Here is a 63841-nt window from a genome sequence, read left to right on the forward strand (position 1 = left end):
GAAAACAGCCAAGGGTCCTCAGGGCTTGAAAGCGAAACGCTCATATTCGTATTCGTATTCATATAACTAGGGTTATAGGATAACCTTCGTTATATTTCATTACTGGCCTCGCGTTTCGCTCTTCCTTTGGGAACTAAAGGCGGAGCGGGATGGGTAGCCACTGATAGATGTACCCCCTGAGCTCCCTTACGACCATCAAGGCGGAAAGGAGGGCCATATCCCCACGCTCATCCTAACGAGGAGCGGGAAGATAGGACTCCGACTTACGACCTGGTGGCGGGATGCAGGAGAAGTCCCGGTACTCAGGACTGCATGAGAGACAGAGCTCTCAGTCCATGGATATGTCGAAAAGGCATCCACTCCCAGAGGAGGGTTGTCCTTCCGACTGACTGAACCACAGGGGGCACTGGTGGGACTGACTGTTTGCAAACAGGTCCATGGTGGCCTCCCCGAATCGGTTCCAGATCCGTCTGACTACGTCTGGGTCCAGTCCCCACTCCTCTGGGTGGGGACCTCCTTATGACATCAAATCTGCACCCACATTCTCCTTGCCGGGAATGTAGAGGGCCCTCAGGCTGAGCAGATTGTGGGATTCCCATAGCCAGAGTCTGACTGCCGCCTGGTGGAGACAGGGGGAGCGCACTCCTCCCTGTCTGTTGATATTCATTCATTCATTCATTCATTCATTCATTCATTCATTCATTCATTCATTCATTCATTCATTGAATTTGATGCAAATTTGCAATGCATGTGAGGGTCATCCTTTTGTGTTAAATGGCTGCATAAGTGCGGCTAGGTGGTGTAGTGGGCAAGGCGCTCGCCATCAACGCTGGAGACGCTGGGTTCGAATCCAGCTCTCGGCGTTGCTATCAGCTTGGCTGGTCGTTCACATAGGGGTGGGAAAGCTGATGGGTGGGTCCTGGGCGTTGTGGACAGCGACCCCTACAGTTCGGTCGGGGCGCCTGCACAGCGAGGGTAGGATCTGGAGGGAGGTAGTGTGACCTTCCACACGTTACACTCTCCCGGTGAGAATCTGCGCTGCCAGGCTGGCTGCCGGCTGGCTGCACATGCGTCGGAGGAAAGCATGTGACAGTCTCCGGCCTCCCGGACCAACAGTAGGGGGGAGTGAGCAACAACCAGGAAGGGGGTTGGGAATTGGCATAACGACTAACAGTGGGATGGGAGAAAAATCGGAAAAAAGGAGGGGGGGAAAAGATAATAATAATAAAAAAAAATTGCTGCATAAAGCAAGCATTTGTTGACTCGCATGTTGATAAGAGTATTAAAACTTGGAACTTGAAAAAGATCAGTTTAAGGTACAGTAGGAAAAAAAATATGCGATTAATTTGCGATTAATCGCGAGTTAACTATGGACACTCATGCGATTAATCGAGTTAAATATTTTAATCGATTGACAGCACTATTATGAAATGGGTAGCATTCCCCTTTAACATACAAGGACTACTTAGGAATGTCTGCAGTAAAGGAAGTTGGAATCATTATTGTGTTTCAGTGTTTTTCTTTCCTGAAAGCAGTCCCTGAGCAGTCCAGTAGTAGCTCAAAGTCTTGTTTTGTTTAATTCTTCATTTTGTTGTACAATCTGTACCCTGCTCGAATCTGTTGCATTTTAATCAAGACGAATAATAATAATAATAATAATAATAATAATAATAATAATAATAATAATAATAATAATAATAATAATAATACAACTTTTAAATAGCTGAATAATCTTCATTCAAAACATTTTCAAATTTAAATATGACCGTTGTTACTTTTGTGTTTCTCTAAGCCAGGAGCTTGTATTGTTTTATTTTGGAAATGGCTAACCGGAAGTTGAAACGAGCGCTCTGCGTGCATGGCGAGGAGACCTTCCTCCACCGCTAGGTAATGCTAGGTTAGCCGCGAGGAAATTATGAGTTTCATCGCAAGATTTCTGTTATTTTGTTTGGTCTGACTTCGCATCGAATAGCTCGAGAGATAGCCCAACTCGTGTTTTCGAAAGGCAATTTATTTTGCATTTGGTTTTTACGTTATAGCTTCATTAGAGAAGCCGGATTTGGGCTGGCGATGGCTACCTAGCTTGGGGCTAGCTAACGTTAGCTGGCTACTACATGTAAACAAACAGTGATAGTGGAGGCATTAGTTGGCCAGATAAATAAATAAAGAGGCTACTGGTTTTTGCTTTTTTATAAATTCAGCCAATCTTGGCAGTTGCATGATCTAAATCGAAGAGGGGGGTCTTCGATTGGGTGATTTCAGGTACTTAGTTTTGAGCAGCAGCACGCTGAATACCCTCCAAGGGTAGCTATAGCCAACTTAAAGTTGTTGATGACATTGCTAGTTTCCCTCTGCTGACATTAGTGTCCCAAACGCTCAGTGCAAGTTTTAAGTCGTTTGGGGTCAGGGGGGCACACTTAACACCACCATCACCATGTCATCTTTCTCCGAGTCTGCCCTGGAGAAGAAGCTCTCAGAGCTCAGCAACTCGCAGCAGAGCGTCCAGACCCTCTCCTTGTGGATCATCCACCATCGCAAACATTCGGCTCTAATCGTCAAAGTTTGGCATAGAGAAATGAAGAAAGGTAAGATGTTCTTTGATCCCCCCCCCATGGTTTGATCAAGATGTACTACAGCCTTTACCGTTCCATTCATTCATTCATTCATTCATTCATTCATTCATTCATTCATTCATTCATTCATTCAGAAAACAAACAGAATTATCATATATGTTATGATGAATTGAAAATGGGGGACCCTGATGTAAACAAGACTAAAGTCTTTCTCTGGTCTGCATCCCCTTAACAATTGTATGTATTGAGCTGTACTGTACTGTACCCATTCTGCAATCTGTTAATAACGTTTTCAATCAATCAATCAATCAATCAATCAATTAAAGTTAATTAGTCTCTTACACAGCCCCATTGGTATTCTATTACACAGCCCCATTGGCTATGACAAACCATTTGCAGACATGATCTTTGTCACTAACAACAGGTGATTGTAATAATTAAAAAGCATGTGATTAAATTATAGCTGTGGCATTGCACCATATAATGAGAATACTAATGTCATATGCCCATAAGCACAACATCTTAAATGTGTCGTAGAGACAGTACAGTTGTCAATCAAGAATCAAGAGGTTTATTTGTCATATGTCACATACATATACCAGGGCATACAGTGAAATGCGGGTGGTCATGCCCGCATTGATTGTGCAAAATACAATAATAAAATAGAATAAATTAGGCATCGAAAAAATAAAATAGATAAGACACAAGATATGCATGGTAAAAAAAAAATACATGCTAGGTTCCTGAGAAACTGGTTCTTATATACACTACTATACGATATACAATTTACAATGTTAACTCTTACTGTATCTAAACTATACAGTGCCTCCGTCTTTTAAAGTGTTTATTTTGTTTAAAGTGATTTTTTTTAGCGGTTGCCGCATGAGTGGTGTGTGTGTGTGTGTGTGTTCATGTGTATTTGTGAGTGGAGAGTTCAGTGTAGAGACTAATGTTAAGCACTACTGGATTAGTGCTAGCAGTGATAAAGTGGTATTGGTGCATCCTTAGTCCCTATCCATAGTTTAAGAAGAAAAGCTGGTTTAATATATAGTTGGTGTGTTGTCTTTCAGCCAAAACGACCAGGAGACTGACGTTCCTCTACCTGGCCAATGACGTCATCCAAAACAGCAAGAAGAAAGGACCAGAGTTTGCCAAAGACTTTGAGACTGTCCTAGTTGATGCCTGTTCTCATGTTGCTAGGTAAGAGAAACTGATGTTTTTTCTTTTTCTTTGTATGTATGTGTGGTAGGGGTGGGCGATATGACGATATTAAAATAAATATCAAGATTCAAGATTATATCGGGTACAGTTCATAAACTATACACTTTTTAAATGTATCGTGGACATCGTGATGTTCCTCACAATCCCTCACATCAGTTTATAAGCCGCCGTGGTTGAGATGACTTACTTTGGCGCAGCGCTTGCCTTTACTCTCTCGTCTGTCCCTCTCAAAGAAAGAAAATGCACACAGACTCGCCCCAACTTACGTCATGTACACACACACACTCACGCGCGCACACACCCAGAGAGGCAGTGCTACAGGTTTGTTTGGAGGGAACGGGGATACGAGAGCATGAGAGAAGTGGAGAGAGCTTTGCGAGTTTAAACGTTAGCCCTACGTGTTTTATTCAGAAACGGCAATGGAATAAGGAGGCGCCGAGGCGGATGAATTGGTAGTAGCCTCGCGTTCTAACCGTTAGCATTGCAGCTAGCGTAAATGAGCTAATAAGGCACTGGATTCATACAGTAGCTTGATAGCTATTAGCTAGCGTCAAAATCCTCTGTCACATCAGCTACACTGATGGGGGGGGGGGGTACCGTCTTTATATCTATCTATGGGGGGTACTACCGAGTTGAGTAGGTACCGTGCAGACCGTGGAAAAGCGGCATAAGAGAATACTTCATAATGTTTCATGGAATTAAAAAGTAAATATATATATGATGATGATGCACACACACCTTTACAGTGTTTTGTTTACCAGTAGGATGTTATAACATTGCTGATAATAAAAATCACAAGTCTAAGCTATCAAGTCTCCCGTGATTTTATATTACTATATATTAAAAGTATAGGCGGACCATTCCTCGGTTACAAGATTATTATTTTCTCACAGTAGTGTGTGTGTATTTTTGGCTAAAGTGGATAGAAAACAGTACTGTGCAAAAGTCTTAGGCACCCAAGAGTATTTATATAAATAGTCTTAGATGTTAATAAAATTTTAATCGTCATGTTGGTGTGACTATGCTTCAAAGGGTTAAATCAAGCATTTTTAAGGGCTTTAGAGGAAATGTCAAAATATCGTGATGTACATCGTGTATCGTGACATAGCCAAAAAATATCGTGATATCATTTAGAGGCCATATCGCCCAGCCCTAGGGCATGTATAGTATTTCATTATATCGTCATCATGGACATTGGAAAACGTATAGCTTGTCTGGTGTATCACGATCTATAACTCTGTTCTCATCTTACCCTCCTCTCCCCCTCCTCTGTACTGTTGCCTTGCCTCCTCCAGTGATGCGGATGATGGCTGTAAGAAGCACATGGAGAGGTTGCTTACCATCTGGAAGGAAAGGGGCCTCTACAGAGGTGACTTCATCCAGCAGCTCAAACTGGCCATCGAAGGCTCCAACAGCCCTCTCCCTACACGTATGTCTACCTTCTTTAAAGACGGCATCAAGCGTCTCCTACTGGTTGGTCTGGGTGCCTGTTGGTCTTGGGGAGGTGGTGGGGATCTGGAAACAGTAGATGCAACGTGTCCTAATCAATTGACATTCAGCAGCCATCATCATGGAGATAATGTCATTAAAACTTTATAATTGTGCCTTTATATTGTAGACAATGATTTTATTTGTTCAAGTTTGCCTGAACTTAATATGTAAGAACTGTATTTGGTATTCTGAATGGCTAATATAAAACATTAAATTACGCAATATCTGTTTTGTAGAAAGAAATCCAGAAAGCCAATTACAATCAGAAACACAAGAGAGAAACACACCTACTGGATATTAATATATTTATTAGTTTGAGCTAAGTTAGCATAGCTTAGCTAACATTAAAACATTTGCTGGTTACAACTTATTTGTTTAGCTAACAGATCAATGCTGTTGAGAGCTAGCAATCCGCAATAACATTTGACTCAGCTGGTCCAATAACGGTAAAGTTACCTAGTTCACTAACCTTTTGTAGTTGTAGTTCAGTGGTCACCAACCTTTTTAAGCCCAAGATCACTTTAATCTTTTTTGGTGAAGGCAAGATCTACCTATTGAAGCGTTGAGAGAAAAAGACAGCCAAGATTGTACTTTAAACTAAATGACTTTTATTTGCCTGTATTCTAATTACATGCAATGCTTTGGTCCAACATTAAAACGTCAAAGTAGAACTGTAATATGTACTTTCTCAGTCAGTGCTAAGTGCAGTCATCTTATGCAGCATCACTTTTCACATCAAAACAAAAGTAGAACTGTAAGGGAAATATCTAAAAAATATATATATATCTTTTTTTCTTTTTCAGGGAAAGATCTACAGGGAAAGTCTCAAAGATCGACAGGTTGGTGACCACTGTTGTAGTTGATCCATATGTAAAAAAATATATATATAAAAAAAAAATCCCATCTACTCCATACCGACATGTGGAAAGTGATACCAGCCTCCCTGGGTCCTTTTGGTACAGCAATTAGCTGCTGCACAGCCGACAACCATAGTTGCTTGCGTATCTATTGTAAACAATACCCAGGCAAAAAGGTTAGAGACCCAGGTAAGATACCTGACCGTTATCCCACGATTTATAACGCAATGTTGCATCTACTGTTTAATCTATGGGAGAGATGGCGTGAACCTCTGCACGCTTTAGAATCAGATTTAGCTTCATTGTCATATCCCTATTCTGTTACAGCATAGAGGAGTGGAATATAACGCTGAACAATAATTTTCGCCATCAGCAGACGATTGGAGCATAGGGAGTCCAGGCTGGTAATCCTTTACTCGCCGTGTAAAAAAAATGCTCGCCTGACATATCGTCATGTAACTCGAGAACCGAGGCACAAATTTGGTCGAGTGAGGTGGCGTTCGAACGGCAACAAATGGATCTTTAATTAGGTCATTTATCTGTTCTGCGAAAAGTGCAGTGACTTTGTGCGTTCCGCCGGTGGGCACGCCGGGACGTTAAGAGGTTAACATAAAGTAGGACAAATAGTGTAAAGATTTAACCATGAGCATATCAATGATAATTGACTAATTTACAATACAGTAATCACAATGTAGTCATCACACTGTGGGTGTGGTGGTGCAAAGTGGCAGTAGAATCGGTGATAAAGTACCTTTGGGCTTCTACATAACAAACACTGCATGGGTGTAGTGAGTACAAATCAGTACTGTGTGCAATATCATTAGCAGATACTGTGTTACTCTGGTCACAGGCTGGTAGCCTAACGCTAGTGTTATTTGTTCATGAGTCTGACTGCCTGGTGGAAAAATTGTCCCGGAGGCTGCGGTACCATTTGCTGGACGGCAACAGCTGAAACAGTTTGTGGTTGGGGTGGCTGGGGTCCTTAGTTATCCTGCAGGCTTTGCTGACACACTGTCCGTTGTATATATCCTGGATGGAGTGGAGCTCACAACCACAGATGTTCTGGGCTGTTCACACGACCCTCTGTAGCGCTTTGCGATCAAGGGCAGAACATACCAGGCAATGATGCATCCAATCAGGATGCTCTTGGTTGTGTCTCTGTAGAAGGGGCCACCTTGCCACATTTCTTCAGGTGTTTGAGAAAAAAAAGAGGCATTGTTGTACCTTCTTCACCACCTGCCCAGTGTGCATGTCCTAGGTAAGGTCCTCAGTGACGTGAAAACCAAGGAACTTGAAGCTGCTGACTGAGGTAGAGCAGTCGTCTGGTAATCGGAAGGTTCCCGGTTTGATTCCGGCAGCCATGTCAAAGTGTCTTTGAGCAAGACATTTAACTCCTAACTGCTCCTGATGAGCAGGGTTGGCCTTGCATCATGGTTGCCTCCACCGTTGGTGTGTGAATGTGAGGCACAAGTAGTGAGGCGCTGTGAGGAACTGTGACGGTATACAGTTGGGCCCATAAATATTTGGACTTTGACACAATCTTAAACATTTTGGCTCTGTACACCACCACAATGGACTTGAAATGAAACAATCAAGATGTGCTTTAAGTGCAGAATTTTAGCTTTAATTTGAGGATATTTACATCGGTGTAGAGTGTAGACAATTTCTACATGTGCACCCCCATGTTTAAGGGACCAAAAGTAATTGGACAATAGACCTATCTCAAACCCTTCCCTCTTTTCTTGATCCTCCAATCACAACTGTCGCTTACCTCGGACAAAAGTTTGTCCGAGGTAAGCGACAGTTGTGATTGGAGGATCAAGAAAAGAGGGCAGGGTTTGAGATAGGTCCATTGGCTACTCGGCTGTCCCATGGCCAGGGGTGTGTTATTTCCTCTACAAGGAGCAGATAAAAGGAGTTCATTTCAACTGTGGTATTTGTATTTGGAATATGTTGCTGTCAACTGTCAATATGAGGTCCAAAGAGCTGTCACTATCGGTGAAGCAAGCCATCATTAGGCTGAAAAACCAAAACGGACCCATCAGAGAGATGGCAAAAACATTAAGGTGTGGTCAAATCAACTGTTTGGTACATTCTTAAAAAGAAAGAACCCATTGGTGGGCTCACAACACCCGGAAGACCATGGAAAACAACTGTGGTGGATGACATTATTTTCCTAGTGGAAAAAATAAACCTTCACAATCACAACAGTTGGCCAGATCAAGAACACTCTCCATGAGGTAGGCGTATCTGTGTCAAGATCAACGATCAAGAGAAGACTTCACCGGAGTGAATACAGAGGGTTCACCACAGATTACAATAAATCATTGGTGAGCCTCAAAAACAGGAAGAACTGATTAGAGTTAGTTACATCTAAAAAAGCCTGTACAGTTCTGGAACAACATCCTATGGACAGATGAGACAAAGATCAACTTGTACCATAATGATGGGAAGAGAAGAGTATGGAGAAGGAAATTAACTGACAAAAGCAGCAGGATGAATTCAGAAGTGTTTCTGGCTATATTATCTACTCATATTCAGCCAAATGCTTCGGAACTCATTGGACGGCGCTTCACAGTGCAGATGGACAATGACCCGAAGCATACTGTGAAAGCAACCAAAGAGTTTTTTAAGGCAAAGAAGTGGAATGTTATGCAATGGCCAAGTCAATCACCTGACCTGAATCCAATTGAGCATGCATTTCACTTGCTGAAGACAAAACTGAAGGGAAAATGCCCCAAGTTGCAGTAGAGGCCGGGCAAGTCATCACCGGGGATGAAACCCAGTGTCTAGTGATGTCTATGGGTTCCAGACTTCAGGCTGCAAGGATTTGCAACCAAGTATTAAAAATGACAAATTAAAGCTGAAAGTCTGCACTTAAAGCACATCTTGATAATTTTATTTCAAGTCCATTGTGGTGGTGTACAGAGCCAAATTAATAAATTGTGTCGGTGTGCAATTATATATGGACCACCTAACTGTATATGGCATGGCACTGTTTTTCTCTCATTGTTATATTGTTAAGAAAAAGCATGTGATGATCAGACATAAAGTACACCAACGCGTTCTGTGACTTGAGAGCTCAGCCGCATTTATTTCTTCCTCATTCCTTGCAAATGTTGTCTGGGGCATGCCGTGCGTAACAACTTTATTCAATAAAATATCGTCGATTCCCTCCCTGCTACATGAAAGGGCTTAATGTTTTGTTGTGTTTTTGAATCCCATTCATCTCTAATGGAGAAAAATATCCTTGTCTGAACAGAGGAGAAGGTGGCGGTGAAAAGGACCTATCAGAAGATCCAGGTGGAGGAGGAAGAGGATGAGGATGATGACTACAGAAGCCACACCTCCCCCCGGGGGACAGACGCCACGGCATCGCTGCTGGTAAGAGACCATCAATTGCCAAGTAAACACACACACATTAACACTCATAACACACAAACACACACACGCATTAACACTCAATGCACACACATTAACACTCATAACACACACTCGCATACACATTAACACTCATAACACACACACTCATAACACACGCATTAACACTCATGACACACATTAACACTCATGACACACAAACACACACACCCATTAACACACACACACTTGCACACACACATTAACACTCATAACACAAACACACGTGCATACACATTAACACTCAACGCACACACATTAACACTCATAACACACACTCACATACACATTAACACTCATAACACACACACTCACATTAACACTCATAACACACACACTACACTCATAACACACGCATTAACACTCATGACACACATTAACACTTATGACACACAAACGCACACACCCATTAACACACACACACACTTGCACACACACATTAACACTCATAACACACAAACACGTGCATACACGTTAACACACAAACACACACGCATTAACTCATTGACCGCCATGCATTAGCCTCATCCTGTAGTAGCTACCGCCAGCGCTGTAAACGGTGGGAGTCGCTCACCTTGTTTGCAGGGCTATAACTATTTAAATATTATAGCTATAATATGTAATACTATGGCCCATTTGACATTGAGTATCTATTAGTGTTGTCAAAAATATAGAAAAATCGATACATATCGATTCTGAATATTTAAAACGGTTTCGATGCTAATTTCCCGAAATATCGATATTTAATTATTCATTTTTTTTCTTTTTTTTAAGGAAGTCACATTGAAAAAAAAGGAAGTCGCATTGTTCATTTCAATACCTGTAATAGTACAGTAGTTCACACACACACACACACGTGCATTCAGTTAAGTTGGAATATGACTGTAATACAAACAGTTCAGTTAGTCAGGTACATGCAACACAGATTACAGTGTTTACATCTGTCTGCTTGAGAAAATACCATGTTCTGCAATAAAAATGATTGAAGTGAGATGAACACTTATTTTTAAATGTGTGATCTAAAGATAAACAAAGGGTTTTAAAAGTGTTATATTTATCTTCTCTTATAGTACCAGAGAGAAGCTGAGGAGAATCAACCAGCAACAAAAGCAAAATTCGTTAAAAAAAATATATATATTTTATTTTTAGGTATAGAAAATATCGATAATATCGATACTTTTCAAGGTATCGTATCGAAGTCGAAATTCCAGTATTGTGACAACACTAGTATCTATCGTTCAAGATGTGAAAGGAATATTTTTTCCATCCATACATTCTCGTTTTATACCGTGGTGAATATAAGTATAGTTTTAGAGTGGTCTAGGGTAATTCCTGGGAGGCTAGTAATAGGCTGCAACGCATATTATACTTAATCCATTGGCATTTCGGCCCTATACACGCTCCAATAAAAAATTCAAATGCATATGATATATATATATATATATTTTTTTTTTAATCCACTTTTTCTCCCATTTTCTATATTTTCTCCCATCCCAATTTCGTATCATCCAATTCAACCCTCCCCTGTCACGAACGCTGTTTCTTGCCTCCCACAAGCCGGCTGCAATGTGGACTAAGTCATACATAGCACAAGTCCCCTCCGATACTTGAGGTAACAGCAGTCGCATCTTTTCACCTGCGCAGCTCGATCTCTCAGTGGCGAGGAGTAACGCGTGGGAGGCTCACGCTGCCCCCGACACTTCCTGATTCCACTGCGCAGGCGCACCAACCGACCTGTAGGAGTCGCTGTCCACAACGCCCGATCCCCACCCATCAGTTTCCCACCCCCTAATACGGCCAATGTGTATTAGTACGGACGACCAGCTAAACTGAAAGCAAATGTGGAGCGCTGGGCTCGAACAGGCGAGCCCAGCGTCTCCAGATTTCGTGGCGAGCGCCTTGCCCACTACGCCACGTAGCCGCCCATATGATCGGTATATTATGTTCCATCATGCATGCATGAAAGGGGGGGGGGTCGTTTCTGATTAATTGATCGTCAATAACGGCATTCGTTAGTACAACAGCATACCCTGATCAGGGCGATGGCTATGAAAACAATGGACAACCAAGCTGAAATTGACGTTAAATTGCTCTTACCTCAGTTACCTGTGGCCGATGAGACTCCAAAAAGAATATTCCAATTATTTGATTGCCATCTGCAAGATCGTATGTCCATTTGGCCCACGCCATAAACCCCCAACAGCATAATGAATCTGGCGTCCCGAAGGCGATTCAATGCGATCAGGTGAATATCTTGGTCCACGTTACAAGAAAACTCCGCCCGGATGACTTTCAATGACGCACAGCTAGGGATGGGAATTGATTTCGATATATCGATGCGATTCCATTATCGATTCCATTATCGATCCGATTCTTTATCGATTCCCTTATCGATCCCTGATACATTTATAATTTAAATAAATTGGAAATGCAACAGAACTAAGCTGGTTAGAATAACAACATGCAACTTCACATTTCTGATTGTCATTTATTGTTGAGCCCCCCATGTCAGAAAAATACAAAAACTGTAATAATTTTTTTTAACTATACACTTAAATAAAATAACGTATTTGAGATTCTCTTAAACTAATTTAATCTATTGAACTGTAGTTGCATTCAACAGGTCGTTATTCCTCTGACTCCTCTTAGTCCTCTGTCATCTGGTCTTTCAGAAGACCAGCGCACGCACACACACACACACACGCACACACACACACACACACACTCCGGAGAGACGGCTCCCTCCCCGCTCGCCCCCACCCTTTCTAGCTCATATCAGCTGTTCTCTCTGTGTGTATGAGCAATTGAGTATGGTTAGCTAGTGTTAGCTCTGCGGCTAACGTTCATTTACCCCGAATTAAATTAATGACTAGGTTGCAAAGCATTGGAGTCGTTTTCACTGCACATAGAAACAGTCAAACAGCGGGAGCATTTCGGGAGCATATGCGACCAAAACCCAGGCGGGAACCGGTTTTCGATTCCCATCCTTACGCACAGCCACATACTTCCTTCAGAAAGTAAGTGCGACATCGGCCGCATACCACCAGGCGGCGGTATCGGACCGTTGCGATCTCAGACACATCGCCACACAGTACCACAGCCTTCCAGGATGAATTATGAATGGAAATAGCGAATAAAAGAAATAACGATCATAATAACGAGTATACTCATTGTTGGCAGCCATTGAGTTAACACTCATAACACACAAACACGCATTAACACTCATAACACACAAACACACACACGCATTAACACAACTCACATACCCATTAACACTAACACACACACACACACACACACACACACACACACACACACACACACACTCATAACACACACATACACATTAACACATTCCCTGCCACGCTTCTATCCATCAATGTATGATCACTGCCACCAGTCTAAGCCTATGGAGATGTTCACCTTCTTTGCAGGGCTATAACTTTTTAAATTGTATTGCTAAATTGACATTACTATGGCCCATTCAACATCGATTATCTATCGTTCAGGATGTAGGAACGTTATACTTTTTCATTCATAGATTCATACGAAAATACCGTCTAGAATATAAATGTTTTTATCGTTTTCTGCAGTAATTCCTAGAACGTGAGGTATAGGCATAAACGCATATATAGATTATCAATTGCCGTTTGTTGCCGATACACGTTATATAAAAAATGTCAACTGTACGATCCTAAACGTTATGACTGATCATGCGCGGATGAACGGGGGGGGGGGGGGGTCTTTTATAATTCCGTGATCGTCAGTAAATGCTTTATGTAGTATGGGTGATATATTGATCAGAGCAGTTTGCATGAATAATAATAAACACTCACGCTGAAAATGACGTCAGCGTCCTCTTACCGTTCGCCGATGAGACTGGAGGAAAAAGATCCCACTTATTTGACAGTGATCTACTCGATCCATTTCCGGTTTGTATAATGATAATAAACGCCCAAATCATATCGATTATTGAGTTATGGCAGCGATCCATATACACGATGTGTGTCTAGAGTCCCGCAACAATATGTGAGTGCCGGACGCATTTGCCCGGTGCACCGAGATCACCAGAGATCCATTTCCGGTTGTAACTCGCCGATCATCCACCAGGTGGCAGTATTGAAGCGTTGCAGAGTTGTGCAGGCTCCCACTGTATCAGACCAGGCTCTGTGAGGGCATTCTGAATACCATGGCGAAAAAATGAAATATGATCTCAATAACGTCGTACGCCGTGGAATGGCAGAATTAGCATGACCTTGAAACACGTTGTACGACGTTTATGGCGCAGGATGTGTTAACACTCGTAACACACACACACTACACTCATAACACACACACACACACACACACACCACACACACACACACACACACACACACACACACACACACACACACACACACACACACACACACACACACACACACATTCCCTGCCACTGGTTATATCCATCAATATAGCCAGCCTGCCACCACTCTAAGCCTATGGAGATGTTCACCTTCTTTGCAGGGCTATAACTTTTTAAATTGTATTGCTAAATTGACATTACTATGGCCCATTCAACATCGATTATCTATCGTTCAGGATGTAGGAATGTACTGCTAGGTATGTACTTTAATTACTGGCCAGACAGTACATCTAATATATGGCAGACACTCATAATAACACGGCACTGACAAAGAAATATCATTTGAGGGTATTTATTATTATGCAGTAATTGTTACAGATATGAGAATTAGGGTCGCGCTTGTATGGCGAAGAATAGGCATAAAGTCAGTCAGTAGCATAAGTCAATGGGAATAGAGTACTTCCTACGATGGGGTACTAGGCTAACGCCGCCTGGCGTAGAATGGCAATTATAGAGGGCAACGCTGGTACCGCTTGGAGACAATGGGTTCCTCCCAGAGTTGTAAGTTCTGGAGGAGAGAGGAATGTTCGGATACTCAGTCTGATCAATTGAAGAAGAAGGGGATTCACGTGCAGAAGCCAGTCCTTGTAATCCAAAGCTCAGCATCAAAAGCAATAACTGTAATCCAATTGCCCAATAGCAATGATAATAGCCAGCTAGCCTCGGTCCATGAGGCCAGCCCGAATGTAAATCCTCACGATGTTAAATCCAAACGACAGTGGAGATTAACGATGCTCTTCTCCGGGTAATACGTTCCACAATCAATATAATCCAACCAATACTGGTTCTGCAATCGCCGCCGTCGGTTCTCCTGTGCACATGTCCAGTAGGTTCTCCGACTAGGCCTCCTCGTGTGCTGGTACCAATGTATTTAGTCCACGCGCACTGGCTAAGGTCCACTAGCTAAACGAACGAACTGCTGGGTAATGCTACACACGAACGAACTGCTGTTGGCACGATACACAATAATTAACGACTCTTTACTTCACATTAAGCTAAGTCGAACTTGACGTTACTGCATTAAATCTGACACTTTTACTATTCACTACGCACGTGGTTCTCAACGCTCTGTTAGACGCACTGCTTCTCACTTCACTGTTACTGAACTTGATGAACCGCTACTGTTTGCACCTGCCGCAGTATATATACTTAAGTGGCTATCTAGTGCCGAACCTCAGTTCTCGTCTCGAATCAATACGCTGTCTCCGGGCATGTTACGACATGCCCGGACTCGCCTTTGAACCTGACTTTGGGGGCTTGCGGTCTGGCGCCGATGGCGTTATCCAATAAGGAAAGCGAATATTACTATGATTCGAACGCAGGCTTAAAGGGATATACCGTGTATATATAAATAATATACAATGTATATAAAACAATAAATGTAGATTCTCAGCTTTAATCTGGCCCTTCACAACAATAGGCATAAACGCATATATAGATTATCAATTGCTGTTTATTCCCGATACACGCTATATTAAAAAATTCAACTGTATATGATCCTATACGTTATGCGTCATCATGCGCGGATGAAAGGGGGGGGGGGTCGTTTATAATTCCGTGATCGTCAGTAAATGCTTTATGTACCGTAGTATGGGTGATATATTGATCAGATCGGTTTGCAGTGAAATGAATGAACAATTGGGCTGAAAATAGCGCCAGCGTCCTCTTACCGTGCGTCAATGAGACTGGCGGTGAAAGATCCCAGATATAGGACGTCGATCGCCTAGGTCCATTTCCGGTTTGTATGTCGCAATAAAAGCCGAAATCATATCGATTATTAAGTTTATAAAGCGATCCATTATGTGCATAGTGTCTGTCGGGAGCCTTGCGACAATATCTGACGGCCGGATGAATTTAATCGACGCACAGCAGCCATATCCTGTTTACCAGTGTAACTCGCCCGACCATCCACCAGGCGGCGGTATTGAGCCGTCGTTGTATTGAGCCGTAGGGTCCAGCATCAGCGCCGGAGGTGTATATATGAATTATGAATGCCATGGCGAAAAAATTCAATATTGATCTCAATATCGCTGTACAGCGTGGCCTGGCGGCGTCAACACTTCAGGCAACCAACTTGCGTTCAGCGTTTCTCTGATTGGCCACGACGCCCATGTGACCGCGGCAGAGCGAGAGAGTGGCAGAGCGGAAATAGGCTGCATTCTATTGCCATGCTCTGCGACAAACTCTAACCTTAACCAACTCCGAAAGAATGCCTAAACTTAACCCTAACCTTAACCAACTCCGAAAGAATGCCTAAACTTAAGTTTAGGCATTCTTTCGGAGTTGGTTAAGGTTAGAGTTTGTCTTAGAGTCTAAGACAAACTCTAACCTTAACCAACTCCGAAAGAATGCCTAAACTTAACCCTAACCATAACCAACTCCGAAAGAATGCCTAAACTTAACCGGCGAAAGAAAGACGTTTATATAGAGAGGCGAATTTAAAAAGTAAGTGATTCGAACTTGTCACCAACTGGACCGCAGGCTCCACAGCAAGGCGGCGAACGAGTTGAGCTAACCGTTGATGTTAAAACAGGGGGGATTGCGTGCAGCAACCTGCGCGCCGCCTGCCGCTCCGCTCTGGCGTTGCCGCGGGGGCGTGCTAGGCGCAAGATGGTTGCCTTACAGGGCTCTACAGTGCGACCATATTGCTCGCATATGCCCCTAAAAATATGTGTGTGCGAACCTGAAAAATCAATTACTCGCACGGCGTGCGACTGCAGATTACAGCCTCATTTGTTCTTTTTTTTCTCCGCTGCGAGAATCGTTACAAAACTACAAGTCCCACAGTTCACAGCCGCATAAACGTTCCAATCACAGTAGAGTTTCCTGTGGTCACGCGACTGGAAACTGAAAGTAATGATCAGCGTCTGTCTGAGTCAGACAATACAGCCATGTCGAAGCCCATTCATTTTTATTTTGTGCGAAAGATTCCGGAGAATGAGAAGTCGGGCGAGGCAGCTCATGTTACAGAGGTGATAGTTAACGTTAACGTTAACCAAGATACTGACGCTAGCCAGCATGCTAGCAAAGTTGGCCAAGCTAGCGAGGCTACACCCACTACTACCCCCACTGTAGCACCCAATGTACCCACTAATGTACCCACTGTAGCTAGCGAAGCTACACCCACTGGAGCCGGAGGGAAGACATACAAATTTAACGTGAATTGGCTAAACATTTTCCCATGGCTAGAGTTCGAAAACAATGTCATGTTTTGTAAATATTGCAAAGTAGGATCGATGCATTGCGATGCATTGTTACACCCCCTACACCAAAGTAACTGGCCCACTGTGTATGTGTGTACAGCTAACTTGGCTAGCGTTATCAACCGCAGAGGTGGGCAATAGGGTCCAGCTGCAGCGCCGGACGGCCTGAGTGCAAGCAGCAGAGGTGGGCAATAGGGTCCAGCTGCAGCGCCGGACGGCCAGAGTGCAAGCGGTGTGACTGGATTGGCAGAATCTACTGTCAATCAATGGTCTACCTGACACGCAAACTCATAAACAATGTTTCTGTACTGGAGGTGTACAGTATTTCAATAGGCAACCCTGAAAGGATTATTTTTCTAGAAGAGCAACACTAGCTCCCCCCTCTACTGATGGCCCTGGTGGTAATGCCAGTGTCTCCTTTTTGTTCAATGTCACTGCCTTTCTTATTAGGCCTAGTTGTTGGCTACAACTTTGCCACAGTAGACATTAATCACTTAATTAATAGTTAAAATGTCTGTGTCCCATTCCCGTTTGCACACGCAGATGATACACACACACGCACACAGTGGGCCAGTGACTTTGGTGGTATGTGCTATTGCACAGATGTGTGTCCCGTTCCCGTTTGCACATGCACACACAGTACAAATATACATTTATTTAAAAAAATAATAATAAACTCTGTTACTTGAAATATTTTCACTGTGCTCCTAAATATTTTTGGGTGCTCCTAAATTTCTTTGTGTGCTCCTAAATTTTTTCATTCAGGAGCACCTGTGCCCCTAGTGAAAACGGTTAGCGTAGAGCCCTGCCTTAAGTAATGAAGCGGCCTGGCGGTCAAAGCATGGCGGGCAACAACGTTTTAAAGCGTTTCCGGCGGTGGATGTGTTAAAACTCATAAAACACACACACACATTAACACTCATAAAACACACACATTAACACTCATAAAACACACACACAGTAACACTCATGACACGCAAACATTAACACTCAGAACACACACATTAACACATCCGGTGCCGTTAACGTATAACTACGTTTCTGTCGCCCGATCGTTGAGTGCCGGAAATGTAGATCTACGTTTTTATCACGGTATTGTGGCGCGCCGGTCTAAAGAACATTGCATGCGTGCACGAGGAAGGATAATAATTATGATCTAGCATTGATTTCAGGAAGATCCGATAATCAGGTGAAAAATGACAACGTGTTTATTGAATTACACAAAAACGCAGTTTTCGCGTCTTTTCCCTGGAATGACTCAGAAGCACCCAAACTATATTCATATTCAAAACGGTGTAAAACGGAAATGTACGGATGAAAAAAGAATCCGTTTTTTGCACGTTGACCAGAAGCAAGTCACTGAGACTCGACAGCGTTATTAGACCCATAGCTATACTATAAAATATAGGTTTAGCTCTACAAACTACAACTACTTTTACATGGGTTTAATGTACGGCAAGGAAGGGGTCACTTCCCGGAAGGGGCGTGGCACTCAATGTGTTAAAACACACACACACACACACGCACACACGCACACACACACATACATACATACGGTACACACTAACACTCATAACACATTAACACTTATAACACATACACATTAACCTCTTAACATGAGCCCAGAAAAGCTGCCATTTATTTAACTTTTACTTGAGGACTGCATACCGGTACTTCTTTTGCAAAGCTTATCTTTATGCTTATAGCACATGCATAAGCCTGGTATCTTTTGAAAGATAACATTCTGAAGTTTCTTACACAATAAAGAAAAATCACTTTTAGTGCTAATGAAATAGAGTAATATAGGGCTGAACTTGAGTTGAACTTGAACTTGTGTACTCACATTTTTCTGTAGTGGTTGCAATATAAAAAAAAATTGCCCGAAGTCTTAAGTAGTACAGGTCCAAATTTTATAAAAATCTGTTCAGAAATTTGTCTTCTAGAGAGATCCGGGTAAACCGTGTGCCAAGAAAAAAGCTCTCCATTTCCTCATCCAAACCAATTCATTCGGAATTTTTTTCACTTCTGGTTTTCGCTTGTCACCTTTCAACTAGATCCCTTAGGATCGCACACCCCCAGGTGGGGTATCATTGGAAAGCTACACGCATGGGCTACAACCCTGACCAATAATCTCCGCAATCGGCGGATTATTGACAGTTCTAGAGCGTCGGCAGTCCGGGGTGGTAATCTGGCGGGTGAAAAGTTTTTACGCCTGACATATCGTCATGTAACGAGAACCGAGGCATGGATTTGGTTGAGTGAGGTGGCATTCGAACGGCAACAAATAGGGCTTTAATTCATTCTATATATAATATGTTCGGCGAAAAATGCAGCCCGAGCCGCTAGACGCTCACAAAGTGCTGTGACCTGTCGGGCCGTTGCATGCTAAGAGGTTAACACTCATAACACACATTAACACTCATAACACACACACAACACACACATTAACACTCATAACACACACACACATTAACACTCATTAAACACACACAACACACACATTAACACTCATAACACACACACATTAACACTCATAACACACACACACACACACATTAACATTCATAACAAACGCACACATTAAAGGGGCTATGCATTGCTATTCCTAGCACTATTTGGGCAACTTTACACAATTCCTGTGAGTCTATGTAACACATCTGTAAGGTTTATTCCAAAAATAATCATTGTTTTATATTTCTAATCTTGTACTCAAAACCAGCATTTTTCATCTCCAAGATTTCAAGCTGTTATTGGCTTGGCTCCACCCATACTAGCAGAATGCTTTGAGTGACAGCCACCCACCAAATAGCTCCGCCCATCTCCCCGTCCTTCCCTCTCGGGTCTCAGGTGTTTTTATTTCGACACGCAAAACATATACCGATTTTACTAACTAACAGCATTAATAACAATCAACAATCATGGCTGTACATTATGTTTGGGATCCAGAGAGCGACCCACAGTATGATTCAGAAGAAGAAGAAGTCGATTTGCAACAGCGAGGCTTGCAAATAGTTTCCGATTGGTAAGTTGATTACACCGTTAGTATAATGGCTTGCCGAAATAACGTTACTTACTTGATCAGCCAGCTTTTGCTTCGATAGCTTGCTATAAGTAACGTTACCTTGTTTACCTCTGACTAGTTGTGTTTTTTTATTGAGCAGTTTTTAATTATGACTAGCTTGCTTCAATAGTTTGCTATAACGTTACTTTATAAAGAGCAGCAGTTATATACAGTGTACTTCGTTCGCGTCCCAAATAGTAGGTACAACTCTTTTGTTTAGCACCATCCAGGATGCCACCCCAGCATCAACAAATTAATTATATACCCCACCGTCGAACACACACAGTAACGTTAGATTGTATTGATGATAACATACCTCACCCCACCCCCCAAGGTTCCCCCCCACACACACACAGTGAACGTAGCTAGCAACAGTTAGTTAGTTAGCTGGCTAATTACGACATATCTACTTACTACTTGTGTCGGGTCCCGAATAGTAGGTACAACTCCTTTGTTTAGCACCATCCAGGATGCCACGCCAGCATCAAAAAGACCTTGATTGACAACGTCTTCGGTGGAAAAATGTGCAGTACAAACCCGAGTATGAGACGTTGCGACAGAACTAGGAGGGTCCCCAAAAACGAACTTGGTCCATTGCTGGCGAAGTTCGGCATCCACGGGAAAAGCGTGCAAAGACGTATTAGTAGTTTTACAGCCAGGAACAGAACATGTTCTGCGGGGTTTGCTCATCGTGGAAGATATGCAAGTGACTGCACTCCTGTTTCTAGGTAGTGTACCACTCTATTCGAGGTTGAATGGGGGCGGGCATTAGCTCCAACCACAGAGCCAATCGCATCACTGTGCGCTACCCACAGCGCCGAATGACGTGACTCAGGCCTTCAAATCAAAATGACCCGATTTACTAGAGGACGAGAGGGGCTGGGCTGAATCGGAGCAATCCGCCAATATGGTATTTAGACCCTAAAACACATTGATACGAACTCCTATTACTATAATACAATGCTAGAGACTGAAAAATGACATTTATAATGCATAGCCCCTTTAACACTCATACCACACACACACATTAAAATGCATAAACATTCACACCCACTCTCAAAAATCCTCTTCCCCCCCAGACAGAGGAGTTGGTGAAGGCCCTTCAGGATCTAGAGAACGCTGCATCAGGCGATGCTGCTGTCCGTCAGAAGATCGCCTCCCTTCCCCAGGAGGTGCAGGACGTCTCCCTGCTGGAGAAGATCACAGGTACCCCACCTCCAGAATGACATTTTACTCACCGGTACCCCACCTCCACAATGACACTTTATTCAGCAGGCAGGTGTCACAGGTACCCCACCTCCAGAATGACACTTTACTAGGGATGGGTACCGAATCCGGTACTTTTGAGGTACCGAACCGAAACACGTCGGTACTACCGAGTATCGATTCAAGTGAGATACCGGAAAAAATAAAAATGTACTTTCTTTATTATTTTTTTACCTTTTTTCTTTTCATGTCATGTCACACGCACAATATATGCTTACCTAGGATTTGACTTGATTCAACAACAAAGCAGTCGGAGCAATGGCAAGCCGAAAACTGTCGAAATTGTAGTTATTTGAAGTTTGGATTTTTTTTTCACGACTGAGGTAGGTAAATAAAATTTCTTGAGACTAAAGTACAGAAAAAAGGTACCGTTGGGTACCGGTATCGATTCACAGGTACCGGTACCGTATCGGTTCAAATGTGAAAGGTACCCATCCCTAGGTATTATTAACCCAGGGTAGGTTCTGAGTTGGAAAGCCAACTCACTAGATGTCTCCAAAAGGCAGCTTAAAAACCTTAAAATCTCTTTACTCAGGCATGTGGTGTTAGGGTCAGAACGGACCCGTTTCAAGAATGTAAAATGCAATAATTGCCATCTCGTTTTTTTTTTATCGGAACAAGGCTTAGAGTATGTGCTCATGGTGGCTATTTAAACACAAAAACACTCAAGTTTACCTTTTTAGCCAATTCTGAATTTCTTCTAGAAAAAAAGTTACAGCAGTGGTGTTAGAGTCCAAACGGACCCGTTATAGAAAAATGGCTATAGACATCAGTTTGCTTCATAGAAATGCTATGGCTAGCTCTGTGGATTACATGTGCTTCAATCAAGGTTCATATTTGACTAGACACTTCACCCCCCCTTCATGGGAACAAGAGCAGGAGCGAAAGAGGGAGGTGGAGAGGAGGAAGAGAGCGATAGGAAGAGGGAGAGGAGGAACAGTGATATGGAGGTGGAGAGGGAGAGGAGGAAGAGCGTGATGGGGAGAGGGAGAGGAGGAAGAGAGCGATAGGAAGAGGGAGAGGAGGAACAGAGTGATATGGAGGTGGAGAGGGAGAGGAGGAAGAGCGTGATAGGGAGAGGGAGAGGAGGAAGAGCGTGATAGGGAGAGGGAGAGGAGGAAGAGCGTGATGGGGAGAGGGAGAGGAGGAAGAGAGCGATAGGAAGAGGGAGAGGAGGAAGAGAGCGATAGGGAGGTGGAGAGGGAGAGGAGGAAGAGCGATAGGGAGGTGGAGAGGGAGAAGAGGAAGAGAGCGATAGGGAGTTGGAGAGGGAGTGGAGGAAGAGAGCAATAGGGAGGTGGAGAGGGAGAGGAGGAAGAGAGCAATAGGGAGGTGGAGAGGGAGAGGAGGAAGAGAGCGATAGGGAGGTGGAGAGGGAGAGGAGGAAGAGCGATAGGGAGTTGGAGAGGGAGAGGAGGAAGAGCGATAGGGAGTTGGAGAGGGAGTGGAGGAAGAGCGATAGGGAGGTGGAGAGGGAGAAGAGGAAGAGAGCGATAGGGAGTTGGAGAGGGAGTGGAGGAAGAGAGCAATAGGGAGGTGGAGAGGGAGAGGAGGAAGAGAGCGATAGGGAGGTGGAGAGGGAGAGGAGGAAGAGAGCGATAGGGAGGTGGAGAGGGAGAGGAGGAAGAGAGCGATAGGGAGTTGGAGAGGGAGTGGAGGAAGAGAGCGATAGGGAGGTGGAGAGGGAGAGGAGGAAGAGCGATAGGGAGGTGGAGAGGGAGAGGAGGAAGAGCGATAGGGAGGTGGAGAGGGAGAGGAGGAAGAGCGATAGGGAGTTGGAGAGGGAGTGGAGGAAGAGAGCAATAGGGAGGAGGAAGAGAGCGATAGGGAGGTGGAGAGGAGGAAGAGAGTGATATGGAAGTGGAGAGGGAGAGGAGGAACGGAGTGATAGGGAGGTGGAGAGGGAGACAGCCCACGCACACCTGTCTGCATGCACTCGCGCGTTGCCGGGCACACCGAGTCCGACTTCAGAGCGGGCGGAAGCGCACAGAGGATTTACATTGGAACAGCTCTAAACGCCTAGTCTATATGTGAAGTCAGTCCCCTTTTGAAGATTTTTTAAAGATTTCCAGTTCCAGTGTTCTATTGTCCATATTGCATGTATAACCCGTTATTATCTCATTAATTAGAATGTTAGAATACATTTTAGAATGATTAAATCAGTGTGACTGTACTCCTGCAAAAGTATAGTATGGTTTATTTGTATTGGGAAAGATACAGACTGACACTGGTTGAACAACATCTATATGTGTGGTAATAATGCAGATATTGAGTGTATTTCTGTGAAAATGCACGTGGCGCATGCCTCTGAATCCAACCAAAGTGAAAACGATAGCTTCCAGCCCACGAGTCGCGCGCCCAGCTACGTCCGTTAACATGGGAGCGAAAGGGAAGCGCTGGTCGCCCGCCCGCCTTCACGCGTGGCTGGTGTGTTTGCGCTCAGAGGAGGAAGAGAGCGGTAGGGAGGTGGAGTTGTTTTGTTCCTTGATTTATTGATATAATACTAGGGATGTCCCGATCCAGATCACGTGATTTTCCGAAGATCGGGATCGGCAAAAAATAATAATAATAATAATCTGGCCTTAGTTTTGGTTAGGGGTGCACCGATGTATCGGTCGGGTATCGGTATCGGCCGATAAGTGCCTTGTTGACTGCATTCGGCCTATCGGCCGATAAGCTCGAATGTGCCGATGGCAGTAGCCGATAAATATCCATCAATTTGTGTCGCGTCAAAAGGCAAAAGTCGCAACCTGCACAACGCCGCCCCAGTCCCCCACACACACAGGCTACTGCATCAAAGTTACTACTTATAATTAACAAATGCATTCGTTTTGTGGCATTAACGTTATATAGTTAGTGTTACACGTTCAATAACATAAGCATATTATTTACCCGAACGTAGCAAGTTCATACTAGCTCAGTTCCTTCCGTTGCTCATAGAGCCCTGAGTTTTACCCATTCTGCAATCTGTTAATAAAGTTTTCAATCAGACACATGTATAGAAAGACTTTGTTTTATTATAACATTCGTTGCAGTAAAATCATTATGCCTCATTTAGTCATCCTGCGGAGCTAAACGTCGGCCGCGCCGCCGCAGGGATTTAACATTGTTGTTGTTGTAGAAAACCTCTCGTCAAAATCAATGGCGGACAAAAGCGGAAGTAAAACATGTATACGCGCTTGCCGATTGGTGGTAACAGCAGAGGCGGGTATAAGCGGTGTGTGTGACGTAATTGGCAGAATCGACTGTCAATCAAAATTTCATTGGTTGAGAGCTCTGGTTGAGACAATAGTATCCAGCTGCAGCCCGGTAGACCATACTGGGAGAACTAGTATCTAGCTGCAGCCCGGCAGACCATACTGGGAGAGAGATAGTGCTATTTCTTGATGTTTCCTTTTTTTAAGTAAGTAAAGAGGCCTGTGTTCATATCGGTGAGCACAATTTGTAACACAAATATACAGTAGTTTCATAAAAAAATTACAAAAAGAAATTACAAAAAAAAATATTACAAAAAAAAAAAAAATTGCCACAAGTATCGGTATCGGCCGATTGTGTTAGTTGAACAATTGGTATCTGTGGCAAATTTTCATATCGGTGCATCCCTAGTTTTGGTTTTAAATTGCATATCATTCATTTATTTAGCAGACGAATTTTGCCAAAACAAATGCATTTCCTTTGATTTAATTATACATCAAATGATTTATGTCAAGGATTGCAATGCCTCGCTTGAATGAAGTTAACTTTTCACCTAACGTCAACATTCAGGGTGAATGTAATGTGAGCAATTGGGATAAAAAAAAAATGTAAATATATATATATATATATATATATATATATTTTTTGATCGGATCGGGAAAGATCGGTATCGGTAGATACTCAAAATCACATGATCGGGATCAGATCGGGAGCAAACAAATTTGATCGGGACATCCCTATATAATACAGTTCTAAAACCCACAAAGCAGTTTACTCAATAAAGTGTCTTCATATATTAGCCTGTTATAGTCAGATTGCATACATATTTACCCATTTTCTTCAATATGGGGAACAGCATGAGTGAATATAATCCTATTTGAGTGAACAAAATAGGTATATTGTGTCTTGGGGCCATATGAGGGCCATATAAAATAATGTTTGATATGGGGAATGGTTATGATGAGCTAATAAGTTAGTAATGAAGTGCAAAACAAAACTGGATAATAACCCTTATTTTTTGTGGTGGTTGGTACTGAGTTACACACCGGGTCCATTTGGACCCAGAGTTTTTGTTAACACCAAAATAAGATAAATAAATAATGGTTAAATGCGATATCAGGGAGGCTAACTCTTCAAATGTAAATGAGAGCCATGTTTACACCATAACATCAACTGGTCAATAGTCTGTTCTTGATTTGAATGAGAGCTATTCTAATGCACTACTTTTATTCTGCCTATTTTTTTGCACTTCCTGCCAATTTCATAATGCATTTTAAGTTCTATGCCTATTCTTATGCTATTCAACTATTGTGAAGCACTTTGGGATAAAAATGTTAGGCCTATTTTTATATCTGCACCTTACGAATGTTATGCTCCTGTTATGTCTATTTTACTATCTATGCACACTGCCAGCCAGGCCTTTATGCGGCGGAGAGATTCGGATACAATTCAACACAAACGGTTCCAAATATATTAATGTTTCTCTGCATATTTTCACACCGCCAACCAGCGTTTCCGTTAGCCGGTAATTACCGGTATTTGACCGGCAAAATCTGTTGAAGTCCGACATATTTCATCTCTCCGGTCTTAATGTCCGGTGAAAATAATTCCCTGAGTCTAAGCACAATTTGATTATTTGAATTGTATTAAAATAGGCTAAAATTAAATAGCCTATGCGATGAACGAAACGATCATTACATTTGTTTCCTCGTTGCTTCTAATAATGACAACGACGTTGTCAGCGAGAGCTTAGTGCTGGGTGTGCGAACTTTTGTGAAGCTGCAGAGCCAGAGCAACATCAGCACAATGCAGTATTCCAGCAGTACTCCAATTCAGCCATTTTCAGCCAATGTTGGGTGGGGGGCGCTGCTGTGCGGTTCCCAGAAAAGAGCCAATAACAGCTGAATGAGCTGCTCTGCAGCGCCATACTCTTTGCAAATAAGTCGTTGCGAGGTGGAGAGAGTCGTCACGCAAACCACGATAATGTTGCCGTCTCTCTGCTTTCTCAGTTCTTCGCTTGATATAATTAATACAAATGTCCAATATAACGGAATTAGTTAGCTCATAAAAATGTGATTATAACAGACTGCTGTTTAGTGTCGGACCGACTGCCCACATACGCGGTCTATTTTATTTCAAGTCAGCAGCAGCACGGAGTATCGAGGGACTTATTTTATTTGGAATATATTAATGACTGTATACGCAAAAGTAGCCTAGTTTTAAGTAATACTATTATAAATCGACATGCCTTGAGGATGACATTCTTTATATAGCCTGCCTATCAATTGTTTTAAAGCTCAATAAACTATGACCGGAATTAATCTCATTTGTCCGGTAGATTGAAATCTTGCAGGTCACGGAGACCGGCAACAATTTTTTCTAACGGAAACCCTGCCGCCAACATTGTTGTCTCGGAATGGATTTGGTAGCTGTCATTTCTGCGCGTCTCCGTAGACCGTGCCGTGTCACCGTTTTAAAGTTGTAGTGAAGATTGATTTATATGAACAGATTTTTTTTCATTAATATTCCACACGATTCCGCGATAATTCAGAATTCCGTGTTAATATCTCAATTCCGTGAAATCTCCCGCGACCGTGGATTTCATAGGGCCCTAGGTGGGTGTTTAGGCTGTGGTCACTGACATCATGTTGGTGGGTGTTTAGGCCGTGGTCACTGACATCATGTTGGTGGGTGTTTAGGCTGTGGTCACTGACATCATGTTGGTGGGTGTTTAGGCTGTGGTCACTGACATCATGTTGGTGGGTCTTTAGGCGGTGGTCACTGACATCATGTTGGTGGGTGTTTAGGCTGTGGTCACTGACATCATGTTGGTGGGTGTTTAGGCTGTGGTCAGACATCATGTTGGTGGGTCTTTAGGCTGTGGTCACTGACATCATGTTGGTGGGTGTTTAGGCTGTGGTCAGACATGTTGGTGGGTCTTTAGGCGCTGGTCAGACATGTTGGTGGGTCTTTAGGCTGTGGTCACTGACATCATGTTGGTGGGTCTTTAGGCGCTGGTCAGACATGTTGGTGGGTCTTTAGGCTGTGGTCACTTCATACTTGAAAAAGACCGGAAGGGTCGAAACGTTGTATCTGCTATTTTTTGTCACAATTAAAACACCTTGGAGCATCAAAAGTGAGTTGCGAGCCCCGCTTTGTTTCATAGGCTGTGGTCACTGACATCATGTTGTCAGTGGGTGTTTAGGCTGTGGTCAGACATGTCGGTGGGTGTTTAGGCTGTGATCAGACTTCTATGCTTTTAACACGGCAACGTACCTGTTTGAGTAACCTGAGTGACAGATGATCCCTTGTGGGATGGAAATGTTGCAACCTTTTTCATAAAAAAAAGTGTAAGAAATTGAGTTGCGAGCCCTAAGTTTTCTTCTTGTCTCGGCACCAACTAGGATGTGCGTAATGTGTACTGTTGTACCAAGAATACCTTTGGATTGGGGGTAACATTTGAAGTAGTTTAGTCTCAGAAGTCATGCAGTTGCTGCTGTTGGCCATTGTAGGGCAGTAGACTCCCATTATAAACCATGTTGAGTGCCCCGCTCTCTAGTCTCGCTGTAATATCTTCCATGGAATAAATGTGTCTGATTTCCCCCTCTCTACCTGTACACCCAGACAAGGAGGCAGCAGACAAGCTGTCTAAGACTGTGGACGAGGCCTGTCTCCTGCTGGCGGAGTACAACGGTCGCCTGGCGGCGGAGCTGGAGGACAGGAGGCAGCTGGCCCGCATGCTGACGGAGTACATCGGCAGTCAGAAGGAGGCCCTCGGCGAGAGGGAGAAGAAGCTAGAGGCAAGGCTATTGACTGTAACATTAAGCCCCACGATATGGTATTATCATGATACCAGAGTCACCATACTCTAATATTAACACACCAGCTATAACATCAGGAACTACGATATGGTATTATCATGATACCAGAGTCACCATACTCTAATATTAACACACTAGCTATAACATCAGGAACTACCATATGGTATTATCATGATACTAGAGTCACCATACTCTAATATTAACACACCAGCTATAACATCAGGAACTACGATATGGTATTATCATGATACCAGAGTCACCATACTCTAATATTAACACACTAGCTATAACATCAGGAACTACCATATGGTATTATCATGATACTAGAGTCACCATACTCTAATATTAACACACTAGCTATAACATTAGGCTTCACAATAGGGTATTATCACGATATCAGAGTCACCATACTCTTAATAATAATAATATTGAAATATTTCTTAAAAAAAATGTTTTACAGCGAATTATGTCCCCAACGGAAAACGTTGTCAACATCTGCAATAAAAAGATATATAGATCATCTGTTTTATTTATAGATCATCTGTTTTATTTATAGATCATGTTTTATCTATTAAGATACAGTTTTCAGTCTGTTTGCCTCACTCCAATATAATGTATAAAATTTATATAATATGGTGATACTATGTGATACTATGGTATTGATTTATTTTGGGTCTCGAGAGCTCGGCCCTCAATCTGGTTTCTACGACTTTCCTGGAGTTAGACAGAGAAATAATAATCTATTGTTCACATCTGCTCACTTTTTCTCATAGGACCGATGCAATCACAAGTAATGTGATTGCACAAATAATATATATATATATATATATGGAAATGTATGGTTGAAACAAGCAAACGTTCAAACGCACACACACTAATAAGCATTGGAGGCTTTTAACCAGGGCCGGACTGATGAAATCATTCAGGCCAGGAAATATAGTGCAAAATATAGCCCCAGTCAGGCCACTTTTTAAGCAGGGGGTCGGGGGTCCCCCACCAGGACATTTTTTGTTACAAAGACATAATTTCCTGCATTTTTTTATTTGTACCCTTTAAATGCCAATGTTTGTGATGGCATCACAAATGATTGTTAAAAAACAGGCTAGCATAATGTATGCTTAGCAACAACACTGATTTTGATGGATTTTCTGTTTTTTTGTAATGTCAGATTGAACAAAAATACAATCTTTTATTCAACTTTAGCCCTGATCATAACACCACATATTCATTTTGGTAATTCTAACCATTTAAATGCCAGTTTGTGTGATGGCATATATTTGCAATGTATCAAATGCAAAGTAGATTTTTCTGCAGGGGATTATTACAGGCTAGCATGTGTCAATGATTAGCAACAACAGTTTTTTGTAAGGGTCCGCCTCCACCAATCACATGCGGCTCCCTTTGTGTGTGTGTGTGTGTGAGAGAGCAAGAGAGTTAACTGCTCCAGACGAGCCGGTTGGCACCTTTCATGGTTGCCTCCGCCGTTGGTGTGTCGAGTGAATGTGAGGCATAAGTTGCAAAGCGCTTTTGATAAAAGTGCTATATAAATGCAGTACATTTAGTGATTTAATAACAAAGGTGCTTTTATTCCCTCCACTGTCGTCTACAGGAGTACAAACAGAAGCTGGCGAGAGTGACCCAGGTGAGGAAAGAGCTGAAGTCTCACATCCAGAGCCTGCCTGACCTCTCTCTCCTGCCCAACGTCACGGGAGGCCTGGCCCCCCTCCCCTCGGCAGGGGACCTTTTCTCTACCGACTGAGAGGCCTGGGTCCCCTGGATCCCCTTCGGCCCCCAACCCCCCTGCTGCGAGTCCTAACCGAGCCGCCCACAAGACAGTAACCTCTAATAACTCCAACCCCAACAGGGAGAGAGGGATTCTGGGAGTTTTGGTGACATCACAATGCCCCGTGTGTGTGTGTGTGCGTGTGTGTGTGTATGTGTGTGTGTGTGGAGGGGAAGATTTGGAGAGATTCTTTCACGTGGAGGTTCCTGCCACCAGCTCAACCGTCAAAGATTCCACTCCACCAGCTTTGGAACAAGAACTTCTTGGGGGGGGAAATGCCACCCCCCCTCCCTCCCTTTTTATTTTTACTCTTGATAATGTCTGCTATCTGATTGTGTGTCTGAGGGGGCTAAGATGCTAAGCTAAGAGAGGTATGCATCTGTCGTAGGGCTGTCACTTTTTCCCAAAATCATGTTTGAAGTTCGAATTCAAAGTGATATGGAATTCATTCAAATTATATAGAACTTTTATCTAATTGGAATCCTCTTCTTATTACCCCCAGGCTTTATCTGTGGCCTACTTCGGCAGTCATGGCAAAAGTGGTTTATTGGCCACTAACATTGTCTCAAGTCGTCATTGGAAAGAGGGGATCGACAGATCCTGATATACTATAGTAGTAAAATATACTTTACTTCTTCTTACAAAGTCTGCAATCTTTCTCCATCATTTTGCCATTGATAGTCTACTAGTAGTTTCCTCCCCTCTCTCTACACGCATGTAGCAGCCAGGCGGTGTGAGAACGCCCATCTGTTGGACTACAAGGCGCCCCACTTTAATATATGATTCTGTCGACTATGGAAAGCAGATGACTAAGACTGTTAGCGGGACAAGCGTTATCTGCAGCTCCAACTCTGAATTCCATTGCACCACCACAGTTTCACCAGGTTCGAACGGAAGTCTGAACTTTGATTGAAAAGTGACAGCCCTGATCTGTTGTTGTTCTGTGTTAAAAAGGAAAGTGTGTCTCTTTCTACATAGTCTATTTTTCTGCTCGTAAAAGTACAGTAGTCTGTTCCCCCGCCTCGTTAGGCCGGGTAGGTTGTGACTTCAGCCCAGACACAGGGCCCTTTGGTCTTCACCCCGGAGGCTCCCGTTCAGCTTCACCGAGAAGAAGCCACCCCACAAAAGTCGGAGAGGTCTATAACCGAAAAGACGGAAACAAAATGCGCTTCCCAGCGATAACGTTTGCGAGAAGTCAAGGCCCTCTATGATTTCCTTCCAAAGTTGTATACATGTGTTTAACGGGGGGGATGTACTAGGGCTGGGGCGATATGCCCAAAATATCATATCACAATATTTTTCTGAGTTTTGACTGTATATCAGTATTTGACGGTATAGTTTTCCAGTAGAAAATTACATTGTGATATGACATATTTTTTCATGTCTTCTTGTAATGCAATTGCCATGGTCCTGTTTAAACTCAATTTATTTTATTTGACTTTTATACTGCTGTAAGGAATCTCTTTTTGATTAACTAAAAAAATATACAGTACTATGTATATATATATATATTCTTTTACGATATATATATATATATCGTGGGTATAGTGAAAATCCATACCGTTGCATGGATCCATGATGATATACCTTCTTCATATTCAGTATACCTTTCCAGCTCTCGAGATGTGGGGCCTGTCGCTGCCTGGAATGTGGATGAATGAGAGAATACAGACATCTGTTTGGGTCAGTGAAATGTTATCGACCTCTCCTGACTTTTGTGGGGTGAGTGAACCAAAGGCTCCTGTATCGGGCTAGGTGTGTTATTGCGATGAGGAGGTTATCGTTTGTTAGGTTGATTTTATTAATTATGTGGGTTTTTTATTGAAACAGTCTGCTAGGTCAGGGGTTCCCCAAATGTTTCATTGTCAAGACCCCAAATAAACATCAAATGTGGTTCCATGGCTCTTTAGCATAATTTTGGCAGGGCTCGGTGATACAATTGAAAATGTACCGATATTAATCATCATGGATCTCATCATCTACCTGATTTTGCTCTTATCGGTACGTTTTAGGTCAATGAATTCCTCCGGTGCACAGGATTCATTCAGCTGCCCCTTTTTTAATTAAACTGATTGTACAACAACCAAATCACATGTTGACAGACAAACATGTCGACAAACATTACAAATCATGTCTATGGAAGAGGGCCAATGCGATGGAAAATGGTATTTGTGCGCTGGTGTTTCATTTTCATGTATCGTTGCTGAGATAAATGTGATCATATACTGTATGGTGATATGGATTTCAGGTCCTATTGCCGGCCTGATAATTGAGTTCCAGGGGACGCCCATCTCAGAGGATTTTTGTTGTTACCATTTAGTACAGAATTGTGTCTGTATATTCTAGCTCGGGGGGGGGCGGGGGGATTGAAAGCAAGGGGAGTAAAAATGCCATAATTTTGAATTCTCTCACTGTGATAACTTGTAGAAAATGAGATGACACTGACTCATGCCTTGTTTTGCTTGGGACCCCTCTGGAACCCTCCCGAGGCCTCCCTTGGGTCCCTGGTCCTCACTTTGGGAACCACAGAGCTAGGTGATTTTGTGTGTGTATGTATATATGTGTGTGTGGAGGGGTGGGGTGGGGTCTCATCAATGTACGTTGCATTGCGATTGTTCCATGAATGTTCTTAGTCAATAACTGTTATTCAACATGCTTATGACAGTTGCGTCACCCAGGAATGTGTGGGTTTGGTCATTTCATTTATGTTCATCAAAGATGTGATTTCCTTTTTACAGTCACAGAAATCCCATTCATTTCTAATTGAGATTCCTGCATCAACACCCCCCCCCCCCCCCCCCCCCCACACTCACTGTCATTTCCTTCTTTTTTGGGGTCATCCTGATTACGACCCACTGTTCGGTCGATAACCCTTACCCCATTACATAAAACAGGGGTCTGTGGTGAGACATGTGATGTTGTAGTAGCTTCAGTTCAGGTACAAGGGATGCTCAAGCTAGATATTCAATGACTAATAACTGTTTCACTAATCTGTTTCTATGTAAACATAACATCCCGTGTGTGGGGGGTTGGCTACTCTACTGACAAAAAAATTACAAGTATGGCTGAGATATGATAATTGACTTCACAAACGCCACTGAAATTAAGACATAATTTGGTAATTGGAAAAGGTAGTTTCAACAAAGCTCTTGTGGTTTTCAAAGAGAGACAGCGGTATTTATCCCACCCCCTCATGCGACAACAATGTGAATTCTGTTTACACAGTAATGCAATGGTGAAACGAGACAAATACTTGATGTCACTGCTCCAGTCAGCAGCCATGTTATATCCCTCCCAGCGAGCAGCCATGTTATATTCCTCCCAGCGACCATTTGGTTTGATTTGTTTCTAATCTTGACACAAAATTACGCAAGTGAACACAGCCCATACTTTTATCCACAGTAGTGTTTAAGACGACATTTGAGTTTTGAATTCGATTAAAAACATGTAGGAACTCTTATTATACTGTAGTGTGTGTTCTCTTAATCATACACCCACTTGTAATAAAAGCACAGATTCTTAAAATGACTCAAACAAAAAAAAGACTACTGCTTTTCAAGACCCGGCCTAGTTACTGGCTACTGTGTAACAGTGAATTAAGATTTAATCTGTTTGTCCAGTGTTGAATTGAATATTTCAGATGAAGAACCATTTTAAATTAGTTTGATGAACAAACCTAACTAAATATCTTAAGATGGTTAGTTCAGAGTTTGGGTACTTTCATATTCACATTCCCAAGTTATTTGGATTGACTTCACAACTGCAAAAAAAAGAATTCGGAATCGACTTGGGGTGCTATAAGTGGCATTTATTTTGTTAAAATAAGTGATCTACATGTTTAAATAATAGCTCTACATTCCGACAGCATCACTAATATTAAGTGTCTGGTCAGTAACATGGGTCTCTCAATCCCTCGGAAGGACTGGCAGACCCATGTTACTGACCAAACACTCGGTATATATCAGTGATGGCTGTCGAAATGTAGAGCTACTTAACACTTCATTATATAAAAAAAAAAAAAAACACGTGCAGCACCTTTTTGTGCTATAGATACATTTTTGGCACTTTCTCTTTTTAAATAATACATCCACAGAGCTTTTAGAAAGGTCCATGATAAAAGTATTGCTTTCCTCCCCCCCCCCAAAATGTTTGATTCATGAATTTATCATAATTTTTTTTTGGTGGGTCCAAAATGAATATTGTTGTTTACATGTTGTGTGCATGTATCCCCTCCCTACTTTCCATTTCCCCATGTGGAATGCACCTGATTGGATAAATGACGTTCTGGTGCTCTAGTGCGACATCTAGTGACTAAATGTTATCTATAGCACCTTTAATATGATTCTTCATCTGAAGGGTTCATTAAAATACCACTTACAGCTCCAGGTTTCCATGAACACAGTAACAGTTGTGGTTTCATTAGAGGTTGACAATCAATGTTAAGATCCCTTTTAGACTTTGAGGTCAGGAGGTTTCCCAAAGCAATATGTAACCAAAGTAGTTTGTGTTGTAGTTTTGCTGTGTGTTTTTGACAGCTGTGAGTGAATGTTGATTGTGTTGTGGTGATCTTCAGTATTTTATGTGTGAAAGTTCCTTGAGATGAAACGTTCGGCGAGACAAACTACAGGTACTCATTGCTGCTCAGACAAAATCCTCATATCTGCCCCCTACAAAAAAAGCGGAGGGGGGGGGGGGGCATGATAAAAATAAATGCATTATTCACATTGATTCCCATGCATTCGTTTTAATTGGACACTGAGCATTTGGGCCCTAGTGTCATGAAACCTATTCAACACACAGATGATTATGTAAACTCTAACTCTGTTAAAGTAAAACAAAAAAAACATTAAAATTACATACAAAATGTGTGCTTCTCAAACTGTGGGTTGAGACCTAAAATGGGATTGCCAGGCTGGGTCTAAAAGGATGTGTCCCAAATACTCAATACCATTTAACCTTCTTCCTTTGAATGGGTAACTTATCCTTGATCTTGCTCATAGGCATTTAATGAGTGTTGTTAATAACCAGAGATGTGATGCAGGTGCCTTGTTTCCATTAGCTACAGTATGTTCAGCCTGGCTGGGGCTATAGCCAAGGTCTAGCATGGTATGGTTGGGTTTGTGTCTCCCATGCGTTTTTTGTAAACTTCGGTTGCTAGGCAACCTTTCAAAATGCACACCACCCACTGTGGTACACAAGCTAAACCATGATCAAGACTAGTTGTTCCTAGTTGAACTAACCGTAAAAAAAAAACGTTTATTTAAAGTGCGGTGTGCGGGTGGCAGTGTTGCCGTTCCCAAGATCAATTGTGATGGTGTGGCTTTGTGTATGTATGTATGTATGTATGTATGTATGTATGTATGTATGTATGTATGTATGTATGTATGTATGTATGTATGTATGTATATATGTGCATATCATATGTATGTAGTTGTATATATGTATATAAAATAGCTAGATGAACTATACAGGGTAACCTAGAGTTTTGTTCATCAAAGTGGCAAATACTAATTAGGAATTCATAACACATTTGTTTTTAACTAAGTCAATTTTTTTCATTATAAGTCTGACCATAAAGGGAGCAGGTAGTTTCTAAATTTGTAAATTATGATTTGAGGAAAAGGGGTTGGATTAAATAAGTGTATACTTCTTCCCACTCCTTTTCAAATACATAATGACAAGATTTAGTTAGACTATTGTGTTTCTTTTATACATTTATATATTTGAATGGCTTAAGGCTATATCTGTACTTGTTTTTTCTTTTAATTTTGTGTATTTGAAATAAACCTCAATCAATCAAGTGCAATGTGCTACTGCATTTAAGAGCCTAGCTTCAGTTAATCACTTGGACAATAACTGCTATTCCGTACCTTTTTGTTGAGATGCTCCCCAGCCTTTTTCCAGAAGGAAGCATATAGCAAAGTACTTTACAAAAAAACAATGCTGATTTATTATGCACATAATCTTGCACATATCCTACACATATGTAAACAGTTTTGCAGTTTTGAGTTAATGTGTTTAAATTAGTGCTGTCAGGCAATTAAAAAATGTATCTAATAAATTACAGGATTTGTAATTAATTAATCTAATTAATCACATTTTAATCACATAACCATTTTAGGCCTGATATTTTATATTCTATAATCATATTTCAAATTGCATGTGTCCGGATGGCAGAATTCAGTACTGCAAAACATTCTGTTTAATCATCTTCCCTTTATTCATTTACTTAGATTTTTCAGGTCTGGTCAATTTTAGCATGGTGTTATTCACAGTCAAAGATAAAAAAAAAAAAAAAGGAATTGAATTGATATTCTCATTTGGTTCATTACAATTTACTCAAGCCTAGTAACAGACACAGTATTTCGGACACTGGGAATACATTCCCTGAGATCCATAGATGTCCCTAGAATCAGATACCAAGAACATGCAAATGGACCATTAAAAAAAAAAAAAAACGCCTGTAAATGTTTATTCTACGTTTTATTGGAATGAATGAGAGAACAAAAATAAGATTTTTTTTTATTAATTTTGAGTTAATTTTCATACTGTGATAATTTGCTGTGTAATTAATTAATATAATTAACGCGATAAACTGACAGCCCTAGTTGAAATAGTTAAATAGTGTTTAGTTTTAGGATATGTGTGAGATTATGTGCATTACTTACTTACACCTTTTACCCCGTTTGGGGCATAGGCCGTCAACAAGGGTTCTCCAAGCATCCCAATCCTGAGCCAACCTCTCCAGCTGGCCCCAGGTGTGTCCCATCTTATTGGCATCATCTTCCATGTCTCTGCGCCAGGTGTTTCGTGGTCGGCCTCTCTTCCTTTTCCCTTGGTGGTTCCACCTGAGAGATTGTCTTGTGATGCTCGGGGATGGTTTACGGAGTGTATGGCCAATCCATCTCCAACACCGTTGGATAATCTCTTTCTCTGCTGGCTGTTGTTGTGTTCGTTGCCACAGGTCTTTGTTGCTGATGGTGTTAGGCCAGCGAATCTGGAGGATTCGGCGCAGACAGGTGTTTAGGAAAACTTGTAGTTTATTGGTTGTGGTGACAGTGGTCCTCCAGGTCTCAGCGCCATAGAGTAGGACTGACTTCACGTTGGTGTTGAAGATCCTGATCTTGGTTGTGCTGGAAATGTCTCTTGAGCTCCAGATGTTTTTTAGTTGGAGAAAAGCTCCTCTGGCCTTGTCAAACCTGGCTCTCACATCAGCATCTGTTCCACCTTGCTTGTTAACCATGCTGCCCAGGTAGGTGAAGTTGTCTACCTCTTCCAACGCTTCTCCTTCCAGAATGATGGGTGATGTGTTGTCAGCATTGATTCTCATGACCTTGCTCTTCCCTCTGTGGATGTTAAGCCCAAGCCGAGTAGAGTTGTCCGTGATGGTACTGGTCTTTTCCTGCATCTGCTGCTGGGTGTGAGAGAGAAGGGCCCGGTCATCTGCAAAGTTGAGGTCTTCTAACTGCGTCCATAATGTCCATTGTATGCCATTTTGTTTCTCTGCCGTGGATTGCTTCATGACCCAGTCTATTGCCAGCAAGAACAGAAATGGTGACAACAAACAGCCATGTCTGAGATTATGTGCATAGTAAATCAGTATTGTTTTAGTTGTTTTGGTGAAGTGCCCCTTTAATAAGAGGTTCATAGAGGGCGCTGTTGATAGCCATTCAGTGAGGTGGCTCAATGCAAAATGGACCCCTATATCACTGTAGATGCACTGTACCCAGAGGTCAGGATCAATGTCTCATCATTCTTCTAGGCACATGTGAAGATTAAACACTTGGAAGAATTTCAGCTCCAGTTTGTCCCAGACTGTCCTACATTGGAGATGTTTGACTGTGTGACATGTGTCTCTCTCTGCAGAGTCACACTGCGCTACCAAGGCTGTACAAGTAGTGGTAGTGTTTCTTTATTGTTTCTTCTGTAATACAAGTTATTCAATGGATACAAGTAAACTGGACCTATTTGAACAAACACATGTATGAGTGTGCTTTCTTCATCAAGAAACAATGTAAATACCATGGTCCTTTTTTTGTAAGGAGTAGCTGGGGATATAATGCCTTGCTCAAGGGCACTCCAGTGGTGTCCGTTTGTGGGGCAGGGGGGTCATAATCAAGCCTCTAACCTTTTAGGCCCTCACGTTTCCACCATGCTAGTGAAATAGTAGGACATGCTGGTGAATAGTAGGATATGCTAGCGAATAGTTGGGCGAGGGGTTGGGCAGCCAAATATGGAAATAAAGCCGTTTTGAGCAGTGTTGACCAGTTTATAAAAAATATTTAAAATGTTTATTAGCAACGCCGAGCTTTCAAACCATCACGTATTTTTGTCCGAAACCCTTGTGCAACTGTGAGTACCTTTGAAATTTCTCTGTGATACTTGTATAACGAACGGTTCAGGCAGAACCAGTCCTTCATGGTCAACATTGGTTTGCTATGGGCTAGGAAGTAACTGTGGATTCACTTGGTGTATCACAGTCATGAAAGGGGCTAGTGGTGACTAGTAGGAGGTGAATATATCAGAATTGGGATAAAGTCATAGATTTGCAAGTATGTCTCAAGTTCCAAGTCAAGGCAGGCAAGTCTCAAAACAAGTCTGACACACTAGGTTTTGTGTCCAAAACAAGTTATAATGGGATTTTGACCAAATTGAATGCCTTTTCAAAATGTTAAAATCGACAGAGGCTAATAGTTAGTATCAGTGTTAGGGAAGCTTTCAAAATGTAATGTACTACATGTTACGTATTACTCTCAATTAAATGTAGCATGATTAGTTACATTATTACTTGCTCTTCATAGTAAAACACTCACTTTTGCATAACTTTTTAATGCTTTTGAACTAAAAACCCATTTGTCTTAAATTATCTATAATTCACTAATATATAAATTATACATGATTCACTAATATGCTATGAAATATTAAAAAGAAAATTACATAAAAATTGTTATGGCCACACAACTATAATAAAACAATCAATTTTATTTGTGTACTACTGGAGAAACAGCATGTATAGCTGCATGGTAACATGTTATGAGTTGATTTCTTATGGGTAGGTAACACCAGACAACTGCCAACTGCTGAGAAACCCTGGCTGTGGCTGACCTACCAAGAATGATTCTTCTCTACTCTCACAATCAAAACTTGTTGATAGTATTGTGAAAGTAGCAGACCACAGCCAGCAGTGGGGCGACAGTGGCTCAGGAAGTAGAGCGCTTGTCTAGTAATCTGAAGGTAAAATCCCGGCTCCTTCCGGCTGCGTCAAGGTGTCCTTGAGCAAAACACTTAACCCCTAACTGCTCCCGATCGCGTGAATATTTTGCGCGAGAGAGCTGCAGCACGGAAATAGGCTGTCTATTGCCATTCTCTAAGACAAACTCTAACCTTAACCAGCTCCTTAACAGCGCCTAAACTTAACCCTTCTAACCTTAACCAACTCCGAAACAATGCCTAACCTTAACCAACTCCGAAACAATGCTTAAAGTTAACATGCCTAAACTTAACCGGCAAAAGAATGCACGTTAAAAAAAAAAAAATTGAAGGGAATCGAACTTGTCACCAATGGACCGCAGAATCCACAGCAAGGCAGCCCTACCAGTTGAGCTAGTTCTCAATGTTAAAAAAGGGGGGATTACTGCTACATAATGCTGCCGCGACAGAGCTCCGCTAGACGCAAGTTGGGCGTGGCTAGACACAAGTTGGTTGCCTTTAATATTTAGGCCTCCCGATCGCCTATTGCTTAATAACAGCGGAGCAGTGCTGCTTTTGCTTCCGCGTTTTCCCTGATTGGCTGCGACACGCCCCGCGGCAGGCGCGGCAACCGCAGAGCGGAGCGGCAGAGCTTGCGGAATTATGTAACCGCCCTAATCCGCCATGATTTTCATTCGGCGCTTCAGCTCACCTGGCAGAGCAGCGGTCCTGCGGTCTGTTGTTGACAAGTTCGAATCCCATCAAATTTTTTTTTTAACGTGATTTTTTTTTTTAACGTGTATTCTTTCGCCGGTTAAGGTTAGGCATGGTTATGGTTAAGGTTAAGGTTAGGCATTGTTTCGGAGTTGGTTAAGGTTAGAACGGTTAAGTTTAGGCGCTGCTAATTCGGAAGAAGTTGATTTCCCTGGCCAGGGATCTGGCCGGGATCAAGGAAAACCTTATGGAACTGTTTAAGAAGATCGCTGATCTAAGTACCCTGCGCGGTGATGAACAATTGAGCTCCAAGACCATGTTGGAAAGAGGCGAACTCTATCATGTAGATGAACAGTCATGCTTGAAGACAATTCTTGAGAGACTTGCTTCTAACCATGCAGAGGAACTTTCTCGGTCACAGGCCATACTGGACATCACGTCGGAAATTAGGGACGTGAAAATAAAAATGCCACCGTACCGTAATAGGGGATACGACGATGGTGACGATGATTAGACAAAATTGACCTGATTTTAACTATATGCGGCATATCTGCCTCGAGCTGCATGTTATCACCCCCCCCCCTCCCCCTTCCCACACCCTCCTTATCCTTTCTGCTGTGGAACGGACCGAGGCCAAGGTCAACGCGGAGGAGTTGACTCTCCGGCGATGTGTGATTCTGGGAAAGAGGAGACGGTCTGTACTAGCTGGAAGCGATAAGATTGATGAGGCCCCCCCTACCCCCACCCCCCCACCCACCCCCCCCCCCCCCATCCGCACCTGCTGTTGTGACTCATCTGGCGCCATTCGTATGAAGTGCAGGCTGCCTCTGATGCGCGACGGTGGGGGCCCCCCCTGTGACTGCTCCACAACCAAATTCCTTACCCGAATTTCCAATGCCCCCCCCCCCCCCCCCCACTCCGCCCCCCCTCCAGTTCACCAGGCGCGATCCACTGTGTTCACATGGTGGAATGCAGCCGACTATCGCATACAGTGTCTCAGGCCTACTGTAATGATGACATGTGTCAACAAATGTACATGTCTGTTGAATTTATGCTGTGCCATTGTTACTGTAAAAATGTAATGATTGTGTTGTTGTTAATATCATTTATGAGACGTTGAGCTGTATGTGTGTGTCACGAATTTCCCCAAGGGGATTAATAAAGGAATATCTTATCTTATCTTATCTTGTTAAGGAGCTGGTTAAGGTTAGAGTTTGTCTTAGAGAATGGCAATATTCTTTCTATGGTTACGGTTAGGCATGGTTAAGGTTAAGGTTAGGCATTGTTTCGGAGTTGGTTAAGGTTAGAACGGTTAAGTTTAGGCGCTGTTAAGGAGCTGGTTAAGGTTAGAGTTTGTCTTAGAGACAGCCTATTTCCGCACTGCCGCTCTCCCGCGTTGCCGCGGTCACATGGTCAAATTGTCACATTCTTGCACTGCTCCGCTGTTAAAAAGCAACACGCCTCCCGATCAGCAGGTCGGCGCCACTGCAGGTCGGCGCCTCTGGTTGCCTCTGCCGTCGGTGTGTGAATGTGTGAGTGAATGTGAGGCCTTTACCATTCACCAGTAGAAGGGAAAAAGTTACTGTAGTTTCCAATTCTAAAGTAAATTTCCCAATCTGACACATTGCCCCACTGAAGAATAAAAAATAAGGGGTTTGTGAAGAAGGCTATTTGGCTGCCTGGTGCGCACGCGCTGTGACACCAACGGCGGAAATAGACGGCTCGCTCTTGAGAGAAAACGGTGCTTTTTCAATGTATGTGATGTATAGATTGGGGAGAGATGACCACAGCTAAAATGGTAGATCGAAATGTGCATGGAAGCAGGAGACGGTGATAGAACGGTGGTGGAACCAGTGGTTTCACAGGCACAGGCCGCGTCAGCGAGGGTTTTGTTATGAATTCCTTAGAAGAACATCTGAGATTAGAGTGTACTGTCTCCCAGGACAGGAGGGAGAGAGGTTCATCTTAATGAAACGTGAGTTTATTAGTGTTAAAGGTTATGCAGTTGTCATGACAACACGTCGCATGACAACCAGAAGGCGGGGCCGTCGTTGCGACGACGAACATCTATAAGTCGAACAGTGTTTCCGGGTGTTGAGCAGACTAGAATCTGACTCAGACGATAATCTGACCGAGAGCGAGTAGGACTGAGATCACACAGAGGACTCTCTCTCTCCTCTTATCACGAGAGAGGGGGGGGGGGGGGGGAAGGAGGAAGAATGCCACGACATCATTAGCTTCGGCTAACACGAGGAGGGTTCAGGCTAACGACTAGGCCTGACCACTATTGGACTGAATAACAAAAGGACAATTCTGAACACACCGAGAGATCATTAGAATAGACTCTTCAAGGACGATACAATTTGATAACATCTGATAACATCTGATTATGAGGTTCTGTTTATAGCAATAAAACAACGCTTCTCCTCATAAGGTATCTCACAGTGTCGAAGTGTCGAATTCTTACGGAAGTGGAGAAGTATTATGGTTTATGGATTGCACTAACGGGGGAAGATAAGGATCTTATCTACCAGTATCGGAGACGTCAGGACCATTAAAAGTACACAACGCAGAGGAATTGGATGGAGAGCCAAACAGACGAAGACGTGATACTGGCCAGTTTGATCAGAATCTTACAGTTGATGCCGTTGGGACCCGGATTTGCAAGAGATTAAAACAACGGGAACAGTTGGTTGTTGTTGGTTGTTGATGACAGCCGGATATGCAAGAGATAAGAACAACGGATAAAGACTTTTTCAATAATGGGGCGACAGTGGACAACAGTCATCAATGTGTGGGAGAATCATGATCGAAGCAAGGCCGGCCAGCCCTGGGAGAGAGCGGCGAGTCGAGCGGTCAGGAGGCGAACCAGCGCTGTAGGGGAAACAGCGCTCCGATCAAAAATGTGAGTTCACTGTGCACACGGTTGTTTTGATTTTAAGCCAAATAAAAACGAACAGATAGTGAATCCGTAAACGTAAACATTTCTAGTTCGACAGAGAGAATGCCAGCTGTAATAATATGAGCAGAGAGCCATGGTGAAAATCGAGGGTGTTATCTACAGAGAATGAAAAGCAAACGAGGCAGGCTGCACAGTTTTGGTTTAAGGAGGGTAAATGCGAGATGAGGAAAGGGGGGGGGGGGGCGCTTGAATCAGATCGAAAAATTGTTATGGCGGGACTGTTTTCATAACAGAAGGAAAGTCGAAAGGAGATTGTACCAGTGTGTATTATGTCCGATCAGGCAAGAGTATTAGTCTGAGAAAGCGTCCCCTGATAATGGATAGGAAAGAGAGGAAAAACAGCTGTGTTTTTAGGCCTTAGAAGGAAGGGCAGCGTTCGTTTGTTGAGAGAGTAGCCATTTGCACCGAGTTAAAATGGCAGCAGAGCCACGAGGGGTTTAGAATCAGGAAGTGACACGTCAACTAAACCACCATAGAGGAGGAGTAGGTCGCCACCTAGTGGTGGAGGGGGGGTAGTGCTGGGGAGTTTTCATTACCCATAGGGGAATATTTAGCACAGAGTGGATTATTATTATAATAATAATATTAGATATAGAGTTTAATTATACAATGGATTAAATAAGAATTGCACAGAAAGATGGTGCAGTTATTTGAACAAATAGGGGCTTGCAGAGGAAAAAAAATATATAGAGAACGAGCTGCAGGCCCAAAGCCACGGTAGACTAATAGAAAACACAGGGTCGAGTGTACAGAAAGACTGCCGGTGTTGTGTTTCTGCTTTCAAGGGGGGAATGACACAGACAGCGATGGAGATGACCAGGAGGACAGACTGGAGGAGGAGGAAGCCGCAGGGGCCAGGCACCGCCTGGTACACAGATCATCCACGACGAGAGAGAGGAGACGGCGGCGGTGGAGGAGCAGATGTGGAGAGGACAGCCAGAGACACTGAGCAGTAGCAGACCAGGGGAGACATTTTTGCCTAGGGGACCGCGCCCTGGGAGGGGGACCAGCTCAGGAAAGGAGCCGTCACTGAAAGGGGCCCTTGCCTAGAAGACGGGACCGGCCCGAGATGGGAGGTGTACTGTAAGAGAGGGAAGGGAGCGCTCTGATTTGGACGTGGGGTACCTGATAGGGGGGCCGAAGGGTTTAGGTGTGTCGTTTGAAAAGTTGCAATCTGTGTTTTTCTCTGTCTCTCTCTCTCTCTCCTCCATGACCGTTGTTTATCCTTTCTGGTTTGGGTGTGATGCGGGTAATGGAAAACAAAAGGAAAACAGCAGACGGCGGGGCCCTAATTGTTATGAGTCTATTTTTGGTGTATAATTAATTGAAAAACCAAGTAGTCTTATGATTCTGAGGGGTGATAAGAATCAAGGGGGGATTGAGAGAAAACGGTGCTTTTTCAATGTATGTGATGTATAGATTGGGGAGAGATGACCACAGCTAAAATGGTAGATCGAAATGTGCATGGAAGCAGGAGACGGTGATAGAACGGTGGTGGAACCAGTGGTTTCACAGGCACAGGCCGCGTCAGCGAGGGTTTTGTTATGAATTCCTTAGAAGAACATCTGAGATTAGAGTGTACTGTCTCCCAGGACAGGAGGGAGAGAGGTTCATCTTAATGAAACGTGAGTTTATTAGTGTTAAAGGTTATGCAGTTGTCATGACAACACGTCGCATGACAACCAGAAGGCGGGGCCGTCGTTGCGACGACGAACATCTATAAGTCGAACAGTGTTTCCGGGTGTTGAGCAGACTAGAATCTGACTCAGACGATAATCTGACCGAGAGCGAGTAGGACTGAGATCACACAGAGGACTCTCTCTCTCCTCTTATCACGAGAGAGGGGGGGGGGGGGGGGAAGGAGGAAGAATGCCACGACATCATTAGCTTCGGCTAACACGAGGAGGGTTCAGGCTAACGACTAGGCCTGACCACTATTGGACTGAATAACAAAAGGACAATTCTGAACACACCGAGAGATCATTAGAATAGACTCTTCAAGGACGATACAATTTGATAACATCTGATAACATCTGATTATGAGGTTCTGTTTATAGCAATAAAACAACGCTTCTCCTCATAAGGTATCTCACAGTGTCGAAGTGTCGAATTCTTACGGAAGTGGAGAAGTATTATGGTTTATGGATTGCACTAACGGGGGAAGATAAGGATCTTATCTACCAGTATCGGAGACGTCAGGACCATTAAAAGTACACAACGCAGAGGAATTGGATGGAGAGCCAAACAGACGAAGACGTGATACTGGCCAGTTTGATCAGAATCTTACACTCTGTAAAACCACTCGTTTTGTAACAATGATTTAAACTGTTTATTAGCAACTCCAAGCTTTCAGACCCCAGCGCCTCGTTGTGTGAAACCCATATTGTACGCTGGGTACTTTTGAAATTCATATCTGATATATTTTTGATCTACCCCCAGCTCAGAAGCACCGTTTGGTGGCCCAAACTAGCCTGGTAGCTACATAGCTGAGAGTGACTGCGGATACCAAAAGCCCCTGGCTTGCAGATCGCAGTCACGTAAGGGGCTAGTTTCACATGTAACACATTATTCTTCTCTGGCCGTGACAGCGCTTGGTCATCAATCACACGGGGTGCAGCCACACGGGGTGCAGCCACACAGGGTGCAGCCACACAGGGTGCAGCCACACAGGGTGCAGCCACACGGGGTGCAGCCACACAGGGTGCAGCCACACGGGGTGCAGCCACACAGGGTGCAGCCACACGGGGTGCAGCCACACAGGGTGCAGCCACACTGCTCTCACGGGAGCACAGGGCCAGGAGCATGGCTGCAGATGTGACTCAAGGTAAGGCAATTACATTTGAAGGGCTTTCTTTCAAAATGCCACATTTAAGAAAAAAAAAAGTTACCTCAAATTCAATTATAAAAAAAAAAAGATGATCTGTCTTATTTATGTTTGGACACTAGAGGGCTCACCACCCATTACAGCCCTATAATTAGCCAAGGTGATCACTGCAGGTTTTGTGCACCTGTGTTAGGATACAATTTTCTACCTGTTTCACTGCTGTTTCACTGTTTCATCTGAGCACTTGACAACTGTTCTGATTTAACCCTTCATTCACCACCATTCACCTTTGGACAACAATAAACCTGTAAACCGAACCGGCGGCAACTTTGGACATTCAATTCATTCAACATCACAACTTTGGGACCGAGTAGGAGCCAGTAATAGCGGGTGCACCGTGGACGCTTGTCAATTCACTGGGGAGCGACAAGCGGCCACTACAAATACGATACAGTTGACATTCGTTGTATTTGGTCCATTATAATGATATAATTTATAGAGTTTGTTTCACTGCATTGTCTGACTTCATGACATGGTAATAATAAGTGTGAAATAAAGTGTTGAGCAGGAGCAGAGCGTGACATCAGGTGACACCTGGTGGCCACTTTGGTAAAGGTCACAAGTGCAGAAGGTGTCATCGATGAAGGAACCCCAGCTCAAATGAACCCCAGTGATTCTGTGTGAAAAAGAAACAGAGGAAAAGGCAAAAAGGTGCACCTGGGCATCATATTTCACACTATTCATTTGAAGAAAAAAAAACACACCAGGGGAGGATAGGACAATAGGGGAAATACTTCTGATTGTTGTTTGGAGAGAATATGGAGTTTTGATTTATTTTTTGATTTTGGTATGATTAATTATTAGCTGTTTTCATATTGTGGTGATGGATTTATACTAGATATGCATCTGGTCATAATACAATTGTTTATTTATAGATATGCATCTGGGGGGAGTCTGTGTCTGTCTGTCTGACTCTCTCTCTCTCTCTCTACGGGGGCGACAGTGGCTCAGGAGGTAGAGCAGTCGTCTGGCAATCCGGAGGTTCCCGGTTCGATTCCCGCTCCTCCCGGGCAGTGTGTCAATGTGTCCTTGAGCAAGACACTTAACCCCTAATTGCTCCCGATGAGCAGGTTGGCACCATGCATGGTTGCCTCCGCCGTCGGTGTGTGAATGGATGGGTAAAATGTGAGTAACAAATTGTAAAGCACTTTTGATAAAAGCGCTATATAAAAAAGCAGCCATTTACCAAAAAGCAGCCATTCTCTCTCTCTCTCTCTCTCTCTCTCTCTCTCTCTCTCTCTCTCTCTCTCTCTGCATGAAAAGTGAAGACAAGTAATGATTTGACAGGTGAACAGCATCCACTTTCATTAACAAAGTCCTTTATTGTTCATCACTTCTACCAAAAAGCGGTATCCTATTAAAAATCCCTATATACAGTCCTCAGGTCATAATTAGGGGGCCACAACATATTTTCCTTTGTCCTCCTAGGCCTTAAGAAGACGTAGGGCAGCCTTTTCCCTTGTTCCCCTGGGATCAACCATCATCATGCTAGACGTGTCTGGGAATCCTGCCCCCCCCCCCCCCTATAATGGACATCACTCCTTAATGCAAATGTTGAGGAAGCCCTTGATGTTGCTCAGCTTGTTGCTGTCAAAGTTGACCAGCAGCACAGTGGAGCCTGTGATGGTGGGAGTGAACTCCACTGTAGCCCTGGCCACCTGTTTGGCCTCTACCGTTCCAACCCTGGAGAGGAGAAACACATGGTCATTAACGTATATAACGGCCATAAAAACATGGTCATTAACGTATATAACGGCCATAAAAACATGGTCATTAGGTTGTGACGTCCGATAGGGCATACAGAGACATAAATATAGGCAATAAAATGTAATCTGAATATAAAAATATGAGAAGAATAAACAGTGTAAACAAAGGCACAAGGTCTGTATTACAGACCTTGTGCCTTTGTTTACACTGTTTACTCTTCTCATATTTTTATATTCAGATTACATTTTATTGCCTATATTTATGTCTTTCTTTTATTACCCTGCCCATAACTGTAACTCCCCTCCCCCATGCTACTATAACACCTGAATTTCCCCAAGGAGATCAATAAAGGAATATCTTATCTTATCTTAATAACATTAAAAGATTTTCTTTGATTTTAATAATTTATTTATATATTTTATAGTAATATATATATATTACTCTCGTATGTATTTGTTTTTACAGTACTGTTTTTTCTTTGTTGGCTCCTTATGAAGTATTATATATATTTTTAACCTTCTCTTTCTCCTATTTTTCTCTGATTTTCTCCCCGTCCCAATTTAGTCGTTGTGCCAATTCCCCCCCCTCCCCTACCTGGTGTTGTTTGCATGTTCTCCTACGAGTCGGTACAAGGGTGTCCTGATGTCGAGCGCACGCTTCCTCCGAGACGTGCGCCGTCAAGCCAGTGACGCTCTTTCCACTTGGCAGCGAGGACTCTCATTGGTGGAGTGTAACGCGTGGGAGGGCACGCTATCTCCACCAAGTCCTGCCACGCTTAGCAAGCGCCGAGACCTGACCTGTAGGCGTCGCTGTCCACAACGCCAGATTCCCACCCGCCAGCTTTCCCACCCCCTAATACTGCCAATTGTATTAGTATGAACGGCCAGCCAAGCTGGTAGCAACGCCGAGAGCTGGGCTCGAACCCAGCGTCTCCTGCGTTGGTGACGAGCGCTACCTCCGCTACGCCACCTGACCGCACTCCTTATGAAGTATTTGCAGACAATTAAATGGATAATCAATTCCAGACAGTAGTAGTACATGAAGCAGGAACCTGTACACTGCTAACTGGTGGGAGAAGACAAATCCCAAATCCTCCCAGTAGTGCCTTTAACCCTTGTGTGGTCTGTGGGACCCCTTTACAATGTTTACTAAAAGAGAAATGGTACAATGAATTGTTTTCTTTAACCTGAGACTCATTGGCCATGGCTCATTTTCGGTGAAGAACATAATATGTGTTCTTTTATATTATAAAATAACACATTTTCTCACACACACACACACACACACACGTGCATGCGCGCACGCGCACACACACACACACACACACACACACACACACACACACACACACACACACACACACACACACACACACACACACACTAACTGTGTACCTTCACTGTCTGCCTCCACTTTGTTTAATTTATATTTTACACGATAAACAGGATTTATTCCATTCATGTCTTGATTATAATGGACCTTTTTTCTTTTCTTTTTTTACAGATGTCACATTTTATCACAAAGAAATTAATAGCACTTTTATTGATACACGTGATCTAGCAGAGGTAAATGGCTAAATGTAACCATATGCTGTCTAGATTGCTTGTAATTGAGATACGGTTAACATCTGTTAAGTATTTTTTACATGAATTGGTATGGCTTTATTGTTTTAAAATCCCAATAATGTTGTGGGTCCACCAGACCCACGAATATTGGGTGAGTAGCAAAAAGACGAACACCACACAAGGGTTAAACTGAGATGGAGAGAGGTGAATGAGAGACTGCTTACTTCTGTATGATGGGTTTGTCCTGTGTGAGGCCCACCCCCTCTACCGTAAAGCAGCAGTCATGGAGGGGCTCTGGCAGAGTGTTGACCAGGGCGAGCTCTACTGTCCCAGGCTGGTCCATTGTCAACTCCCCCACAAGCTGCACAAACAACCACAGGCACGCTTAAAATCCATCAACACAGACAGCCCAGGTTTTCAACATCACAGCACACATGTACTAGTCCTAATGGTCCCATGAATGTTGTCTACATTTGAAAGCGTTTGCTATCATGATGCTGCATAACTTACATGGCATACACAAAGTGCAATGCCTGTGAACCACCACTAAGCACAGAGTGACTAACCCATAGTGAGTGAGTGAGTGAGTGAGTGAGTGAGTGAGTGAGTGAGTGAGTGAGTGAGTGAGTGAGTGAGTGAGTGGTAGTAATAATAGTAGTAGTAGTAGTGGTGGTGGTGGTGGTGGTAGTAGTGGTTATGGTGGTGGTAGTAGTAGTGGTGGTGGTAGTAGTAGTAGTAGTAATAGTAGTAGTAGTGGTGGTGGTAGTAGTAGTAGTAGTAGTAGTAGTAGTAGTAGTGGTGGTAGTGGTGGTAGTAGTGGTGGTGGTGGTGGTGGTAGTAGTAGTAGTAGTAGTAGTAGTAGTAGTAGTAGTAGTAGTAGTAGTAGTAGTAGTAGTAGTAGTAGTAGTAGTAGTAGTAATAATAATAGTACTTTATTGGCATGTTGCAGTCACACTGGTTTAATTATCAATGTACTGATTAAAATAATCTAGCTATGACTATTACTATTAACTAAATACAATACAAGTGCAAACATAAATTAAAAGGAGAGATAATATGTCATATTATGCTTAGAATATTGGATTTTGTCACATTGTCTGATATTGGTCTAAATTGCAACAAACCCCTACCTTGATCTCTACATCAGGCTCTTCAAGCACAATGGTCTTCTCTGCCTTGCTGTACTCCATGGTCTTCTTAACCATGGCAAAGGCCTGTAGCTGGATCAGCATATCAGAGGTGATCACTGGTGCATAGCTTTCGTACTTCACTTGGAGCGGGAGGTGCCTCACTGCAAAGTCACACATATTGGGTTTATGTTTTAGAGATAATTGTTTTAATGGCATTTCAGTGGTAGAGTGCGATGGTGTAGTTTTATTTGAGGGGGTGAGTATCCCGGGATGCCAGCTTCCTAACTATTTCAGTAGTAATTAGGGTTATACTGTAATGTATATGGGTGCACTCCTTCTAGATATAGATAGTAAGGACCCAGGGGGAGACAAGTTAAAGGAACAGGCAAACATTATGGAAAAACCAATTTCCTCTCTGTGCGTTCGACAGCTCAATCCGGCTGCAAGTTAGCCTAGCTTAGCACAAATGAATGGAAGCGGATACGGACCAGCTAGCCTAGCTCTTGGCCAAAAATACCTCTCTCAGAGTTTTAAGTGGTCTGCATCCGCTTCCATTCCTTTGTGCTAAGCTAGGTTAGCTTGTAGCGGAGAGAGTTTGATTGATTGATTGAAAACTTACAGATTGCAGAATGGGTACAATACAGTACGGCTCAATACAAACAATTGTTAAGGGGATGCAGACCAGAAAAAGACTTTCGTCTTGTTTACATCAGGGTCCCCCATTTTCAATTCATCAGGACATTTATGACATGCAAGACATACAAATATACAGTACTGTTAACGAGAAGGAGATCATAAAAAAATATATATACATTCGAAGGGGAAGAAACTGTACATTGGAGTGGGTTGGGTGGGGGGGGGGGGGGGGTGGACATTTACCGGGGCCAGTTTCTAATTGCAGCCACCCGTAGGTGTTCTTGGGGAAGGAGGGGAGGGATTCACATTATTTTACGGCTGTGGGTGAATGAATGAATGAATGAAAACTACAACTACCCAATACTACAAATATGTGCCTAATGTATATATATATATATATATATATATATATATATAATGTATATATACTGTATCATAGCTTTGCATGGATCTATGGCGGATATAGTATATTTCACAGACTGACCTTCTCCAGGGGGCACCTCCACCGTGTCAGAGGCGTACCCACAGCTATCCCCTCGCTTGCCGTCGTAGCTGACAGCCCTGGCGAAGAGCATCAAGGTGCAGATCTTGGACTCCATGTAGTTGTTGGTGAGCACCGCGGATATTTCAAAGTCCAAGCCCATAATCATGCTATCAGCCAACTTGACCTTTAAATTTAAATTTGAATGTAAGTTAAGAGATGATGACACCAGAGAGTTATCCAAAGCTTTACAACGTATGTCACCCATTCCCTCACCCATTCACCCATTCCCTCACCCATTCACCCATTCCCTCACCCATTCACCCACTCCCTCACCCATTCACACACCGACAGTGGAGGTGACCATGCAAGGTGCCAACCTGCTCATCGGGAGCAGTTAGGGGTTCAGTGTCTTGCTCAAGGACACTTTGACATGCTGCAGGGAGGAGCTGGAATCTAACCTTCAGATTACCAGACAACCGCTCTCCCTCCTGAGCCACTGTTGCTCTTAGGGGACTGTGGTCCCTAGGGGACGCACCAATACGGATATGATAACGGGAGTCTCCAGGGACATTCTGGATGAAAGTATGAGCGGCTGGTACCAGTACGATGGCAACCCCCTACTTTCACAACATTTCCCCCAGGGATGGTTATTTGTGGTTGTTTATGAACCTAACTCTCACCTTAACAATAACCTGAAAGGTATTTTCACCACTAGTTGATGAAATTGTTGCTAGAGTAGTACAGTAGGAGAAAAGGGGTCCCCCAAAAATTGTGCATCACATTTTCTTCCAGCATGCGCACAAGCATGTCACGATCACAAGGGTAACATACTGTAGAACATAAAAAGAGTGCCTTGCCCAGAGTGCATTTCCTATAGACCACCGCAACACTTCCGGCATTTTGAGCTCATGGGAGAGAGGGGATCAAATGAATTAATGTTGATTAGAGCCTTGAGTGGTTGTAGCTACGGCTGTGGGGGTGCTGCATGGAGACAGGATCCAATACACCTTTTTATACGCCTCCTGAACACCGAGAGACCAATCCCAAGTCGACTGGCACATGCGCAGATTGACATTGATCTATGGGATCATGTCCCCGGCGCCCCCACAGCCGTAGCTACAACCACTTACGTCAAGGCTATAATCAACATTCATTAATTGTATCCCCCCGCGCTCCCTCACAAGCTCCATGTGACGCGGAAGTGCAGTGGTCTATAATGTTGGCATGTTCCTTTAAGGTTTCAGAAATGCCATATCTGGATTTTGCAGTTACAATTGAATCACTGTCATTACACTGTACCTTTCCTGTTGAAGGCATCAGTCTGTTCTGGGCTGCATACTGTGCTCCAGCCCTGTGTCATCCAGACTAATGTTCATTTTATTATTTGAATACTTGAGTAGTGTACTTGTTTTTGATGAGGCTGAGTACTCGGCTACTAACTTCCTCAAAATGCCCATCCCTAATATCCATCTATATATCTCAATATTCGTTGTGTAGTCACCCCACACTAATGGACGGCCTCCTGAGAAACTCTGCCGGATGTCTAGAGGTCTGAGTTCCTCGGGGGACCGAATGCAGCCAGGAGACACAAGACATGCTGTAACGTTTTATGTCCAATTATCACATGTCCTCCTCGCAACAGAAGGACAGGTGAAATGCCCCTTCCGAGTTTAGAATCTGCATCAAATGTGAAGAAGTTGTACGGATGCATATTTCCCTATTTCAAATGATACCAACTGTATCTCTGGATTCTGTTTCAGAGTGAATGTTGTCCTTAAAAGAAAAGCAAAGAGCATGAGAGTGTAGGTAAGAGATGAAGATCGGTACAGACCTTGAGCTGCAGGCCAGGCTCCACTCCACGCTCCCGCAGCTTGTTGTGATGCTGGGCCTTCTCATAAACCTGCCTCTCCTCCTTCGTACCTGGAGAACAAGGACACACAGTGTCACAGATGAGAAGCTGCCTGGTCTTCCATGAAGCGCATTGAGTGTGAGCCGCCACTAGGGGCAGAATGGTGAGTGAATAACTGATCAAATGGACTGACTTGAGTGAGTTATTGACATTTCCGGTCATTGAGGTCATAACAACTACTGTACATAGCGTGTGTGTGTGTGTGTGTGTGTGTGTGTGTGTGTGTGTGCGTGCGTGTGTGTGTGTCTGTGTGTGTGTCTATGTACTGTACCTTCAGGGTATTTGTATTGGTGTGTATTTGTACTGTATGTGACTATACTTTCATGGTATTTGTATTGGTGTGTATATGTACTGTATCTGACTCTACCTTCAGGGTATTTGTATTGGTGTGTATATGTACTGTATGTAACTCTACCTTCAGGGTATTTGTGTGTACAATATGTACTGTATGTATGTAACTCTACCTTCAGGGTATTTGTATTTGTGTGTACAATATGTACTGTATGTATGTAACTCTACCTTCAGGGTATTGGTATTGGTGTGTATATGTACTGTATGTGTCTATACCTTCATTTCATTTCATTTCATTTCAAACCTTTATTTATACTTGTGAAAGCACTGAGGTTTCCCTCATTTACAGTGATGACGAGTTAACAAAGGACACAAATATCATAACAGTTAATAATTACAATGAATTACAATTACTACAATGATGGATTAAAAACAATTACATGATTCAGTACATAGGTCAAGTGCAATGCCTTTAAACTCCATGAATGACTGTACCTTCAGGGTATTTGTGTTGGTGTGTATATGTACTGTATGTGTCTATACCTTCAGAGTATTGGTATTGGTGTGTATATGTATTGTAAGTATGTGACTCCACCTTAAGGCTATTTGTGTTGGTGTGTATATGTATTGTAAGTATGTGACTCCACCTTAAGGCTATTTGTGTTGGTGTGTATATGTATTGTAAGTATGTGACTCCACCTTAAGGCTATTTGTGTTGGTGTGTATATGTATTGTAAGTATGTGACTCCACCTTAAGGCTATTTGTGTTGATGTGTATATGTATTGTAAGTATGTGACTCCACCTTAAGGCTATTTGTGTTGGTGTGTATATGTATTGTAAGTATGTGACTCCACCTTAAGGCTGTTGGTGTTGGTGTGTATATGTATTGTAAAGATGTGACTCCACCTTAAGGCTGTTGGTGTTGGTGTGTATATGTACTGTGTGTGTGTGTGTGTGTGTGTGTGTGTGTGTATATGTACTGTGTGTGTCTATACCTTCAGCGTATTTGTACTGGTGTGTGATGTCATGTCTCTCATCGTGACCCACAGCCTTGGTGCTGATAGACACTCCGACAGACTTGGTCGACCCGCTGAACTTGACAAACTCTCCGCTTGACAATTGCACTAAATCCACCACGTCAGCGTTGACCTGATGCAGAAAACACAAATACTTCATTCAACAAGTACAGTAAACGTGCAGGAAGTTGTCTTGACATTTTCTTTTCACACATACTGTATGGAATCAGCAGTGTTGAGGAAACTACTCTACTCTCAGTTGTTTACTTAACTTACCAATAAGTTAAACTAAACAACCGTAACGTTAAAAACTCTTATAAAAAAATAATTACTTAGAAAGAATAGTTCAGTGGGTGTGTGGTGGTGGTACTAAAACTATAGTGGAGGTGTGTGGTGGTGCTGAAAGGACAGCGCATGCATGAAGGTGTGTGGTGGTGCTGAAAGGACAGTGCAGACATGAAGGTGTGTGGTGGTGCTGAAAGGACAGCGCATGCATGAAGGTGTGTGGTGGTGCTGAAAGGACAGCACAGGCATGAAGGTGTGTGGTGGTGCTGAAAGGACAGCGCAGGCATGAAGGTGTGTGGTGGTGCTGAAAGGACAGCGCAGGCATGGAGGTGTGTGGTGGTGCTGAAAGGACAGCGCAGGCATGGAGGTGTGTGGTGGTTCTGAAAGGACAGCGCAGGCATGAAGGTGTGTGGTGGTGCTGAAAGGACAGCGCAGGCATGGAGGTGTGTGGTGGTGCTGAAAGGACAGCGCAGGCATGGAGGTGTGTGGTGGTGCTGAAAGGACAGTGCATGCATGAAGGTGTGTGGTGGTTCTGAAAGGACAGCGCAGACATGAAGGTGTGTGGTGGTGCTGAAAGGACAGTGCAGACATGAAGGTGTGTGGTGGTGCTGAAAGGACAGCGCAGGCATGAAGGTGTGTGGTGATGCTGAAAGGACAGCGCATGCATGAAGGTGTGTGGTGGTGCTGAAAGGACAGCGCAGGCATGACGGTGTGTGGTGGTGCTGAAAGGACAGCGCATGCATGAAGGTGTGTGGTGGTGCTGAAAGGACAGCACAGACATGGAGGTGTGTGGTGGTGCTGAAAGGACAGCGCATGCATGAAGGTGTGTGGTGGTGCTGAAAGGACAGCGCAGGCATGACGGTGTGTGGTGGTGCTGAAAGGACAGCGCATGCATGAAGGTGTGTGGTGGTGCTGAAAGGACAGCACAGACATGGAGGTGTGTGGTGGTGCTGAAAGGACAGCGCATGCATGAAGGTGTGTGGTGGTGCTGAAAGGACAGCGCAGGCATGGAGGTGTGTGGTGGTGCTGAAAGGACAGCGCAGACATGAAGGTGTGTGGTGGTGCTGAAAGGACAGCGCAGACATGAATGTGTGTGGTGGTGGATCTAACATCCTAATAGGCCTCTTTGTTTACGGTTTGATGATATAGTGCATTTGGATTTTGTAATTTTGAATAGAAGCACTTTATATTTGGCATGATATATGTTTAGGTGTGCAAAACTGCATGTTAAATATTCCATTTGATGTTTATTGCCATGGATTGCATGGTCATGTGAAATGTGGTTATCAAACTAAAACCACACACCTTCCAATTGGTTTTATTTCACATATTTCAGAACTTTCAGAATTTTTACTTGATTTTCACGTGTTATTTGGAAAAAGCTGTGGATCACAATAAAGAAAAAGACTGATTCCATTACTATATCAATTGCTCAGTCCTAGTTTTGTTTGGAATGACAATAAACATGGCCTTTTGTGATTCTAATTAATAGTTTCTTGCACGCTTGTTTCATTATAGCAGAGTTATAGCTTTCCTGAAGTCGGCTTATTATTATTAAGTAATAATAATATTATAATAATATTAAGTAGCTTACTTTTTGGTAAAAGCCCCCATCAGCTTTCTGAATGTCTTGTTATAGATCCATGACCACAAATACTTGCACAGGTTTAGTTATTGGTCAGGTCATTATTCATTATAATAAAGCACAGTAATACACATTGTTTTATTACAATTTTGTAATGTTTTATGTGTAATGTTTTATTACATTTGTCCAAAGATCACATTCACACTAACCCTATAATGATGCATATACTTATCCAGCCACTCCTCAGACTAAAACAAGCCTGTACACTGGTGCTATGTTGGAGTACCATGGCAGGGATTGTCAAACACCTTGCAGTTTGTTCTGCAGAACAAAGTCCATATCCTAATATGGTCAGATACATAATGGACCTTAATATAATAATGGTCAGAGCCTGTTTTTTTAATTTTTTATTCTTTATCCAAAAAAATCCTGGATAATTGTCTTATTATATCAGCATATGCTATAATGTACGATATACTATATCATTCAGATGAGTAACTTTGAGTTAATTTAGTGGAAGGTAGAACCCAGGGTTTGCATAATGCGTTTTTGTTAAATTAATAGCCTTAACTTTTGTAAATGAGCTCAGAAAAAGGCCTTGATGAGAAGATGCCTATTTCTTTCATATGAGTGAGATTGACCATCAAAGGTGATGTGTAGGCCTTTTAATTCATGTTGTATTCTATTAGATAAATATTACCTTGTAGAATATTCATGCATAATTGTTTTTGTTTTATTGTGATTCTCACATGTGAAACAATAAAAGGGCATCAACAACCCAAACTTATTTTTTTACATCCTTGGCATAGCGCCACCTCTGGACAAAGGCACCCTTTGACCACACTGTGCTATTCTATTCATTTGAGCATTTTAATTATTTGTATTGTTATGTTACCTCCAGTGAAACCTCACCTCAGCAAAAACAAAGGGAGCGTCATATTTCTTGGTCATCTCTCCTTCTTTGATGGCGTGCAGGGAAATAGGCCCACAGCAGTATATACCTGTCAGACAAACACATCAAAGACACAGGCACGGTTAGATAAGATATGTCTATTTCTGTGTCATTCCTCATACCAGAGACTAATAGAGATGAGGCACACACATCCAGCTTGTATAGGTGCAGGGCTGACACTGTGACACATATTCAATAGAGCATGCATACTGCTTTAATATCTGTGGTAAAATAAATTGCAGTAGTGCATACATCATTTGGAATGGTACTGTAGAATTGAACCCCTAACTGTGGCAGTGTTAGTACCTTACACTACACATTTAGCCATACAGGGAATTGAACCCCTAACCCTGGCAGTGTTAGTGCCTTGCTCAGCTCTACCCATTGAGCAACACAGGGAAGGGAACCTCTAACCATAGCAGTGTTAGTGCAATGCTATACTGATTGAGCAAGTACATTGCTATTTTCATATTTTCCTTAAAGATGGATGATAAATATATTATTTTGTATTATGCGTCTGGAGATATTGTTTTTATTAAAGAGAATAAAAGTTCACCGTTGCTCCTCTCCTGGGGGGTGGGGTCACTGGCTTGCCATCCATCAAACATCATGATGCCCAGATCGGGTCGAGTCATCCAGCTGTCCACCCACACATGGAAGTTCCTGAACCAGGACCATAAACAATTTAGAGTGAGAGATGTGGAACGATGAGGTCAATCGAACCATTAGGCTTTCATTACTTTCACTGTGTGACTGATCATATTCACACGGCGGCCATTTTGCTTTTCCACTTGTGGTGGAAAGGAATCCCAACCTGAGCATGACATAAGAGCAAAGTGGCCGCCTTGTGAATATGGTCAGAGAGAGAGAGAGAGAGAGAGAGAGAGAGAGAGACACACACACACATGCACACACAGCAGGGCACCACTGGTCAAAGAAACTCACTGCACTCTATACTTACCATACAGAGTCGTCCCCGTCAAGTTTTTCCCCGTCCTCATCGTAGTGGTTCTCTATCACCAGGTCGGCGTTGCCATCGTGGGCAGATCCAAAGTTAGTAACCACGCGACAGGGGATACCCAGAGCCCGGGACACTGGGGGAAGAGAAGGGGGAAAGCCACACATCACCAACGGCGGACATTGGAGTAGACACTTGAGATGGCTCGTCTCGTGAAAGATAAACAACAAAGGCGTAGGGGAGGTGTCGGACAGGAGCAGATACTACAAGAGGTCTGGTTCTATTCTAAGGATAGAACTGATGCACAGGGAAAGTATGGGAAGTTCTGACAGGTAACAGCTGGCCGGAATTAATTGACATACGTACATACTTTTTAAGTTGCTATAGATAAAATGTTTTTTTTTCTTTCTTTTTTTTTTTATAATACATCCATATAGATTTTAGAAAGGTGCAGAATAAAAGTATTGATTTTCCCCCAAAGAAATGATTGATTTATGAATTTATGCAGGTCCAAAATGAATGTTGTTATTTACATGTTACATTAGATTCCATTTAAAATGTATTGTCATTATACAGCGCAAGTACAGTACAACAAAAACAGGGTTGGCATCCAACCAGAGTGCAAATGGAACAGTAAAGTGCAATAGTAATATACACTGTAAAGGTGAATAAACTGGGTATAAGATATATACATGTGTACTACTGGGTGTTACAGCCACAGCCAGGGCCTTTCTCTCCCCTGTGTGAGATCCACTTGTTTTTCAATGTGTACATAATGTAAATATCTGTAGATGACAGCATCTACTCTGACTAGGCCTGCCACGATAACACATTTTGCTGGGCGATTAATTGCCCCCGAAAATATCGCGATTATTGCGACCGGTTAGAGAATTTTTTTTGAGAAATTTATTTCCCAAAACTTTTATTTTGAAGCCCACCGCTCCGTCTTTTCTGGTGTTTGACTTTTATTTTGAAGCCCACCGACCGGACCGGAAGTATTGTTGTTATTATCCTAAGCAGAAACTATGAGCCGACAACATGTCTCGTCCGGTTGTTTTTGAGCTAATGATAAAACAAATTGTTGGTGAACAACTACCTTTCGGTTAGTTTTAACGTTAGCTACTAACGTTAGATGCAGCTACTACAGGCAATCAACGATGAGGAGGAAGCGTCAAAGCAGTAATAGAATAGCTGTGGTGCGTAAGCACTGCAGCACGACTCGAAACTACCGGAGTGTTATAATAAATTAATTCATGTTTAACTTGTCCCCGTGTCCAGTCCTTTGACTAGCCCCACCCGTTCATTGTAAACAATGATGCATGTAATTGTATTAACGTTATTCTGTGTTGTACTTGTAGCTATGCTATACGTTGTATTTCGTTTGTTAGATATTTAGCTAATGTTGTTAGCATGGAATGAGAATCAAAGCTCTATCTTTCATCTTTATTTAGCAGTCCAGTTTCTCCGGGCAGTAGCGAGTAACTACTTGGGTCTAAAAATAGCTAACGTTACACTACAAATAATGCTACTTGGTTAAAAGGAGCAACACTATTGAGAAATGTCTATGTGGCGTTGCCCCACGGAGCTCCCGTGCTGTACTCTAGTAACGTCAGCGGCCCGCCTCCCAACACGGACAGTGACTGAAGGGGCACTGGTTCCGCCTCATTAAAACAAACGCGCAAATAGCAATTAATCGCGCCCGTCAAAATCATTGCATTCATTTTAATTATCGCAGCAATTAATCGATTTATTGCTTATCGCGGCAGGCCTAACTCTGACGGATCTATAGAGGAACGGTGGTGTAGTGGTTAACACTGTCGCCTCACAGCAAGAAGGTCCAGGGTTCGATTCCCGCTTGGCGACCTGGTTTCCATGATGCCCTGGTCACTTGAGGTCCTGCATTAAGGAACAGCAGCTTTAATTTGTGTGTGTTTTCAAGTTAGACTGGGGAGCCACAGACAGAGCGGAGAGCAGATAAGGACTTGGGCTGTGCACCAAGGTCGAAATGCGGCTACGGAAAGTATAGACGCTCCTAGGTGACAGGAGATGCATTGCACGGTTGCTATGGGCTGTCAGCTGTTGCTAAGGACTATAACTTTATAGCTGGGAGTTCTTTCGGTTTGACTCAGACTAAGAAACGAAGCGTAGACACGTAGACAGAGAGACCTCAGGAGCTAGAGGGTGGGGGAAGGGAAGCTGACGCGTAGCCCCCACCCTCCGGTTGCCACGAGCTAGCTTCGGCTAACAGGGAAGGCTTTTGGATAACACTAGGCCGCGACAACCACCGGGTTGATAGAGAGAGAGATCATTAGAATAATGAATTAAGACTTTTTCAAAGACTTTTCAGAACGGTTTCCATCTTGTACAGAGTATGTTTATGGGAATAAACATAACGTTCCAATGAAAGGTATCCTGTTTCCAGTGTGTCGTTAATTCTTTTGAGACGAATGCATCAACGGGGGAAGATATCGTGTATCGGCTAGTACGATGAGATAGAGATAAACACAGCGCAGAAACTTCACGGAGCCACAGGTGACGAGGTGATTACTGGCTGATAACACGAGAATCCAACACCTGTCTATCAGCAGGTCCCCGCTACCTTATATGGGTCTCTCCATGTTCCCGCTTCACCCTCAGCCTGCCTGCCTGGGCCGGCCTACACACCTGAGAACCATCACGTCATCACAGAGCCAGGATAAGAGGCCTGCACCCCTGCCACTCCTGGTCCGAGTGTTGTTCTCACCTGCCTTGGTAGTAGGACCTTCTCTGGACCTCTAGTTAGCTGTGATACCTTTCTCGATTCCTTTTTTGGTTTTCAACAGACAGCAGCCATATTCTACACACCCAGCACCAACCTGTGCACTCGACGGCAGCAAAGACCCAGCATTGGCCGTAGCGGACCGGGCCGCTTTCCACCCACTGGCGCAGGATGTCCCCGGTGCCGATCCAGTGGCCAGGGTGCACCCCGTCTTCATAGTCACCGTCCCACGCGCCCACCAAGACGCCGCTGTCGTCAAAATGGTTTATCTGGGGAGGGAGGGAGGGAGGGAGAGAGGGAGAGAGAGAGAGAGAGAGAGAGAGAGATAGAGAATATATGGTTGGTGGGGACCAAAGAATGTGACTAATCATTTAGAAATTAAACTAGTGAAAAAACAACAGTGTATTGGGTATTATGTCATTTTCTCATTGTAATAATCAATCCCTCATGAAAATGGGGGAGTAGGGATCGAGTGCACAGCCAGATCAGGCGGGGGAGAGTTCTAGTCCGGACAGACAGACACCTTTCCTTGACTCTATACCTTCCTCATCCTCTTTTTAACCTCTCCATCCTCTGGCTTCTCTATCCCTCTTGCGCTGACTATCTCTCTACACGGTGGGTTGTGGTGCCATTAGGGACCATGTGGTAGGATATGTGGCATCAGCATTGTCAATACCTGGAGCTCACATCAAAGGGGTGCGGGTCTGTGATGTTGACATGTCCATTATGTGCCACGTAATACAGTTGTAGTGTAATCCCATAGTATAAGTATTTATAGGCATGTTAGTTAGACTTTCTTTTGGCAATGGGAGTGGGTTTCTTGATTGAGCGCTTATCCTTATCATTAGGGCACAAATCTTGTTTTTTATTATTAAAAAACCTTTTCACAGGGTGGTCAGGTGGCGTAGCGGATATTGCGCTCGCTCGTCACCAATGCAAGAGGCTGCGGTCTCGACTCCCGGAGTCAGCATTGCCTTGGCTTGGGCTGATCGCTATACTAACTCGTTTGGCTGGGTTAGGGGGAGGGAAGCCGTGGGTGGGAAACTGGCGTTGTGGACAGCGACGCCTACAGGTCAGGTCTGGGCGCTTGCTCAGCGGAGGCAGGACTTGAGGAAGGCAGCGTGAGACCTCCCACGCGTTACACTTCACCAATGAGAGCCCTCGCTGCCAGGTGAGAAGAGAGCCACTGGCTGTCGCCGCACGTGTCGGAGGAAGCGTGCAGATACTTCAGGGTTCCCTTGTACCGACCAGTAGGAGAACATGCGCACAACAACCAGGTAGGGGAGGGGGGGGGAATTGGCACAACGACTAAATTGGGACGGGGAGAAAACAGAGAAAAATCGGAGAAAGAGAGATACAAAAAAATTAAATAAAAAATGTCACTGTCTGGAACCTCTTGGAGGGCCAAAGACAATGTTGTGGAGGGCCAGATAACGGAAGTAGTTGTGGAGGGCTGCTTTGGAGTCATTGGCTATGCACACTGTGTGCATTATCTGTGGGGCTAAACATGCATGCCTGTGTGGAAAGGGGCAGAGTTGTTGAAAATGTTATCAGGGGTGAATTAGGGAACCTGATTTACATGGTCAACTGGAACCAGATATTTCTCACCTTAATTACTTGTATTACGTGGCCCATAACTGCCTCCAAACAGCATTGCCAACTTCAACAGACCCATGCCAGTGCTAAATATAGAGTGATTTCCCATAACGACGTTCAGGGTTGGACTGGAATAACCCTGGAATTCAGAGGTTCTTACCATGTTGTGATCTATCATGAGACACAGTATGATACTGAGAAAACATCTCTATCATAACACTAAGTAGACTTCTCTCTATCATAACACTAAGTAGACTTCTCTCTATCATAACACTAGGTACACTTCCCTCTATCATAACACTAAGTAGACTTCTCTCTATCATAACACTAAGTAGACCTCTCTCTATCATAACACTACGTAGACTTCTCTCTATCATAACACTAAGTAGACCTCTCTCTATCATAACACTACGTAGACTTCTCTCTATTATAACACTAAGTAGACTTCTCTCTATCATAACACTAAGTAGACCTCTCTCTATCATAACACTACGTAGACTTCTCTCTATCATAACACTAAGTAGACCTCTCTCTATCATAACACTACGTAGACTTCTCTCTATTATAACACTAAGTAGACTTCTCTCTATCATAACACTAGGTACACCTCTCTCTATCATAACACTAGGTAGACCTCTCTCTATCATAACACTAAGTAGACCTCTCTCTATCATAACACTAAGTAGACTTCTCTCTATCATAACACTAAGTAGACTTCTCTCTATCATAACACTAAGTAGACTTCTCTCTATCATAACACTAAGTAGACTTCTCTCTATCATAACACTAAGTAGACTTCTCTCTATCATAACACTAAGTACACTTCTCTCTATCATAACACTAAGTAGACTTCTCTCTATCATAACACTAAGTACACTTCTCTCTATCATAACACTAAGTAGACTTCTCTCTATCATAAC

General features: G+C 43.1%; 2 protein-coding genes across 3 annotated transcripts in view; one reads left to right on the plus strand and one right to left on the minus strand.

Moving 5' to 3' along the window:
- The first annotated feature begins 1876 nt into the window (after positions 1-1876).
- Positions 1877-34043, plus strand: rprd1b (regulation of nuclear pre-mRNA domain containing 1B). Of its 2 annotated transcripts, XM_084334163.1 has the most exons (8): positions 1877-2585; positions 3644-3773; positions 5090-5223; positions 6089-6124; positions 9405-9526; positions 21314-21440; positions 28320-28495; positions 30126-34043. In XM_084334163.1, exons 1-8 carry the CDS (start codon positions 2435-2437, stop codon positions 30273-30275), a joined length of 1026 nt encoding a protein of 341 aa, XP_084190289.1. In that variant the 5' UTR covers positions 1877-2434; the 3' UTR covers positions 30276-34043. The 2 variants fall into 2 exon arrangements, with proteins under 2 accessions (XP_084190289.1, XP_084190290.1); XM_084334164.1 differs by lacking the exon at positions 6089-6124.
- An 11723-nt stretch (positions 34044-45766) lies between these two features.
- The window catches only part of LOC311243975 (protein-glutamine gamma-glutamyltransferase 2-like), a gene marked incomplete at its 3' end in the record, with an annotated part of 24516 nt that continues 6441 nt past the window's right edge, over positions 45767-63841 (minus strand). Inside the window, exons 4-16 of the mRNA XM_084333383.1 lie at positions 63082-63092; positions 61423-61594; positions 58571-58703; positions 58166-58272; positions 57570-57658; positions 54767-54920; positions 53402-53490; positions 51571-51754; positions 50451-50611; positions 49545-49681; positions 47588-47731; positions 46609-46664; positions 45767-45936 (exon numbers count right to left, since the gene is read on the minus strand). Coding sequence (XP_084189509.1) covers positions 45767-45936; positions 46609-46664; positions 47588-47731; positions 49545-49681; positions 50451-50611; positions 51571-51754; positions 53402-53490; positions 54767-54920; positions 57570-57658; positions 58166-58272; positions 58571-58703; positions 61423-61594; positions 63082-63092 — 1607 coding nt within the window. The remainder of the gene's footprint in view (positions 45937-46608; positions 46665-47587; positions 47732-49544; positions 49682-50450; positions 50612-51570; positions 51755-53401; positions 53491-54766; positions 54921-57569; positions 57659-58165; positions 58273-58570; positions 58704-61422; positions 61595-63081; positions 63093-63841) is intronic.

This window comes from Notolepis coatsorum (genome assembly GCF_963971535.1).
Source record: "Notolepis coatsorum genome assembly, chromosome: 17".
Taxonomy (NCBI): Eukaryota; Metazoa; Chordata; class Actinopteri; order Aulopiformes; family Paralepididae; genus Notolepis; species Notolepis coatsorum.

Excerpts from the sequence above, each read along its gene's own strand:
- rprd1b (XM_084334163.1), top strand. The coding sequence starts at position 2,435 with ATGTCATCTTTCTCCGAGTCTGCCCTGGAGAAGAAGCTCTCAGAGCTC. Across the intron at positions 5,224-6,088 it reads CAACAGCCCTCTCCCTACAC|GGAAAGATCTACAGGGAAAG; the intron begins GTATGTCTACCT and ends TTTCTTTTTCAG. Across the intron at positions 28,496-30,125 it reads AGAGGGAGAAGAAGCTAGAG|GAGTACAAACAGAAGCTGGC; the intron begins GCAAGGCTATTG and ends TGTCGTCTACAG.